Raw genomic sequence first — 65,641 nt, 5'->3', positions numbered from 1 at the left:
TCTGTTCTCCTGGACTGTAGAACCTCAGACTCAACTAGAAACACCTGCTCTCCTGACAAGACTGTTGGACTCACCTGCTCAGGTAAAACACACACTACACTTGAGTTTACAGTCAAAGTCATAATACTTTTGAACCACTTCAAACCTATGTTTAGTCGACTGTATTCCCAAGTAGGGGTGCAACGGTTTTCAACCGAAAACCGAACCGTTCGGTTCCACATACACGGTTCAATGCGCTCTAATGAACCTCGCTATTTCGGTTTGCATTAATTAATTTATTACAGCTGCGAAGAATGTATTTCTCGGTCACACACTGGCCTACTTAGAAGTCTAGCACTCTATCGGTCACACACCGTCCTACTAAGAAGTCTAGCACTCTTTCGGTCACAGAAGTGTAGCACTCTGTCGGCCCACCCCCTACACACACACACACACACACACACAGAGAGAGACGGCATGATGAGGAGAATCCAGCACTCGTCTTTAAACGTCGTTCTTGGAATAATTATTGATCGTCATACACAGAGACACACACAGCGGAGTAACCTCGCGCCAACAGGCTTCTAAGCACGGTCGTTGTAAGTTTGTTCAGATCTGATTCTGCATCTGCACTCGCTGTTTGAGTGCTAATTAAGAGGGAGAGTGAGAGCAAAAACAACCCGCAGCAGGACATTCATTCCGTCAGAAAAGTACCAACAAAATACTCCCATGTCCAATCCATGACTGTAGATAGAAGCCCTTCTTCTAATAATATAAGCATAATATCCTTAAATCCTCATGTAGACTTATTGTAAACTTTTGTAGGCTATTTTTCTGAGACACGACGCATTCACTGTGAATGACTCCCCTCCCAGGAGACACTCTCCTCTCCTCTTTCCTGCATGTGCCCCGTGTGAGCGCATAGGTGCATTTATTTCCCCTTAAAAATAATGATGAGGCACATTAAAATAGCAATATAAGGTTTTTTTCCCCCTTTAAAATAATGAAAAGGCAGAAATGCCTAATAAAATAATATATGCTAAAAAAAGAGAAGAAAAGAAAATGCTATAAATAAACTTTTTTGAGTGGTGCAAGCCACTGCCTGGCTGGCTGGCTGGGTATGAGCATGAAAACAGCGTGGTTGTTTTTCACCACCTGTGCACAACCTAACACACGCACATTATTAACTGTATATATGATGATTTCGTGTGTGCCAGTACAGTGACACTAGTACAGTACAGTACAGTAGAGGGTACAGTAGGGCGCGTTCCTGGGGATCACTTCACAAGGGGGTATTTTTTTTTACTGTACCGAAACCGAACCGAAACCGTGGCCCCCATACCGAGGTTCGAACCGAACCGTGGTCTAACTGAACCGTTGCACCCCTATTCCCAAGGGCTCTGTACTCGGCCCACTCCCGTTGTCACTTTAAAATATCAGATCTACAAGCGTGTATTGTGAGGAGTTGTGAGGTCACAGATGGTGTGTTTTAGCAGACAGTTTACCCTAGAATAGGAACACTACAGTTCTTAATGTTTATTGTATTGTCTGTGTACAGAGCCTGGTGATGTCAGGCTGGTGGGAGGAGCCAGTAACTGTGCTGGTAGACTGGAGATCAACGTCCAGGACCAATGGAGACCAGTGACTGGTTATTGGAACCATCAGTCACTGGTCTCATCTGTAGCGTGTAGACAGCTGGGCTGCGGCTCTGCTGTTTCTACAAAACAGAGAGATGGTTCTACATCATACATACGTACATGGTGGATGGAGACATCTCACTCATGTGTTGGATCTGAATCTCTACTGAGGGAATGTGGAATAATGAGGTCTGATACTTCCTCCTCCAGTCGGGAGCTGATCTGTTCAGGTAACAACATGACTTCAACAATGATACTCATCTATAATGTCTATACTGTCTGTCTGTCTGTCTGTCTGTCTGTCTGTCTGTCTCTCCGTCTGCCTCTGCCTGCCTGCCTGCCTGCCTGCCTGCCTGTCTTATTTTGTTAGTTAGTTGCTGCGAGAGTGAGGTCTAGCTGTCGCGCCGCAGCACGTCTACATAGGTGGTACGCTTCTTTCCCCTCCTGGCTTTGCCCTGGGTTGACTCCCATAGGGTCAATTTACTTGCCTCAAGTTCTGGGTGCCTGACGCAGTGCCCTGCCAGCTTCATTCTTCTCTCTCGCACTTTGTCCGTGACCCGTGGCAGGTCCCCATAGAGGTCAACATTTCTGATGCGGTCCGTCCATGTGACACCTAGTGCCATTCGTAGCATTCTTGTGTAGACTCCATCCAGGGCTTTTTCCTGTTGTATTGTGAGGGTCCATGTCTCGGCCCCATACAGCAGTACTGTCTCCACTGTGAGGGTCCATGTCTCGGCCCCCATACAGCAGTACTGACTCCACTGTGAGGGTCCATGTCTCGGCCCCATACAGCAGTACTGACTCCACTGTGAGGGTCCATGTCTCGGCCCCCATAAAGCAGTACTGACTCCACTGTGAGGGTCCATGTCTCGGCCCCCATACAGCAGTACTGACTCCACTGTGAGGGTCCATGTCTCGGCCCCCATACAGCAGTACTGACTCCACTGTGAGGGTCTATGTCTCGGCCCCCATACAGCAGTACTGTCTCCACTGTGAGGGTCCATGTCTCTGCCCCATATAGCAGTACTGACTCCACTGTGAGGGTCCATGTCTCGGCCCCCATACAGCAGTACTGTCTCCACTGTGAGGGTCCATGTCTCTGCCCCATATAGCAGTACTGACTCCACTGTGAGGGTCCATGTCTCGGCCCCATACAGCAGTACTGACTCCACTGTGAGGGTCCATGTCTCTGCCCCATACAGCAGAACTGACTCCACTGTGAGGGTCCATGTCTCGGCCCCCATACAGCAGAACTGACTCCACTGTGAGGGTCCATGTCTCGGCCCCCATACAGCAGTACTGACTCCACTGTGAGGGTCCATGTCTTGGCCCCATATACAGCAGAACTGACTCCACTGTGAGGGTCCATGTCTCGGGCCCCCATACAGCAGTACTGACTCCACTGTGAGGGTCTATGTCTCGGCCCCATACAGCAGTACTGACTCCACTGTGAGGGTCCATGTCTCGGCCCCCATACAGCAGTACTGACTCCACTGTGAGGGTCCATGTCTCGGCCCCATACAGCAGAACTGACTCCACAGTAGCTATGAAATGCCGCCTCTTAAGGTCTTCTCCCATGTCTGGTTTCCACACTCTCCTCATCCTGTGCAAGGGTTTCCAGGCAAGTGCTCTCCGAACCTTCAGATCCTGTTCAGTTGAGGCAGTCCAGGCCCCGAGGAGGTACTTGAAGTCCTCGACTCACTCGAGCACCTCTGCAGCAGTCTGCAGTGGCAGTGGTTTTGTCCTCGGTGTTGACTGGAATCATACTGGGAATAGAAGTCGCTACCAGGAAGAGAAGCCTTGTTGACTTGAAAGTGAAACCAAAGCATATTATGGATGGAGGATATTATTGATAATAAAAATAATAATAACTAGAACTGCACTCTGTCGAGTACCAGTTATACCCTGACGTCATTGGCTGTGACGGTGCATACGCATCGAATATGCTGGGACGGCGCATACGCATCGAATATGCTGGGACGGCGCATACGCATCGAATATGCTGGGACGGTGCATACGCATCGAATATGCTGGGACGGTGCATACACATCGAAAATCGTCCTGGGCGAAACTAGTACTTGCGTGCTCTGCTTGCGCAAGTAATAATATTCTGTCCTCGCAATTGCGTGTCTGTGCAGGGCTAGACAGACACACACACACTCCTCATTCCACGCATCGCCCTGTGCCCAACCGACAACATCTATCCTTTACTTTACTTTATTTATTTATTTAGTCTGGACAGTGTATAGTGTTTATTTAGTCTGGACAGTGTATAGTGTTTATTTAGTCGGGACAGTGCATATTGTTTATTTAGTCGGGACAGTGTATATTGTTTATTTAGTCTGGACAGTGTTATTGTTTATTTAGTCGGGGCAGTGTATAATCTGTATATTGATGAACATTACATTAAAACAATTCAGTGTAAATAATACGAGATTTAGCAAAACATGCTAATTCCATCTGCAGTCCCCAGACATCAAACAATAGACTAGTAAGTGTTATGATCAACTGTATTCTACGTATTGGACCCTCGTCTGGTTCTGGTGTGTGACGACCCGGTTGGCATTTCCATGGTTCGGCGGCGGACAGACAGACAGGCCGGCCCGGGAGAAGATTAACATGACACGAGACTTGGTCACATCAAAACGTTCACAAGGTTTATTCCACTTACAGCAGCATATATAGTTTGGATACTTCATGTCCTAATGACGTCACAGACTAGACATCACAATCATTGCCTTCCAGCAGCGGCCTTCAGCTCTAACACAGCTCCACTCTTATGTTACCATTCAGGCAGGCAGTACACCATACATACAAGTACATATCCGTACACAGTACCAAGTATCAGAACACTATACTACAACAGTCCACTCTTTTGTCATATAAGGACAACGTCATCTGATACTGTATTTATAATGCGGAAAAGTGTACAATCACGTATTGATACCGAAAAACCTGGCCTTAATGCCAGGGAAATTGTATCAAGCCTCTCGTTTATGTGATCTCTTTGCTTAATCAATAATCATTGATCAATCTCTGAGCAAGCACGCGCACGCCACCTGATTGTACACTTGAAACACAGACATAGGTGTAGAGAGAGAGAGAGAGAGAGAGAGATAAATAGGAAACAAGAGGGGAAGAAATCAACAATATATCTATATAATGTACAATATATACACTGGGTTGTGGGGATAGGAAAGGGTACATTACACTCAACCTGAAATCATCCTGAAATCACTGATTATGTTTAAATTAGTTCATTTCTAACTAATGAATAATCACACTGAATAATGAATAATCACACTTAATTTCAACACCACAGGATCAGTCCATTCTAATCTATTCTCTCAGTCTAGCAGGCTTACTGGCATTTCTCCCTTCTTCTAACCACTCTTTTATACCACCCCACACTTGCATTATGCCTGCCTTATCCTACAGTGGAATGTGTGGGTGTCATGTATAGGGACAGTGTGTATGTCATTAACTAATAAAAAGAAAAAAGAAAATGTTCCATCCGTTCAAGAACCGAAAATGTTCCCGAACTGGCTTACTCAACAGAAAGTGTTCAAGACTTACTCCAACAGTCCAACACTTACTCCAACAGTCCAAGACAAACCAACAGTCCACTCTTACGACCCTACTCCACTGGAACCGATATGGCACAGAGCCCAAGCTACAGTTCTCCATACCGGCGACCGCGCGCAATTGTCCTGTACCGAATCCGTCAGATAGTGCGCAGATGTATATGGACCTGGCCCTGCATTGTTGATGATATAGCATCCCGCTTACTCCATAAACATCGCGCGCGCGAAACAAATCTCGCGCACATTCTGCTCCAGGATGCTTGTCTCATATAGTCTGAGCAAAATAGGTCTTCGTCACAATGTGACTACTTCCTATTTCCTTCATGAGTTCAAGACCTGGAAAATGGTCATAGGACGTTGTTCAAATGGCACACTTGCGTCACTGTGGTCTGGGCCGACACAGACCCTCCTGGCCCGTGACACGAGTCACCCGACAGATGCAGACCCTTGCAGGACGCGGCCTGCGTCCGGTGGCTGGTCTGGCCCCCTTGCAGACCTACCGGGGGTCTGCAGTACCGTCATGCTGGTCTGCTGTAGGCCGTAGTGGCGATGTGATGGTCCTGCTGTAGGCCGTGGTCTGGCCCTGCTGTCAGACCCTTGGTCGGGCCCTGGTTGCTGTTCTATGCCCGAGGCGATCTCCCTTCCCCGGCTGAACGCTTAGGCCTTCTGGACCTGGTGATACCCGTACTGGGGCTGGAAACCCACTCAATTTCTGTATTTTTCCGTCTGCTGTCCGTCTCCTGTGGACAAAACTGAACAGCACTGGGTTCCCCCCCCCCCCCCAAACAAAACAAAGATACACACGCATACTGTGTGTGTGCTTGGGAGCTTCTAATACCATATTGGTTTTACTTCATCCATATTCCGCCAATCAATCAATCCCCCATCCAAGGGGAATAATCATACAATTAAAATTTCTAAATGTGTATTTTTGAGCATGTGACGTGTCTAATACTTACATGAATGACCCCTGATACTGGTGCTTCCTGCACCTCCGCCTCGTGTCTGCCCACCTGCTCTGGCCACCTGCTCTGTGTAAACAATTTCTACAGAGCTCTCTGTGTTCTCACAACAATAGATAAACCACAGGGCCTTCTCTTTACCACAACAAGACACCAAGCACAGACACTCAATTGTTATGGGTTAATTGTTAATACTTTCAGACCATTTGCGTCACACTTGCACATGCAAATAAAATTTGTATTTGCCCTCTTGCAACACAATTAACCAGACACATTTCATCAAAAATGGCGTTTGGGGAGATAGAAACATGAATGATAGTTATTCAGCCTGACGCAGATCCTGGTTCAGCATGACTGCATTCCTGTGTGTTTCTGTGAAAATAGAAATATATTAGGGTTAGGGGTTAGACAGTCCACTCTTAAACACGCTTGTGAAACACAACGTAGTTTTACCACAGAATATTATATGGACTACACATGGTGGACCCCCCTAAAATATCTAATGAACAATTCACACACACCAGTCCATACCTCAGACTCTTTTGACCATATTCTTTCCCTGGTCCTTTATAGCTTGACGGACCTTTCATAATTTGGCCTTTTCTATGCTGAATCACACTTCATTTAAATCCTTTATTTATTTGAACCGAATACGCACCCTTCTCTCACTCCTCCCACAAAACATGCGTCCATGTTGTAGGTTGACAAGAAGCGCCCGTTCAGCCTACTCTACAGCCTACTCTGCTGAGCATCGCTTCTGGGGTTACCCTAACAACTTGAACTTGGTGATTAATAAACTCGACTTGGATTTTTTCCTAACCACACTTAGTGTTTAATACAAATTATTTCAGGCCTGATGACTAGATTAGTGCACTGACTATCTTACTACACAAACTTGCACCCCTATTTTGTCTAACCTTACCATAACATTGTCCCAAAACACCATAACAAAATCGTCTGTAGCAGATCGATTATCCGTGAGCATATACCCGCTCCTTCACAGGTGTATCTACTGAATGGGACCTACCGGTATATGTTATATATATAAGGTGTGTGCTGTGCTGCAGCACTGCATTACATTTAAAACACTGTCTATTGTCCACATGTTGTGGTCATAATTTAAACTTTTCTATTGTCCTTAGTGTTCACATTTGCACATACTTATTCAGACTTTATAGGACTAAAGTTGGTCTAACCCAATGAGACACACTTACTTGTAATTCACTATTGACTGGGCCTAGGATCTATACAGTATTGGTTTTATATTTTATTTTATTATTGGAGTTCCCTTCCAAATGGATTACAGCTGAGCTTATAAATTGCACCAACACTTCTGGGCTAAAGGATGAATTAGCACTATATCTTTAAGTCATGAAATTCTTGGCTTATTGACCTTTAAATACAACTAAAAATGTCAAATCTACCCTGATGCACACACGTACGCGCGTACCTCCCTTTGAACAGGCACTTCTTCCTAGACCAAACACACCCTGTTGTCTATCTTTCTGTGTGCGTGCGTGTGTGCATGTGTGCACATTAGTCTGTGCCTCTGAGCTGTTCTACCTCTAAATGTGAAAAAAAAACTTTGCCACACTTTGCCTAATTCCATCATAAAACTGGTAATAATAAATATTTAATCTTCCCATTTCACATCGTTCTCCGCTGTTGCTGTAGATATGACCTCCAACCCTGCCTGTAGTCACGTGATGCAGAAGTGGCATGCAAAAACAACATTGTTCAATTTAGTGTGGTCTCAACACACAAAAAACGCATGACATCAATGTGTCCCCCCGGCACAAAACACTCCCAAGTTCAGTGCAAAGAAATGTTCAGTGGTAAAACTCCACAAAATGTCATTCTGCTTCCTCTCTTAGTACAAAAAGAAAAGGTCCAGGTTCATTGTTCAGTTCAATCGCGTGTGTGCTCAACACACAAACCATCGCATGACACCCCCCGAACCCCATGTCCCCAAAGTTCAGTGCCAAAACCGCTCTCTTGGCACAAAAAGGACAGGACCATATTCTCACATTGACTTTCAGCATGGAGTTCACCCATCCCCGGCTGGGTGGGTGATGGCTGGGTGCTGGGCTGATTCAGCTTTTAGATGTGACAAAAATGGGAAGGCTAAACATTTCTAATACCACTTAGGCTTTCTTTTGAATGTGGCAGTTTTACTAACATGTTTGTAATTTGGACATAAATGTTGACTAACCTTTACACTTCCTTTTAGTGTGTTTGTGTGTGTAGTTGTATGAGAAATGTACACACATGGAGTGCTTTGACTGCACCTAGCATAATGAACTGACCTCAGGCTGACACATCTTGAATCTGACCTGGCCTCCCAGGCTGACTCGCTTAAAATATATCCTGTCTTACCTGAGTCAATTCCATTATGGACTCTAGTTTTGGTAAAATGCTTATGCTTCAGGCCTGTCTGATTCATATTCAACACACCCCCCTCCATATGGGACACTAAATTTGGGATCATGGATTTGGTGCAACCTAAAAAGCTGTCTAATGATTGTATTTTGACTGGAACTCCACCAATTACTGCATTATAACGGAATAATGACTAATTTTCCTTCCTGTATTAGCTTACATTTCTTGATACATACTACTTAAACTTGAAGTAAATGTACTTCAAGTTCAACTGCCCTTTTTAGTTCTCTACTGAACACTTCAGTTGGGTCACTTAATCTGTTCTATCTACCGTGACTTTTTAATACAAATGATCAGAGTGTAACCAAAGTTTGCTGTGAGAAAACACACCACAGGCTTAGTACGCAATCTGTGATATCCCTGTATTACAGACGTACCCCGTTAGAAACATCTAACAGATTAAATGAACCAAACACAGCAGGGACAACTTTCAGCTGCTGTGCTATACCATACTGCTGCGTGAAACACAGTCTTTTTTTCCAAACTCTGTCAAGTCACCAGAACTACCAGTCCAACTTTCTTTTACTGCAGGTATATTTAGTGCTCTTGGGAATATTACATTTAGATCCTACATGTCGTGGCATTATGTTTATGGCTATAATATGTTTTCATTTGTCCCATTTAATATCTTGACTGAATTCCATTCAGTCTCCTAACTTGGCATAATGAAGGGTCTATTCCATACGACCTTGGCTCGCACACACATAGGCTCACTCACACCCCAACAGAGTACATGTACTCCTCACGCATTCCACAGATAAGACCAACAGCTCTCTTATGGCCTCAGTGTGCTGGTGCCAGGTCACCAAATTGCTATGGTTACGCAAGCCTCTGCGCTCTCCCGTCCTGTTGCTATTACCTTGGATTCGTGAGGGAGTGATTCTCTCTGACTGTGGGGGAAGTTTTTTTTTTTTTTTTTCAGTGAGAAAAGAGATAGCTTCTCTCTTCTGATAAGGCTTCAGTGTGCTGGCGAAAAGTATCAACAGGCTACCATGGATACGCCTCAGCGTCTGCGCTCTCCCGTCCATTGCGCGAGAGTATGGCCCGTTGCTCAGAAAAGATGAATACTCGTCTCTAACGGGCTCTACCAACCAAAAACGCTAACGGGCTCTACCAACCAAAAACGCTTACAGCTTTCTCAGAACTTTATATGCGCTTCTGGTCCTTACTTTAAGGCATTCCTTTTCTTTCGAGTACGTTTTGGTGTAATGACTCTTCCAGCTCACATGGCAGGCTAAATAGACACTTTACACTAATCAATCATTAGATTACTATATTTCTGCCATACAAGGTACATTTTACACATGATTCTCCAGATCCACTTGTATTTGATTTATATAAACACCATATCTAGCGGCTTCTACTGCCTTTTATCTACCCCTGTCTCACTGAATACTGATTAATATTTCACTTATTCAATCCTTCAGCCCCCTTAGGTTAGGGGTTGTTTTAACTTTGTAATGACAAACATTCAACTCAATTCAGCAGGGTGTAGCTCAGCAGCATGCCAGTGTTATATGAAACACTTCAGAGATAACACGTTATACCACTCTTATATGCCCGCTTCAATATCATCATGGCATGACTGTGGACATGGTGTATTCTCAAATCGTGACTGGGAAACACAACGTCACATTACTTGCACATGTCCACCCCTCTTTCTGGGGGTAGCTTAACTTTGACTTTCCATTTGCGACAAGACAAATACACACAACACAAAAGAATGAACAACCACATGGAATGCTCAAACGATGTCTGTTCACACACCAGCCCTTATCTCTGCTACCTTGAAATTGGTAGCTAAATCTAGCAGTGACTTTTGACTATGACCAGAGTGTAACTAAAGTTTGCTGTGGGAAACACACCACAGGCTTAGTACGCTTATCTCACAGACGTACCCTGTTAGACAACATCTAACAGATTTATAAAAACAACAGACTGCAGCGTATACTCACAGCTGTTGTGCGGACAAAGTAGGCTATTCATCCGGCTTATAACCTCAGCTGCGATGCATCACTGAGGCCACTGACCTCTACAAGGAAAGTGTAATAATCACTGCTGGCGTACCAAACGTCAGGCTAAATATGGACTCTAACCATATTGCTGCGCGTATCTAACTACGCAGTCTTTTGCTAATGAACCTCATTAGGCTTATATATGGACTCTAACCATATTGCTGCTTGAACCCAAACAGTCTTATCTCTTAACTCTGTCACGTCACAAAAAAAACCAAAAACTGTATAAGTCACTTAAATGTTAAATTAATCGGGTCTATATCAGTGAAATTTGGAAGCATGTACTACATGTGGGAACAACAAAAAGACAAGGTTTAACTAAGGTAAACCCTGCATCATAACCTACATGTTACCAGGCAAGAGGAGAGGCACTTTTTCTCTAGATGAAGAGTAAAATATGAAGTGACTCACCTCCTGCATCTGGTCCCACTAAACTGACACCATTTGTTATGATCAACTGTATTCTACGTATTGGACCCTCGTCTGGTTCTGGTGTGTGACGACCCGGTTGGCATTTCCATGGTTCGGCGGCGGACAGACAGACAGGCCGGCCCGGGAGAAGATTAACATGACACGAGACTTGGTCACATCAAAACGTTCACAAGGTTTATTCCACTTACAGCAGCATATATAGTTTGGATACTTCATGTCCTAATGACGTCACAGACTAGACATCACAATCATTGCCTGCCAGCAGCGGCCTTCAGCTCTAACACAGCTCCACTCTTATGTTACCATTCAGGCAGGCAGTACACCATACATACAAGTACATATCCGAACACAGTACCAAGTATCAGAACACTATACTACAACAGTAAGAATAACAAATACGAAAACATTAAACTATTATTAGGGTAGGTTTACTCTATTTTGGACTATAATCCAGTCCAGTGTCCAGTGTTTTATTATTTTAACCAAAGGTGACATTATTCATACATTAATCATTGTTAGTGTTCATTCCTAGTGTAAAATGCTGTATACACAGCCCACTGTTATTTGAGTGCATCAATGTTTATTCCTCCACAGACCCTCCAGAAAAGCCCTCAGTATCAGCGAGTCCACCAGGAGGCGTTGTTGAGGGCAGCACGGTGACTCTGACCTGCAGCAGTGAAGCCAAGCCACCCGTAGACACCTACACCTGGTACAGAGACGGAGGAGTCGCCTCTATCTCCACTGGTCCTCAGCTGGTGAAGGACAATGTGTCTCCTGCAGACGCTGGACGATACTTCTGTCAGGCCACAAACACACATGGATCCCAGAGGTCACCTCCACACGCTCTAGATGTTCAGTGTAAGTGAACTAAATGTTTGTATTTTAAAATATTTGATAGTTTTTCACAGACAACAAAACAACAGCATTTTATTATGTGTTTATTTTTGTCATTGTGTAAAAACATAATGAACAATCAATCAATCAACTAGAACAGAACATCCATGGTTTGACCAATCTTTGAGGATGCAGCGTAGATTTGATGTTCTCAAAGGAAGCTCAGTCCATTTCACCTGCAGCACCAGTGGTTCAAATCCACCAATCCAGAGCTACATCAATATCCTATGCCCCTACCCCAACATCCATCCATCCATCTTCAACCGCTTCTCCGTAGTCAGGTCACGGGGACAACAGCTCCACCAGAGTGCTCCAGACTTCCCTCTCCAGAGCAACATTAGTGACTTCCTCCTGGGGGATTTCGAGATGTTCCAAGGCCAGTTGGTCAATGTATTTCCTCCAACTGCGCCTTGGTCTGCCCCGGGGTCTCCTCCCAGTGGGACGTGCGTCGAGGACCTCCCTAGGGAGACGCCCGAGAGGCATCCTAACCAGATGCCCGAACCACCTAAACTGGCTTCTTTCCAGGCGAAGGAGCAGCAGTTCTACTCCGAGTCTCTCTCGTGTAACTGAACTTCTCACCCTATCTCTAAGGGAGATGTCAGCCACCCGTCAAAAAAAATAATAATCGCAGCTTGTATTCGTGACCTTATTATTTCGGTCATCCTTCGGTCATTCTTTCGTTCTACCCCAACCTGACAATCTACAATAGTATACACCCCCAACCTGACAATCTACAATAGTGTACACCCCCAACCTGACCATCGTCAGTAGTGTACACCCCCAACCTGACCATCGTCAGTAGTGTACACCCCCAACCTGACAATCTACAGTAGTATACACCCCCAACCTGGCAAGCACTTGGCATTGTAGCCATTACAGTTAGTTTGACTCAGTTCCATAGATAAACATTGTGAAAATAGCCGATCTACACCTATAATAAATGATATTATATAGTTATTTTAGATCACGTTCATTATTGATTACGTTAGTGTCCAGTGTTTTATTATTTTAACCAAAGGTGATGTAATGTTAGACACCACATTATTCATACATTAATCATTGTTAGTGTTCATTCCTAGTGTAAAATGCTGTATACACAGCCCACTGTTATTTGAGTGCATCAATGTTTATTCCTCCACAGACCCTCCAGAAAAGCCCTCAGTATCAGCGAGTCCACCAGGAGGCGTTGTTGAGGGCAGCACGGTGACTCTGACCTGCAGCAGTGAAGCCAAGCCACCCGTAGACACCTACACCTGGTACAGAGACGGAAGAATCGCCTCTATCTCCACTGGTCCTCAGCTGGTGAAGGACAATGTGTCTCCTGAAGACGCTGGACGATACTTCTGTCAGGCCACAAACACACATGGATCCCAGAGGTCACCTCCACACGCTCTAGATGTTCAGTGTAAGTGAACTAAATTGACAACAAAACAACAGCATTTTATTATGTGTTTATTTTTGTCATTGTGTACAAACATAATAAACAATCAATCAATCAACTAGAACAGAACATCCATGGTTTGACCAATCTTTGAGGATGCAGCGTAGATTTGATGTTCTCAAAGGAAGCTCAGTCCATTTCACCTGCAGCACCAGTGGTTCAAATCCACCAATCCAGAGCTACATCAATATCGTATGCCCCTACCCCAACATCCATCCATCCATCTTCAACCGCTTCTCCGTAGTCGGGTCACGGGGACAACAGCTCCACCAGAGTGCTCCAGACTTCCCTCTCCAGAGCAACATTAGTGACTTCCTCCTGGGGGATTCCGAGACGTTCCAAGGCCAGTTGGTCAATGTATTTCCTCCAACTGCGCCTTGGTCTGCCCCGGGGTCTCCTCCCAGTGGGACGTGCGTCGAGGACCTCCCTAGGGAGACACCCGAGAGGCATCCTAAACAGATGCCCGAACCACCTAAACTGGCTCCTTTCCAGGCGAAGGAGCCGCGGTTCTACTCCGAGTCTCTCTCGTGTAACTGAACTTCTCACCCTATCTCTAAGGGAGATGCCAGCCACCCGTCAAAGAAAAATCATTTCGGCTGCTTGTATTCGTGACCTTATTATTTCGGTCATCCTTCGGTCATTCTTTCGTTCTACCCCAACCTGACAATCTACAATAGTTTACACCCCCAACCTGACAATCTACAATAGTGTACACCCCCAACCTGACAGTCGTCAGTAGTGTACACCCCCAACCTGACCATCGTCAGTAGTGTACACCCCCAACCTGACAATCTACAGTAGTATACACCCCCAACCTGGCAAGCACTTGGCATTGTAGCCATTACAGTTAGTTTGACTCAGTTCCATAGATAAACATTGTGAAAATAGCCGATCTACACCTATAATAAATGATATAAAATAGTTATTTTAGATCACGTTCATTATTGATTACGTTAGTGTCCAGTGTTTTATTATTTTAACCAAAGGTGATGTAATGTTAGACACCACATTATTCATACATTAATCATTGTTAGTGTTCATTCCTAGTGTAAAATGCTGTATACACAGCCCACTGTTATTTGAGTGCATCAATGTTTATTCCTCCACAGACCCTCCAGAAAAGCCCTCAGTATCAGCGAGTCCACCAGGAGGCGTTGTTGAGGGCAGCACGGTGACTCTGACCTGCAGCAGTGAAGCCAAGCCACCCGTAGACACCTACACCTGGTACAGAGACGGAGGAGTCGCCTCTATCTCCACTGGTCCTCAGCTGGTGAAGGACAATGTGTCTCCTGCAGACGCTGGACGATACTTCTGTCAGGCCACAAACACACATGGATCCCAGAGGTCACCTCCACACGCTCTAGATGTTCAGTGTAAGTGAACTAAATGTTTGTATTTTAAAATATTTGATAGTTTTTCACAGACAAAAAAACAACAGCATTTTATTATGTGTTTATTTTTGTCATTGTGTAAAAACATAATGAACAATCAATCAATCAACTAGAACAGAACATCCATGGTTTGACCAATCTTTGAGGATGCAGCGTAGATTTGATGTTCTCAAAGGAAGCTCAGTCCATTTCACCTGCAGCACCAGTGGTTCAAATCCACCAATCCAGAGCTACATCAATATCCTATGCCCCTACCCCAACATCCATCCATCCATCTTCAACCGCTTCTCCGTAGTCAGGTCACGGGGACAACAGCTCCACCAGAGTGCTCCAGACTTCCCTCTCCAGAGCAACATTAGTGACTTCCTCCTGGGGGATTTCGAGATGTTCCAAGGCCAGTTGGTCAATGTATTTCCTCCAACTGCGCCTTGGTCTGCCCCGGGGTCTCCTCCCAGTGCGACGTGCGTCGAGGACCTCCCTAGGGAGACGCCCGAGAGGCATCCTAACCAGATGCCCGAACCACCTAAACTGGCTTCTTTCCAGGCGAAGGAGCAGCAGTTCTACTCCGAGTCTCTCTCGTGTAACTGAACTTCTCACCCTATCTCTAAGGGAGATGTCAGCCACCCGTCAAAAAAAAAAAAAATCGCAGCTTGTATTCGTGACCTTATTATTTCGGTCATCCTTCGGTCATTCTTTCGTTCTACCCCAACCTGACAATCTACAATAGTATACACCCCCAACCTGACAATCTACAATAGTGTACACCCCCAACCTGACCATCGTCAGTAGTGTACACCCCCAACCTGACCATCGTCAGTAGTGTACACCCCCAACCTGACAATCTACAGTAGTATACACCCCCAACCTGGCAAGCACTTGGCATTGTAGCCATTACAGTTAGTTTGACTCAGTTCCATAGATAAACATTGTGAAAATAGCCGATCTACACCTATAATAAATGATATTATATAGTTATTTTAGATCACGTTCATTATTGATTACGTTAGTGTCCAGTGTTTTATTATTTTAACCAAAGGTGATGTAATGTTAGACACCACATTATTCATACATTAATCATTGTTAGTGTTCATTCCTAGTGTAAAATGCTGTATACACAGCCCACTGTTATTTGAGTGCATCAATGTTTATTCCTCCACAGACCCTCCAGAAAAGCCCTCAGTATCAGCGAGTCCACCAGGAGGCGTTGTTGAGGGCAGCACGGTGACTCTGACCTGCAGCAGTGAAGCCAAGCCACCCGTAGACACCTACACCTGGTACAGAGACGGAAGAATCGCCTCTATCTCCACTGGTCCTCAGCTGGTGAAGGACAATGTGTCTCCTGAAGACGCTGGACGATACTTCTGTCAGGCCACAAACACACATGGATCCCAGAGGTCACCTCCACACGCTCTAGATGTTCAGTGTAAGTGAACTAAATTGACAACAAAACAACAGCATTTTATTATGTGTTTATTTTTGTCATTGTGTACAAACATAATAAACAATCAATCAATCAACTAGAACAGAACATCCATGGTTTGACCAATCTGTGAGGATGCAGCGTAGATTTGATGTTCTCAAAGGAAGCTCAGTCCATTTCACCTGCAGCACCAGTGGTTCAAATCCACCAATCCAGAGCTACATCAATATCGTATGCCCCTACCCCAACATCCATCCATCCATCTTCAACCGCTTCTCCGTAGTCGGGTCACGGGGACAACAGCTCCACCAGAGTGCTCCAGACTTCCCTCTCCAGAGCAACATTAGTGACTTCCTCCTGGGGGATTCCGAGACGTTCCAAGGCCAGTTGGTCAATGTATTTCCTCCAACTGCGCCTTGGTCTGCCCCGGGGTCTCCTCCCAGTGGGACGTGCGTCGAGGACCTCCCTAGGGAGACACCCGAGAGGCATCCTAAACAGATGCCCGAACCACCTAAACTGGCTCCTTTCCAGGCGAAGGAGCCGCGGTTCTACTCCGAGTCTCTCTCGTGTAACTGAACTTCTCACCCTATCTCTAAGGGAGATGCCAGCCACCCGTCAAAGAAAAATCATTTCGGCTGCTTGTATTCGTGACCTTATTATTTCGGTCATCCTTCGGTCATTCTTTCGTTCTACCCCAACCTGACAATCTACAATAGTTTACACCCCCAACCTGACAATTTACAATAGTGTACACCCCCAACCTGACAGTCGTCAGTAGTGTACACCCCCAACCTGACCATCGTCAGTAGTGTACACCCCCAACCTGACAATCTACAGTAGTATACACCCCCAACCTGGCAAGCACTTGGCATTGTAGCCATTACAGTTAGTTTGACTCAGTTCCATAGATAAACATTGTGAAAATAGCCGATCTACACCTATAATAAATGATATAAAATAGTTATTTTAGATCACGTTCATTATTGATTACGTTAGTGTCCAGTGTTTTATTATTTTAACCAAAGGTGATGTAATGTTAGACACCACATTATTCATACATTAATCATTGTTAGTGTTCATTCCTAGTGTAAAATGCTGTATACACAGCCCACTGTTATTTGAGTGCATCAATGTTTATTCCTCCACAGACCCTCCAGAAAAGCCCTCAGTATCAGCGAGTCCACCAGGAGGCGTTGTTGAGGGCAGCACGGTGACTCTGACCTGCAGCAGTGAAGCCAAGCCACCCGTAGACACCTACACCTGGTACAGAGACGGAGGAGTCGCCTCTATCTCCACTGGTCCTCAGCTGGTGAAGGACAATGTGTCTCCTGCAGACGCTGGACGATACTTCTGTCAGGCCACAAACACACATGGATCCCAGAGGTCACCTCCACACGCTCTAGATGTTCAGTGTAAGTGAACTAAATGTTTGTATTTTAAAATATTTGATAGTTTTTCACAGACAAAAAAACAACAGCATTTTATTATGTGTTTATTTTTGTCATTGTGTAAAAACATAATGAACAATCAATCAATCAACTAGAACAGAACATCCATGGTTTGACCAATCTTTGAGGATGCAGCGTAGATTTGATGTTCTCAAAGGAAGCTCAGTCCATTTCACCTGCAGCACCAGTGGTTCAAATCCACCAATCCAGAGCTACATCAATATCCTATGCCCCTACCCCAACATCCATCCATCCATCTTCAACCGCTTCTCCGTAGTCAGGTCACGGGGACAACAGCTCCACCAGAGTGCTCCAGACTTCCCTCTCCAGAGCAACATTAGTGACTTCCTCCTGGGGGATTTCGAGATGTTCCAAGGCCAGTTGGTCAATGTATTTCCTCCAACTGCGCCTTGGTCTGCCCCGGGGTCTCCTCCCAGTGCGACGTGCGTCGAGGACCTCCCTAGGGAGACGCCCGAGAGGCATCCTAACCAGATGCCCGAACCACCTAAACTGGCTTCTTTCCAGGCGAAGGAGCAGCAGTTCTACTCCGAGTCTCTCTCGTGTAACTGAACTTCTCACCCTATCTCTAAGGGAGATGTCAGCCACCCGTCAAAAAAAAAAAAAATCGCAGCTTGTATTCGTGACCTTATTATTTCGGTCATCCTTCGGTCATTCTTTCGTTCTACCCCAACCTGACAATCTACAATAGTATACACCCCCAACCTGACAATCTACAATAGTGTACACCCCCAACCTGACCATCGTCAGTAGTGTACACCCCCAACCTGACCATCGTCAGTAGTGTACACCCCCAACCTGACAATCTACAGTAGTATACACCCCCAACCTGGCAAGCACTTGGCATTGTAGCCATTACAGTTAGTTTGACTCAGTTCCATAGATAAACATTGTGAAAATAGCCGATCTACACCTATAATAAATGATATTATATAGTTATTTTAGATCACGTTCATTATTGATTACGTTAGTGTCCAGTGTTTTATTATTTTAACCAAAGGTGATGTAATGTTAGACACCACATTATTCATACATTAATCATTGTTAGTGTTCATTCCTAGTGTAAAATGCTGTATACACAGCCCACTGTTATTTGAGTGCATCAATGTTTATTCCTCCACAGACCCTCCAGAAAAGCCCTCAGTATCAGCGAGTCCACCAGGAGGCGTTGTTGAGGGCAGCACGGTGACTCTGACCTGCAGCAGTGAAGCCAAGCCACCCGTAGACACCTACACCTGGTACAGAGACGGAAGAATCGCCTCTATCTCCACTGGTCCTCAGCTGGTGAAGGACAATGTGTCTCCTGAAGACGCTGGACGATACTTCTGTCAGGCCACAAACACACATGGATCCCAGAGGTCACCTCCACACGCTCTAGATGTTCAGTGTAAGTGAACTAAATTGACAACAAAACAACAGCATTTTATTATGTGTTTATTTTTGTCATTGTGTACAAACATAATAAACAATCAATCAATCAACTAGAACAGAACATCCATGGTTTGACCAATCTGTGAGGATGCAGCGTAGATTTGATGTTCTCAAAGGAAGCTCAGTCCATTTCACCTGCAGCACCAGTGGTTCAAATCCACCAATCCAGAGCTACATCAATATCGTATGCCCCTACCCCAACATCCATCCATCCATCTTCAACCGCTTCTCCGTAGTCGGGTCACGGGGACAACAGCTCCACCAGAGTGCTCCAGACTTCCCTCTCCAGAGCAACATTAGTGACTTCCTCCTGGGGGATTCCGAGACGTTCCAAGGCCAGTTGGTCAATGTATTTCCTCCAACTGCGCCTTGGTCTGCCCCGGGGTCTCCTCCCAGTGGGACGTGCGTCGAGGACCTCCCTAGGGAGACACCCGAGAGGCATCCTAACCAGATGCCCGAACCACCTAAACTGGCTTTTTTCCAGGCGAAGGAGCAGCAGTTCTACTCCGAGTCTCTCTCGTGTAACTGAACTTCTCACCCTATCTCTAAGGGAGATGTCAGCCACCCGTCAAAAAAAAATAAAAATCGCAGCTTGTATTCGTGACCTTATTATTTCGGTCATCCTTCGGTCATTCTTTCGTTCTACCCCAACCTGACAATCTACAATAGTATACACCCCCAACCTGACAATCTACAATAGTGTACACCCCCAACCTGACCATCGTCAGTAGTGTACACCCCCAACCTGACCATCGTCAGTAGTGTACACCCCCAACCTGACAATCTACAGTAGTATACACCCCCAACCTGGCAAGCACTTGGCATTGTAGCCATTACAGTTAGTTTGACTCAGTTCCATAGATAAACATTGTGAAAATAGCCGATCTACACCTATAATAAATGATATTATATAGTTATTTTAGATCACGTTCATTATTGATTACGTTAGTGTCCAGTGTTTTATTATTTTAACCAAAGGTGATGTAATGTTAGACACCACATTATTCATACATTAATCATTGTTAGTGTTCATTCCTAGTGTAAAATGCTGTATACACAGCCCACTGTTATTTGAGTGCATCAATGTTTATTCCTCCACAGACCCTCCAGAAAAGCCCTCAGTATCAGCGAGTCCACCAGGAGGCGTTGTTGAGGGCAGCACGGTGACTCTGACCTGCAGCAGTGAAGCCAAGCCACCCGTAGACACCTACACCTGGTACAGAGACGGAAGAATCGCCTCTATCTCCACTGGTCCTCAGCTGGTGAAGGACAATGTGTCTCCTGAAGACGCTGGACGATACTTCTGTCAGGCCACAAACACACATGGATCCCAGAGGTCACCTCCACACGCTCTAGATGTTCAGTGTAAGTGAACTAAATTGACAACAAAACAACAGCATTTTATTATGTGTTTATTTTTGTCATTGTGTACAAACATAATAAACAATCAATCAATCAACTAGAACAGAACATCCATGGTTTGACCAATCTGTGAGGATGCAGCGTAGATTTGATGTTCTCAAAGGAAGCTCAGTCCATTTCACCTGCAGCACCAGTGGTTCAAATCCACCAATCCAGAGCTACATCAATATCGTATGCCCCTACCCCAACATCCATCCATCCATCTTCAACCGCTTCTCCGTAGTCGGGTCACGGGGACAACAGCTCCACCAGAGTGCTCCAGACTTCCCTCTCCAGAGCAACATTAGTGACTTCCTCCTGGGGGATTCCGAGACGTTCCAAGGCCAGTTGGTCAATGTATTTCCTCCAACTGCGCCTTGGTCTGCCCCGGGGTCTCCTCCCAGTGGGACGTGCGTCGAGGACCTCCCTAGGGAGACACCCGAGAGGCATCCTAACCAGATGCCCGAACCACCTAAACTGGCTCCTTTCCAGGCGAAGGAGCCGCGGTTCTACTCCGAGTCTCTCTCGTGTAACTGAACTTCTCACCCTATCTCTAAGGGAGATGCCAGCCACCCGTCAAAGAAAAATCATTTCGGCTGCTTGTATTCGTGACCTTATTATTTCGGTCATCCTTCGGTCATTCTTTCGTTCTACCCCAACCTGACAATCTACAATAGTTTACACCCCCAACCTGACAATCTACAATAGTGTACACCCCCAACCTGACAGTCGTCAGTAGTGTACACCCCCAACCTGACCATCGTCAGTAGTGTACACCCCCAACCTGACAATCTACAGTAGTATACACCCCCAACCTGGCAAGCACTTGGCATTGTAGCCATTACAGTTAGTTTGACTCAGTTCCATAGATAAACATTGTGAAAATAGCCGATCTACACCTATAATAAATGATATAAAATAGTTATTTTAGATCACGTTCATTATTGATTACGTTAGTGTCCAGTGTTTTATTATTTTAACCAAAGGTGATGTAATGTTAGACACCACATTATTCATACATTAATCATTGTTAGTGTTCATTCCTAGTGTAAAATGCTGTATACACAGCCCACTGTTATTTGAGTGCATCAATGTTTATTCCTCCACAGACCCTCCAGAAAAGCCCTCAGTATCAGCGAGTCCACCAGGAGGCGTTGTTGAGGGCAGCACGGTGACTCTGACCTGCAGCAGTGAAGCCAAGCCACCCGTAGACACCTACACCTGGTACAGAGACGGAGGAGTCGCCTCTATCTCCACTGGTCCTCAGCTGGTGAAGGACAATGTGTCTCCTGCAGACGCTGGACGATACTTCTGTCAGGCCACAAACACACATGGATCCCAGAGGTCACCTCCACACGCTCTAGATGTTCAGTGTAAGTGAACTAAATGTTTGTATTTTAAAATATTTGATAGTTTTTCACAGACAAAAAAACAACAGCATTTTATTATGTGTTTATTTTTGTCATTGTGTAAAAACATAATGAACAATCAATCAATCAACTAGAACAGAACATCCATGGTTTGACCAATCTTTGAGGATGCAGCGTAGATTTGATGTTCTCAAAGGAAGCTCAGTCCATTTCACCTGCAGCACCAGTGGTTCAAATCCACCAATCCAGAGCTACATCAATATCCTATGCCCCTACCCCAACATCCATCCATCCATCTTCAACCGCTTCTCCGTAGTCAGGTCACGGGGACAACAGCTCCACCAGAGTGCTCCAGACTTCCCTCTCCAGAGCAACATTAGTGACTTCCTCCTGGGGGATTTCGAGATGTTCCAAGGCCAGTTGGTCAATGTATTTCCTCCAACTGCGCCTTGGTCTGCCCCGGGGTCTCCTCCCAGTGGGACGTGCGTCGAGGACCTCCCTAGGGAGACGCCCGAGAGGCATCCTAACCAGATGCCCGAACCACCTAAACTGGCTTCTTTCCAGGCGAAGGAGCAGCAGTTCTACTCCGAGTCTCTCTCGTGTAACTGAACTTCTCACCCTATCTCTAAGGGAGATGTCAGCCACCCGTCAAAAAAAAAAAAAATCGCAGCTTGTATTCGTGACCTTATTATTTCGGTCATCCTTCGGTCATTCTTTCGTTCTACCCCAACCTGACAATCTACAATAGTATACACCCCCAACCTGACAATCTACAATAGTGTACACCCCCAACCTGACCATCGTCAGTAGTGTACACCCCCAACCTGACCATCGTCAGTAGTGTACACCCCCAACCTGACAATCTACAGTAGTATACACCCCCAACCTGGCAAGCACTTGGCATTGTAGCCATTACAGTTAGTTTGACTCAGTTCCATAGATAAACATTGTGAAAATAGCCGATCTACACCTATAATAAATGATATTATATAGTTATTTTAGATCACGTTCATTATTGATTACGTTAGTGTCCAGTGTTTTATTATTTTAACCAAAGGTGATGTAATGTTAGACACCACATTATTCATACATTAATCATTGTTAGTGTTCATTCCTAGTGTAAAATGCTGTATACACAGCCCACTGTTATTTGAGTGCATCAATGTTTATTCCTCCACAGACCCTCCAGAAAAGCCCTCAGTATCAGCGAGTCCACCAGGAGGCGTTGTTGAGGGCAGCACGGTGACTCTGACCTGCAGCAGTGAAGCCAAGCCACCCGTAGACACCTACACCTGGTACAGAGACGGAAGAATCGCCTCTATCTCCACTGGTCCTCAGCTGGTGAAGGACAATGTGTCTCCTGAAGACGCTGGACGATACTTCTGTCAGGCCACAAACACACATGGATCCCAGAGGTCACCTCCACACGCTCTAGATGTTCAGTGTAAGTGAACTAAATTGACAACAAAACAACAGCATTTTATTATGTGTTTATTTTTGTCATTGTGTACAAACATAATAAACAATCAATCAATCAACTAGAACAGAACATCCATGGTTTGACCAATCTGTGAGGATGCAGCGTAGATTTGATGTTCTCAAAGGAAGCTCAGTCCATTTCACCTGCAGCACCAGTGGTTCAAATCCACCAATCCAGAGCTACATCAATATCGTATGCCCCTACCCCAACATCCATCCATCCATCTTCAACCGCTTCTCCGTAGTCGGGTCACGGGGACAACAGCTCCACCAGAGTGCTCCAGACTTCCCTCTCCAGAGCAACATTAGTGACTTCCTCCTGGGGGATTCCGAGACGTTCCAAGGCCAGTTGGTCAATGTATTTCCTCCAACTGCGCCTTGGTCTGCCCCGGGGTCTCCTCCCAGTGGGACGTGCGTCGAGGACCTCCCTAGGGAGACACCCGAGAGGCATCCTAACCAGATGCCCGAACCACCTAAACTGGCTTCTTTCCAGGCGAAGGAGCAGCAGTTCTACTCCGAGTCTCTCTCGTGTAACTGAACTTCTCACCCTATCTCTAAGGGAGATGTCAGCCACCCGTCAAAAAAAAAAAAAATCGCAGCTTGTATTCGTGACCTTATTATTTCGGTCATCCTTCGGTCATTCTTTCGTTCTACCCCAACCTGACAATCTACAATAGTATACACCCCCAACCTGACAATCTACAATAGTGTACACCCCCAACCTGACCATCGTCAGTAGTGTACACCCCCAACCTGACCATCGTCAGTAGTGTACACCCCCAACCTGACAATCTACAGTAGTATACACCCCCAACCTGGCAAGCACTTGGCATTGTAGCCATTACAGTTAGTTTGACTCAGTTCCATAGATAAACATTGTGAAAATAGCCGATCTACACCTATAATAAATGATATTATATAGTTATTTTAGATCACGTTCATTATTGATTACGTTAGTGTCCTGTGTTTTATTATTTTAACCAAAGGTGATGTAATGTTAGACACCACATTATTCATACATTAATCATTGTTAGTGTTCATTCCTAGTGTAAAATGCTGTATACACAGCCCACTGTTATTTGAGTGCATCAATGTTTATTCCTCCACAGACCCTCCAGAAAAGCCCTCAGTATCAGCGAGTCCACCAGGAGGCGTTGTTGAGGGCAGCACGGTGACTCTGACCTGCAGCAGTGAAGCCAAGCCACCCGTAGACACCTACACCTGGTACAGAGACGGAAGAATCGCCTCTATCTCCACTGGTCCTCAGCTGGTGAAGGACAATGTGTCTCCTGAAGACGCTGGACGATACTTCTGTCAGGCCACAAACACACATGGATCCCAGAGGTCACCTCCACACGCTCTAGATGTTCAGTGTAAGTGAACTAAATTGACAACAAAACAACAGCATTTTATTATGTGTTTATTTTTGTCATTGTGTACAAACATCATAAACAATCAATCAATCAACTAGAACAGAACATCCATGGTTTGACCAATCTGTGAGGATGCAGCGTAGATTTGATGTTCTCAAAGGAAGCTCAGTCCATTTCACCTGCAGCACCAGTGGTTCAAATCCACCAATCCAGAGCTACATCAATATCGTATGCCCCTACCCCAACATCCATCCATCCATCTTCAACCGCTTCTCCGTAGTCGGGTCACGGGGACAACAGCTCCACCAGAGTGCTCCAGACTTCCCTCTCCAGAGCAACATTAGTGACTTCCTCCTGGGGGATTCCGAGACGTTCCAAGGCCAGTTGGTCAATGTATTTCCTCCAACTGCGCCTTGGTCTGCCCCGGGGTCTCCTCCCAGTGGGACGTGCGTCGAGGACCTCCCTAGGGAGACACCCGAGAGGCATCCTAACCAGATGCCCGAACCACCTAAACTGGCTTCTTTCCAGGCGAAGGAGCAGCAGTTCTACTCCGAGTCTCTCTCGTGTAACTGAACTTCTCACCCTATCTCTAAGGGAGATGTCAGCCACCCGTCAAAAAAAAAAAAAATCGCAGCTTGTATTCGTGACCTTATTATTTCGGTCATCCTTCGGTCATTCTTTCGTTCTACCCCAACCTGACAATCTACAATAGTATACACCCCCAACCTGACAATCTACAATAGTGTACACCCCCAACCTGACCATCGTCAGTAGTGTACACCCCCAACCTGACCATCGTCAGTAGTGTACACCCCCAACCTGACAATCTACAGTAGTATACACCCCCAACCTGGCAAGCACTTGGCATTGTAGCCATTACAGTTAGTTTGACTCAGTTCCATAGATAAACATTGTGAAAATAGCCGATCTACACCTATAATAAATGATATTATATAGTTATTTTAGATCACGTTCATTATTGATTACGTTAGTGTCCTGTGTTTTATTATTTTAACCAAAGGTGATGTAATGTTAGACACCACATTATTCATACATTAATCATTGTTAGTGTTCATTCCTAGTGTAAAATGCTGTATACACAGCCCACTGTTATTTGAGTGCATCAATGTTTATTCCTCCACAGACCCTCCAGAAAAGCCCTCAGTATCAGCGAGTCCACCAGGAGGCGTTGTTGAGGGCAGCACGGTGACTCTGACCTGCAGCAGTGAAGCCAAGCCACCCGTAGACACCTACACCTGGTACAGAGACGGAAGAATCGCCTCTATCTCCACTGGTCCTCAGCTGGTGAAGGACAATGTGTCTCCTGAAGACGCTGGACGATACTTCTGTCAGGCCACAAACACACATGGATCCCAGAGGTCACCTCCACACGCTCTAGATGTTCAGTGTAAGTGAACTAAATTGACAACAAAACAACAGCATTTTATTATGTGTTTATTTTTGTCATTGTGTACAAACATAATAAACAATCAATCAATCAACTAGAACAGAACATCCATGGTTTGACCAATCTGTGAGGATGCAGCGTAGATTTGATGTTCTCAAAGGAAGCTCAGTCCATTTCACCTGCAGCACCAGTGGTTCAAATCCACCAATCCAGAGCTACATCAATATCGTATGCCCCTACCCCAACATCCATCCATCCATCTTCAACCGCTTCTCCGTAGTCGGGTCACGGGGACAACAGCTCCACCAGAGTGCTCCAGACTTCCCTCTCCAGAGCAACATTAGTGACTTCCTCCTGGGGGATTCCGAGACGTTCCAAGGCCAGTTGGTCAATGTATTTCCTCCAACTGCGCCTTGGTCTGCCCCGGGGTCTCCTCCCAGTGGGACGTGCGTCGAGGACCTCCCTAGGGAGACACCCGAGAGGCATCCTAACCAGATGCCCGAACCACCTAAACTGGCTTCTTTCCAGGCGAAGGAGCAGCAGTTCTACTCCGAGTCTCTCTCGTGTAACTGAACTTCTCACCCTATCTCTAAGGGAGATGTCAGCCACCCGTCAAAAAAATAAATAATCGCAGCTTGTATTCGTGACCTTATTATTTCGGTCATCCTTCGGTCATTCTTTCGTTCTACCCCAACCTGACAATCTACAATAGTATACACCCCCAACCTGACAATCTACAATAGTGTACACCCCCAACCTGACCATCGTCAGTAGTGTACACCCCCAACCTGACCATCGTCAGTAGTGTACACCCCCAACCTGACAATCTACAGTAGTATACACCCCCAACCTGGCAAGCACTTGGCATTATAGCCATTACAGTTAGTTTGACTCAGTTCCATAGATAAACATTGTGAAAATAGCCGATCTACACCTATAATAAATGATATTATATAGTTATTTTAGATCACGTTCATTATTGATTACGTTAGTGTCCAGTGTTTTATTATTTTAACCAAAGGTGATGTAATGTTAGACACCACATTATTCATACATTAATCATTGTTAGTGTTCATTCCTAGTGTAAAATGCTGTATACACAGCCCACTGTTATTTGAGTGCATCAATGTTTATTCCTCCACAGACCCTCCAGAAAAGCCCTCAGTATCAGCGAGTCCACCAGGAGGCGTTGTTGAGGGCAGCACGGTGACTCTGACCTGCAGCAGTGAAGCCAAGCCACCCATAGACACCTACACCTGGTACAGAGACGGAGGAGTCGCCTCTATCTCCACTGGTCCTCAGCTGGTGAAGGACAATGTGTCTCCTGCAGACGCTGGACGATACTTCTGTCAGGCCACAAACACACATGGATCCCAGAGGTCACCTCCACACGCTCTAGATGTTCAGTGTAAGTGAACTAAATGTTTGTATTTTAAAATATTTGATAGTTTTTCACAGACAACAAAACAACAGCATTTTATTATGTGTTTATTTTTGTCATTGTGTAAAAACATAATGAACAATCAATCAATCAACTAGAACAGAACATCCATGTTTTGACCAATCTTTGAGGATGCAGCGTAGATTTGATGTTCTCAAAGGAAGCTCAGTCCATTTCACCTGCAGCACCAGTGGTTCAAATCCACCAATCCAGAGCTACATCAATATCCTATGCCCCTACCCCAACATCCATCCATCCATCTTCAACCGCTTCTCCGTAGTCAGGTCACGGGGACAACAGCTCCACCAGAGTGCTCCAGACTTCCCTCTCCAGAGCAACATTAGTGACTTCCTCCTGGGGGATTTCGAGATGTTCCAAGGCCAGTTGGTCAATGTATTTCCTCCAACTGCGCCTTGGTCTGCCCCGGGGTCTCCTCCCAGTGGGACGTGCGTCGAGGACCTCCCTAGGGAGACACCCGAGAGGCATCCTAACCAGATGCCCGAACCACCTAAACTGGCTTCTTTCCAGGCGAAGGAGCAGCAGTTCTACTCCGAGTCTCTCTCGTGTAACTGAACTTCTCACCCTATCTCTAAGGGAGATGTCAGCCACCCGTCAAAAAAAATAATAATCGCAGCTTGTATTCGTGACCTTATTATTTCGGTCATCCTTCGGTCATTCTTTCGTTCTACCCCAACCTGACAATCTACAATAGTATACACCCCCAACCTGACAATCTACAATAGTGTACACCCCCAACCTGACCATCGTCAGTAGTGTACACCCCCAACCTGACCATCGTCAGTAGTGTACACCCCCAACCTGACAATCTACAGTAGTATACACCCCCAACCTGGCAAGCACTTGGCATTATAGCCATTACAGTTAGTTTGACTCAGTTCCATAGATAAACATTGTGAAAATAGCCGATCTACACCTATAATAAATGATATTATATAGTTATTTTAGATCACGTTCATTATTGATTACGTTAGTGTCCAGTGTTTTATTATTTTAACCAAAGGTGATGTAATGTTAGACACCACATTATTCATACATTAATCATTGTTAGTGTTCATTCCTAGTGTAAAATGCTGTATACACAGCCCACTGTTATTTGAGTGCATCAATGTTTATTCCTCCACAGACCCTCCAGAAAAGCCCTCAGTATCAGCGAGTCCACCAGGAGGCGTTGTTGAGGGCAGCACGGTGACTCTGACCTGCAGCAGTGAAGCCAAGCCACCCGTAGACACCTACACCTGGTACAGAGACGGAGGAGTCGCCTCTATCTCCACTGGTCCTCAGCTGGTGAAGGACAATGTGTCTCCTGCAGACGCTGGACGATACTTCTGTCAGGCCACAAACACACATGGATCCCAGAGGTCACCTCCACACGCTCTAGATGTTCAGTGTAAGTGAACTAAATGTTTGTATTTTAAAATATTTGATAGTTTTTCACAGACAACAAAACAACAGCATTTTATTATGTGTTTATTTTTGTCATTGTGTAAAAACATAATGAACAATCAATCAATCAACTAGAACAGAACATCCATGTTTTGACCAATCTTTGAGGATGCAGCGTAGATTTGATGTTCTCAAAGGAAGCTCAGTCCATTTCACCTGCAGCACCAGTGGTTCAAATCCACCAATCCAGAGCTACATCAATATCCTATGCCCCTACCCCAACATCCATCCATCCATCTTCAACCGCTTCTCCGTAGTCAGGTCACGGGGACAACAGCTCCACCAGAGTGCTCCAGACTTCCCTCTCCAGAGCAACATTAGTGACTTCCTCCTGGGGGATTTCGAGATGTTCCAAGGCCAGTTGGTCAATGTATTTCCTCCAACTGCGCCTTGGTCTGCCCCGGGGTCTCCTCCCAGTGGGACGTGCGTCGAGGACCTCCCTAGGGAGACACCCGAGAGGCATCCTAACCAGATGCCCGAACCACCTAAACTGGCTTCTTTCCAGGCGAAGGAGCAGCAGTTCTACTCCGAGTCTCTCTCGTGTAACTGAACTTCTCACCCTATCTCTAAGGGAGATGTCAGCCACCCGTCAAAAAAAATAATAATCGCAGCTTGTATTCGTGACCTTATTATTTCGGTCATCCTTCGGTCATTCTTTCGTTCTACCCCAACCTGACAATCTACAATAGTATACACCCCCAACCTGACAATCTACAATAGTGTACACCCCCAACCTGACCATCGTCAGTAGTGTACACCCCCAACCTGACCATCGTCAGTAGTGTACACCCCCAACCTGACAATCTACAGTAGTATACACCCCCAACCTGGCAAGCACTTGGCATTGTAGCCATTACAGTTAGTTTGACTCAGTTCCATAGATAAACATTGTGAAAATAGCCGATCTACACCTATAATAAATGATATTATATAGTTATTTTAGATCACGTTCATTATTGATTACGTTAGTGTCCAGTGTTTTATTATTTTAACCAAAGGTGATGTAATGTTAGACACCACATTATTCATACATTAATCATTGTTAGTGTTCATTCCTAGTGTAAAATGCTGTATACACAGCCCACTGTTATTTGAGTGCATCAATGTTTATTCCTCCACAGACCCTCCAGAAAAGCCCTCAGTATCAGCGAGTCCACCAGGAGGCGTTGTTGAGGGCAGCACGGTGACTCTGACCTGCAGCAGTGAAGCCAAGCCACCCGTAGACACCTACACCTGGTACAGAGACGGAAGAATCGCCTCTATCTCCACTGGTCCTCAGCTGGTGAAGGACAATGTGTCTCCTGAAGACGCTGGACGATACTTCTGTCAGGCCACAAACACACATGGATCCCAGAGGTCACCTCCACACGCTCTAGATGTTCAGTGTAAGTGAACTAAATTGACAACAAAACAACAGCATTTTATTATGTGTTTATTTTTGTCATTGTGTACAAACATAATAAACAATCAATCAATCAACTAGAACAGAACATCCATGGTTTGACCAATCTGTGAGGAGGCAGCGTAGATTTGATGTTCTCAAAGGAAGCTCAGTCCATTTCACCTGCAGCACCAGTGGTTCAAATCCACCAATCCAGAGCTACATCAATATCGTATGCCCCTACCCCAACATCCATCCATCCATCTTCAACCGCTTCTCCGTAGTCGGGTCACGGGGACAACAGCTCCACCAGAGTGCTCCAGACTTCCCTCTCCAGAGCAACATTAGTGACTTCCTCCTGGGGGATTCCGAGACGTTCCAAGGCCAGTTGGTCAATGTATTTCCTCCAACTGCGCCTTGGTCTGCCCCGGGGTCTCCTCCCAGTGGGACGTGCGTCGAGGACCTCCCTAGGGAGACACCCGAGAGGCATCCTAACCAGATGCCCGAACCACCTAAACTGGCTCCTTTCCAGGCGAAGGAGCCGCGGTTCTACTCCGAGTCTCTCTCGTGTAACTGAACTTCTCACCCTATCTCTAAGGGAGATGCCAGCCACCCGTCAAAGAAAAATCATTTCGGCTGCTTGTATTCGTGACCTTATTATTTCGGTCATCCTTCGGTCATTCTTTCGTTCTACCCCAACCTGACAATCTACAATAGTTTACACCCCCAACCTGACAATCTACAATAGTGTACACCCCCAACCTGACAGTCGTCAGTAGTGTACACCCCCAACCTGACCATCGTCAGTAGTGTACACCCCCAACCTGACAATCTACATATACACCCCCAACCTGGCAAGCACTTGGCATTGTAGCCATTACAGTTAGTTTGACTCAGTTCCATAGATAAACATTGTGAAAATAGCCGATCTACACCTATAATAAATTATATAAAATAGTTATTTTAGATCACGTTCATTATTGATTACGTTAGTGTCCAGTGTTTTATTATTTTAACCCATTCTGACCTGAGATCAGATTCATACGAGGTTTCCACTGGACACACACTGGTCTGAATAACCCATTCTGACCCGAGATCAGATTCTAAAAATGTCAGTCGTTCTGTCGATTTTTCAAAAATAGCAGACCTACAAGCTCGTATCGCGCCACTCGGTGGCGCGATATGAGCTTGTAGATCTGCTATTTTTCAATAGCTAAAGCATAACATGATGCCAACACCAAAATGGGTGCCCGGTCAGAATGGGTTAACCAAAGGTGATGTAATGTTAGACACCACATTATTCATACATTAATCATTGTTAGTGTTCATTCCTAGTGTAAAACGCTGTATACACAGCCAACTGTTATTTGAGTGCATCAATGTTTATTCCTCCACAGACCCTCCAAAGCCCTCAGTATCAGCGAGTCCACCAGGAGGCGTTGTTGAGGGCAGCACGGTGACTCTGACCTGCAGCAGTGAAGCCAAGCCACCCGTAGACACCTACACCTGGTACAGAGACGGAGGAATCGCCTCTATCTCCACTGGTCCTCAGCTGGTGAAGGACAATGTGTCTCCTGAAGACGCTGGACGATACTTCTGTCAGGCCACAAACACACATGGATCCCAGAGGTCACCTCCACACGCTCTAGATGTTCAGTGTAAGTGAACTAAAATCTCTCTCTCTCTCTCTCTCTCTCTCTCTCTCTCTGTCTCCAGAGAGAGTTTGTATGTTTGTATGCTCTGCATTAAATGCGTCTGCTAAATCCCTAAATTATATTTTAAAGTATTTCATAGGTCAACAATAGTATACACCCCCAACTGAACATGTTAACTCACACTGATGTACTGCTAGACAGGAACCATCTACTGTTACACTCAAACTCATTCATTTGATCATGTTTCTCTTCAGCAGTTAATCCAACAGTCCACACAATGGGTAAATAAAACAAGAACAGACAACTACGCAACATTGTAAGCTGATTTTAGTTTTCCTTATAATCAAAGTAATATTACCTTTTTACTGGATATTATATTGTCTGTACAGAGTCTGATGATGTCAGGTTGGTGGAAGGAACCAGTCTCTGTACTGGTAAACTCGAAGTGAGACACCAGCGAGAGTGGAAACCAGCGGCTGATTTTACATCTAACTGGAACCTCCAGTCATCGTCTGTGGTGTGTCGACAGCTGGGCTGTAGCTCTGCTGTTGACTACAAATGGAGGTCTGGTTCTACACGTCAACCTGTGTGGTGGATTACATCTTCCTGTGTTGGATCTGAATCGTCACTGAAGGAGTGTGTAACGATGCAGGCTGTTCATTCTGTGGATAGACTGGAGGTGATCTGTTCAGGTATCTATCTATCTGTCTGTCTGTCTGTCTGTCTGTCTGTCTGTCTGTCTGTCTGTCTGTCTGTCTGTCTGTCTCTCTCATATGAAACATGATGTAACTCCAACGGTCCAACCTAACCCATATGAAGCCTGAAAGATGTTCCACAGTTTTGTTTTTTCACTGTTTTCACTCAAACTAATTAATTTGATCGTGTTTCTCTTCAGCTCTCCAAGTTAAACCAACACTCCACACAATAGATAAACAGACATGAACAAACAAATATATACATTATTACACATTGTAATCTAACAGATGTTCTTCTAATTCAAGTAATATTACCTCTATACTGTTTATACTACTGTCTCTGTACAGAGTCTGATGTCAGGTTGGTGGAAGGAACCAGTCTCTGTACTGGTAAACTCGAAGTGAGACACCAGGGAGAGTGGAAACCAGCAGCTGATTTTACATCTAAGTGGAACCTCCAGTCATCGTCTGTGGTGTGTCAACAGCTGGGCTGTCGCTCTGCTGTTGACTACAAATGGAGGTCTGGTTCTACACGTCAACCTGTGTGGTGGATTACATCTTCCTGTGTTGGATCTGAATCTTCACTGAGGGAGTGTGTAACGATGCAGGCTGCTCATTCTGTGGATAGACTGGAGGTGATCTGTTCAGGTAACAAAGAATAACTTCAACACTGACAATCATCATCAATCCATCCATCTAGTCTCTCCAAGAACCTGCAGAGAAAAAGTCTTGATTCTGCAGAGAACAATACTGATACTGCGGAGACAAATTCTTGATTCCGCGCCTTGAAAGTTAATATAGCACATGATTTTGCATTAAGAAATAACCCAACCTGACAATCTACAATAGTATAAATACTGTACATACTGTAAAAAACATGATGATGTCACCATGGGCCACATACTGTACATACTGTACATACTGTACAAAACATGATGATGTCACCATGGGCCACATACGGTACAAAACATGATGATGTCACCATGGGCCACATACGGTACAAAACATGATGATGTCACCATGGGCCACATACGGTACAAAACATGATGATGTCACCATGGGCCACATACGGTACAAAACATGATGATGTCACCATGGGCCACATACGGTACAAAACATGATGATGTCACCATGGGCCACACATACTGTACATACTGTACAAAACATGATGATGTCACCATGGGCCACACATACTGTACATACTGTACAAAACATGATGATGTCACCATGGGCCACATACTGTACATACTGTACATACTGTACAAAACATGATGATGTCACCATGGGCCACATACGGTACAAAACATGATGATGTCACCATGGGCCACATACGGTACAAAACATGATGATGTCACCATGGGCCACATACGGTACAAAACATGATGATGTCACCATGGGCCACATACTGTACAAAACATGATGATGTCACCATGGGCCACATACTGTACATACTGTACAAAACATGATGATGTCACCATGGGCCACATACTGTACATACTGTACAAAACATGATGATGTCACCATGGGCCACATACTGTACAAAACATGATGATGTCACCATGGGCCACATACTGTACATACTGTACAAAACATGATGATGTCACCATGGGCCACATACTGTACATACTGTACAAAACATGATGATGTCACCATGGGCCACATACTGTACATACTGTACATACTGTACAAAACATGATTATGTCACCATGGGCCACATACTGTACATACTGTACAAAACATGATGATGTCACCATGGGCCACATACTGTACAAAACATGATGATGTCACCATGGGCCACATACTGTACATACTGTACAAAACATGATGATGTCACCATGGGCCACATACTGTACATACTGTACAAAACATGATGATGTCACCATGGGCCACATACTGTACAAAACATGATGATGTCACCATGGGCCACATACTGTACATACTGTACAAAACATGATGATGTCACCATGGGCCACATACTGTACATACTGTACAAAACATGATGATGTCACCATGGGCCACATACTGTACATACTGTACATACTGTACAAAACATGATTATGTCACCATGGGCCACATACTGTACATACTGTACAAAACATGATGATGTCACCATGGGCCACATACTGTACAAAACATGATGATGTCACCATGGGCCACATACTGTACATACTGTACAAAACATGATGATGTCACCATGGGCCACATACTGTACATACTGTACAAAACATGATGATGTCACCATGGGCCACATACTGTACAAAACATGATGATGTCACCATGGGCCACATACTGTACATACTGTACAAAACATGATGATGTCACCATGGGCCACATACTGTACATACTGTACAAAACATGATGATGTCACCATGGGCCACATACTGTACAAAACATGATGATGTCACCATGGGCCACATACTGTACATACTGTACAAAATATGATGATGTCACCATGGGCCACATACTGTACATACTGTACAAAATATGATGATGTCACCATGGGCCACACATACTGTACATGCTGTACAAAACAAAATGAACAAACTGTACAAAACACTAACTCTCATAAAGGGCTAATATTGCTGTCTAGAGGGCAGAAGGGCAGTTTCTCTCTGGCGCCACCTATAGTGTCTACCTGTGCTCATTGTGGACGGCTGCATCTCTCCACAGTGACACTGTCAAAGCACTGCGGACCCCCAGAGGTCCTCCAGATAAACAGCATCATGAAAGGTACGAGACGAGACGTGTACGCACCCGGAGAGAAGGTGTTCTACGAATGCATGGTGGGATACACTTGGACCAGAGGACCCCACAGTGTTACGTGTGTGGATGGACAATGGACACGTTTAACAATACAATGTGGAAGTAAGTGTATACGTTTTTCAGTGTTGTTTGATTGAAGTGTGTGTGTGTGTGTGTGTGTGTGTGTGTGTGTGTGTCACCAGTCACAAGGAGGTCCTGATTCTGGAGGTGGGCTGTGTCTTTGATTTGTACATGGACCTAGCCTGGGTAAACCCACTCCCCCTGCTGGACAACATTTCATTCTGCCAGGAGGGGTGAGTCTGGCTAAATAGGAATACAAAGTTCTTAAGATTGTATCAGCTTTGGTACGAGCCAATCCGCGACCGAGCTCAGGGCTCTGTGATTGACAGCGCACGTTGGCCAATCAGGAACGATTTGAGCAGTTGATGACGTGTGAACTACTCGACTCGACTCATTCACAACACAACAAACATGGCGGAGCTAGTAGATAGAAGTGACGTTACCGATGGAATAAAAACAGCCATAGGTGAAGTTATTGCAGAAATGGATTCAATAACAGCAATTAAACAAGAGCAAGAGTATGCACTTGTGGACTTTCTCCGTGGAATTGACGTTTTGGCGCTTCTTCCAACTATCTTGCAAGTATCTTGCAAGTATGATCGAACCCTACAAACCCTCCCGCTCACTCAGATCAGCCAACGCAGGGAAGCTGGAAGTACCCTCACTAAAAACGCCGGGACAACGCTCCACACGTCCCAAACTCTTCTCCCTTCTGGCTCCAAAACTGTGGAATGCACTTCCCATTGCAGTCAGAACTGCAGCATCACTCCCAATCTTCCGCCGTAGTTTGAAAACCCACCTTTTCAGATTCCATCATGGCCCATAGCACTTACCCCATCCCCTTAGATAGCAATTCTGTAGACTTAGATAGCATTTGATACAGACTTATAGCATGTTATGTAAACAGCATAAGTGCATTGTATGTAGTCATAGCACGTCATAGTACATAATGTATATCATAGTAGTATAGATGTATAGCTTATTTCATTATAGATATTCCACTGTTACTTTCTTAGCTTACGCATGTTTCATGATAAATGTTTTTATGTGATGTATTCCCCATGCTTTTTGTTCTTGCTTAATGTAAATCGCTCTGGATTAAGAGCGTCTGCTAAATGCCTAAATTGTAAATTGTAAATTGTAACTGGATTTGGAAAGTCGTTAATATATCAACTCGCACCCTTGGTGACAAAGAAAATGTTTCCCGACAGCAATCCTATCTTCATCGTTGTCTCTCCACTCGTTGCGCTCATGGAGGACCAGATAAAAGAGGCAACAAAACTAGGAGTTACTGCTATGCAGCTTGGTGTTCACAACGTTACGGGCCTAGAACAGGGATCCTATCAGTTAGTATTTGGCAGTCCAGAGGCTTGGCTGATGAACGAGAAGTGGCTGAAAATGCTGGAAAGTCCTGTGTATCGTGAAAACATCAAGGGGATAGTGGTCGACGAAGTACACGTTGCATACAAATGGTAAATATCTCCTGTTACTGTTTAAACTTATGATTATTTGTGTTGTAGACTATAGGGCAGTGATTTTCAACCCTTTTCATATCAAGGCACCTTATTTATACAGAACTTGAGCCACGGACCACCATTTGATGACATTTAGCCTCAATATTGTGTTATTGTTGTATAAAATGTCCACAATTCCATGTTGTTGGTATGATTAGGAGAGATAGCAGGCACACGTTGATAAAAATAACATTCTACATTCTGTAATTGTGTAGACTTCTTGTAAATTATGTAATGCAGAGGTTTAACAATAGAGAGAGTTGAGAGAATCTATAATAACGGTCCATTTGGTAACCAACATTCCATAATTTAACTGGGGACCACCTGTAACCCGCTCAAGGACCACTGGTGGTCCCCGGACCACTGGTTAAAAATCACTGTAGTAGACTACCAGGGCTAGTCAATGTAGGCCCCCTATTTTTCATGTGTATATGATGATTTTTTTTGTTGTTGCAAGTGTATATTTGTCTTTAAATGTTCTGATGAATAGAAACCGGATGACCCCCAGTTCTACAAACTGTTATTAACATTTTCAATCAATCAACAACGTTATCTGTGAAGTGTGAACACAAGTGGAACGTTAGGCTACTGGCTTCATTGTGGTAATCAACATTGTCTGCTTTATTGTCTTTCTCAGGGGACTGGGTGCAAAGGGGAAACCTGCCTTCAGAGAGAGCTTTTCAAAGCTTAGTGTACTACGATCCATTGTGAAACAAGGTGAGTGCCATGCTACGAGCTTGTAGATCTGCTATTTTTCAACAGCTACAGTTTTAAATAATGGTTTAAAGCTATAAACCATTATTAGACCTATAGCCTCAGGTCTAAATGGGTTAACTGTAGTGCGGTACATAAACCTGTTATGTCTTGTAATTTACCATTGCACTATTCTGCAATAAATAGCACTGTTTATTTGTGTCATCATGTATTATATTCTTATTCTTATGTCTTCTTCAGGCACGCCAGTGTTGGCTCTGACTGCATCAGCAGACATGGAGTCCAGAGACAGAGTCACCAGACTTCTAGCAATGGAGAATGCAACACGGGTGATTGTGAGCCCCAACAGAAGCAACATCCGGCTAGGACTAGCCTCAGCACCACGACTAGAAAAAGTACAATGTCTTGACTGGATTGTGGATGATGTTCGAGCCAAGGGAACAGCGATGGCACAGATCATTATCTACTGCCCGTCACGTGACAAGACAGCAGAAGTGTACCACTATCTGAAAGCAGAACTAGGTGAAGATTTCTGGTTAGACAGGGACCCAGAGAAAAAGTGGGACAATGAACTGATTGGCATGTACCATAAAGGGACAGACAAAGACAACAAGAACTTTGTGATTAGTTCACTGAACGGACAGGGGAATTGCAGAGTTGTTGCTGCCACAACTGCGCTAGGGATGGGCCTCAACTTTCCCAATATCTCTCATGTGGTGATGTTTGGTCCACCAAACGACACAGAAGCGATAGTCCAACAGGCTGGCAGAGCTGGGAGAAATGGAGTGCAATCACACGCAGTTTTATACGACACAAAACAGTCATGTCATGTGGAAAAGGCAGTACGAGATTTGGTTAAGGAAGGCAGAACCAGTTGCTTAAGAAAAGCTTTGTATAGTCCATTTGAAGAGATCACAGAAAGTCTTGAGCCAGGTCATCTGTGCTGTACATTTTGCCATAAGTCATGTTCATGTGATGGATCAGGTGTTTGTGTTGAGCCTCTGCCCATTTATGAGCAGCAGAAAAAGATTTGTGTACCTTTGCAGTCAAGAGTGGTTACACATAATCACAAAATATTAATCAAGGCACAGTTGGAGAAGTACAAAAACGATTTGGTTGCAGACCTCCCATACCTATTCACTAGCCAGGCTGCGTGTACAGGATTTAGTGATCAATTGATTGTTGCCGTTTTGGAAAAGTGTGCACACATCTTCGACATAGATTACATGCACGGCACATATTACAAGTTATCAATGATGTTTTCATGACATTGAAGATATGCCGCCTGCCAACCCCCCAGAGGGTGCTAGCTTTTGTCAGCCAGATATTTATTACCGTGGCTATTTTGATGAGTCGAATGAAGACACATACTGTGATTCTAATGAGGATTCCAATTCCAGCTCAAATGATGACATTTGAAGTTGGCCTGAGCATGTAATTTTGTTTTGTTTTGAGTCATACTGATGTACTTTTCTGAATGCAACTTAATAAAGTTTTCATTGTTGGATACTCTATTTATTGTCCGTTGTTGTAGGTGTGCAAAAGCCTTGCTTTTTAAGTCTACCGAGTGACGGGTCCATTTGGTTTAATTTTACATTCCCTAGAGTTCTATTATAGTCTGCATTACTTCATTTACAGCATACACAATTGGAGAATGTAGAATAATTATTTTGGTAAACGTTTCTCTCTCCTATGGTACCACATTAATATAGCATGGAATTGTGGACAAAATCTTATCCAAAGATAACAAAATATTTAACGTTTAAGGTCAGAGCTTAACCCATTTAGACCTGAGGACGATTCTACAAAAAACGCATGTTTCTGTCAGTGGTTCTCAAACAATTTCATGTCAAGGACCCCCAAAAATATGTCATTGGCTGCCGACCCCAATCTGAAAATGTTGTTCCAGGGACCCCCCAGAAGCAAAGATTTGAGTTAAAAACCTTCGCTCTGTAAGAAAAAAAATAGCAGATCTACAAGCTTGTAGATCTATGTTTCAACAGCTACAGTATAACAATGCTTAAAACACAGAATGGGCTAAATCTCAAATGCCAAATAATGGACCTTGATATACTTTTTAAACCACTGCTAGACAAACAGAATCCAGGAGCTTCTTATCAATATCCTTGCTCATTGATCTAAATATATATTTTAAGATGGCGTTCCCTTATTGCATGGTGTGGATTCAATCCGGGAGAGCTAGGTGAGATTGACATCAAACATCAGCCATCAATTAAGTGCTTTTCTCTTCTGGACAGTTAAATATTTATCAACATGACATAACAATCAAAGACATTAGAATGTTACGATGGACCACTTCCCAGGTTAAATTTGGCTTTAGTAATGGGAAACATTTTTGTTGGGTTGATCCAATAAAGCAGGTCTCAGGCAGCTCAGGGGTTAATTAAGTAGAGAATGTAGAATCATTATTTGGGTAACACTTTTAAGGGAAGTCAACACCTCAAAAGATTCCCTTCCCATGCAGTACCCTGTAGAGAAAGCCATTCTCTGTCCAATCCTTTGAAGCAATTGCCAGATGTGTGACCCAAAAACACTATATCCTGCATGTATACATGTATGTATCAACTTATGCTCTCACAATAAATTGTGACGACTGCCTGCAACTGCCTGTCCTTTGAGACCGTATGCTGTATTAACACAGTGCTATTTAAGAAATGCAAAGGTGGTGTTCCAAGCATTTTATTTCACAAATTAAACAATGAAAAAGCAACATTTATAACTATTTATACATACACACAAACATATTAAATAAATGGAAAGGACAAATGGTTACCCTACATTCAGAGCTTTGTTAAGCCAAAATATATGTACAAACAGTTGCAATTGCACATGAGAAATGGGAGACAAAATACTTTTCACATTTGAACTACTTTGGAGTAGGAGGATGATATCTTTTCCTTTTGGCTGCCCGTGGTGTTTTAATCGGGGAATCTCTCATCCTTTTCTCCGTTTGGGGTGGTGTAGTCTTCGGAGTGGTTGGAGATTGGCTAGTAGCGGCCGGTTCGGCACCAGTTTCTACCTGTTTCCATTTGTTGAGTGTTAATAACGACTCCTCTATTGTTGTCATCTGTCTGAAGCACTTATTGCAAATACGCAGTGATTTGTCCTCTTGTGGAAGCAGCTTTAGGCCAACGGAAACCAGACGCTGATATATGGTTCTTTGTCTAGGATCCCTTTCGTAAATCTTCCTGGTGTTCGATAAACGGCCGGCTTTCCGACAATTATCTTTGCCGAGACGGCAAAAATCGTTGACATTCGATTCAGCCATAACAATAACAAAATAACAAAATAAAGTGTGGCAAGAATATTTCGCTGCTGCTGTGTGCAATGCATAGAGACTAGTAATGTGTGTGAGACAGGAGGAAATGGAATGAGGTGAAGTAGGAACGGAACGCGTTTAGATGACGCCTCTTGTTTTGAAATACGCTGATTGGCTGAAGGGGTTGTCCGTCAACGCTACTCTCCCGCCCAACGGCTAAACAGCCACACAGGCGATTATGCCAGACTCACCCCTCAGGCAGAATGAAAATCTGACGAGGGGGGAGGGGTTTACCCAGGCTAACATGGACCTAGCCTGGGCACCATTTCATTTCGGTATATGATCCGGGCTGGAGCCGGATGATATGCTTACGTCATGTTGTATAGGCAATGGTTTGCCTACAACAAACAGGAAGCTGTTTGTTGCTTCCTGTTTGAATAAAAGCAATAAAAGCTCTCATCAGCGAGAGCTTTTATTGAGAGGGAAAAGGAAGTTGTCGCCGCCTGTTCATCCTGTCTGGCGACTACAAAACAATACTACAACATGACGTAACCACATCATCCGTCCCCAGCCCGGATCATACAGACTTTTGAAACAGAGACCAGGCTTTCCTCCGAGGCGGTGGAAAGCCTGGTGAGGCGAGGTTAACATGGACCAGGAATTCCAAGATAAACATTCGAAGTATCAACCATTAATTGGATTGTATAAAAAACCTGGGGTATCGCTGTAGATTTGCCATACTGATATTCGGAAGCCTGGGCCATGTGCATAAATTGACCATGAGTGGCCTATGAGAATAGCTGGCATGACAAAGAGCAAAGCCAAACAACTTGCCAAATACTGTTCTGTTTCGGCTGTTATAGGCAGCTTGTCTGTGTGGAGGAGGAGGTGCCATATGTGTATCCTTAAGTGTACATGAACTGTCAACCCGGTTATATTTGTTTCCTTGTAAAATGTATTGTAATTTGTGGATTCAAATAAATACATTGAAGTGTGTGTGTGTGTGTGTGTGTGTGTGTGTGTGTGTGTGTGTGTGTGTGTGTGTGTGTGTGCGTGCATGCGTTGCACGGAACGCAAGCATGCACACACACACACACACACACACACACACACAGTCACACACACACTTCTCTCCATGGCTCTCACGCTCTGTCTCCATTTGACTCAGGAAAGTGCGGCAAGCGGATCGGCAATATGCTCACAATCAGCGGAGGCACTCTGTCCCGACCTGGAGACCATCCATGGCAGGTGTCTCTGCAGCGCAAACGCAGAAACACATCGAATGCGTTCGGACACGTCTGTGGAGGCGTCCTCATCCATTCCTGTTGGGTCCTCACCGCTGCTCACTGCGTGTAAGATGCTCTGAATGCTATGTGTGCTAACATGCTGCTCTGAATGCTATGTGTGCTAACATGCTGCTCTGAATGCTATTTGTGCTAACATGCTGCTCTGAATGCTATTTGTGCTAACATGCTGCTATGAATGCTATGTGTGCTAACATGCTGCTATGAATGCTATGTGTGCTAACATGCTGCTCTGAATGCTATTTGTGCTAACATGCTGCTCTGAATGCTATTTGTGCTAACATGCTGCTATGAATGCTATGTGTGCTAACATGCTGCTATGAATGCTATGTGTGCTAGCATGCTGCTCTGAATGCTATTTGTGCTAACATGCTGAGGTCTTGTCATGCTGACCAGATTGTCCATTTCTGAGTTTTGACTCAACAATGAAACAATAATCTCTACGTTGAAACTATATACACTATAGCACTATAGGACATGGCATCTGTCTACATAACATTAACTATTTAAATTACATTGTAGCCTTTCCATAAGCCTGTAAGGTCGTCAAGGCTATAGGCCAAGTCCTACGGAACTAAGATGGAGTCTGAAGAGGTAGGTTTTCAGACTATGGTCCAAAGATTGGGAGTGAGTCTGCAGTTCTGACTGCAATGGGAAGTTCATTCCATAGTTTAGATTGGGAGTGAGTCTGCAGTTCTGACTGTAATGGGCAGTTCATTCCAGTCTGGGAGCCAGAATAATGAATGAAACGTCTCTCATGTCTTAATGACTGACTGTTGTTTCTCCAGTAAGACTAACGACACCATGGACATGCAGGTGGTCTTGGGGGGAGTGGACAAAGGCATACATGAAGAGGAAGACCAGATCGTCGAAGTGGTCAGAGACTTCATTCATGGGGAATATTGGGAAAGCAAAATAAACAACAATCCAAGAAATGACATTGGTGAGACCATTCATCTACTCTATGTCTCTGATTGGTCCATTCATCTACTCTATGTCTCTGATTGGTCCATTCATCTACTCTATGTCACTCACACAGCATGCCTTAAGGTCTAAATGATGACATAATGTCAGTCAGAGATGCCAATGTTATGTAACTATTGTGTTTACTGTGTCTTCAGCATTACTGCAGCTGGAAACCACCAACGGAGCATTCTGTGCCAATGAAACCAGCTACGTTACGACTGCCTGTCTGCCAGACAAGATGTCCCCCGATGGAACGAAGTGTTGGATCTCTGGATGGGGCGAAACTAAATATGGTATACGTGTCCAACCATTCCACTGCCATTAATCACACCTTAACCCATTCTGAACGGGAACCCATTTTAGTGTTAGCATAATGTTATGTTTTAGCTATTGAAAAATAGCAGATCTACAAGCTCATAGCGCGCCACGAGCTTGTAGGTCTGCTATTTTTGAAAAATCGAAGAACGACTGACATTTTTAGAATCTGATCTCGGGTCAGAATGGGTTAATCAGACCAGTGTGTGTCCACTGGAAACCTCGTATGAATCTGGATCTCAGGTCAGAATGGGTTAAAGATGGAGTGCCGTGATTGTTTTCCACCCTAAAACATGATCATCAGGTCTTATTGTTATATAAGGAGTTATATTTTTTTCCAAAAAAAAGTGTACAATATTTGCTCTAATGTTGTTTTTATGTGGACACGCCCACCAGTTAATTAAGTATGCCTGGTTTGCTTGGTGGGTGCTTAGAGTATATATGAATAGAGACGGCACCGGATTCCTCCTCCCATCCACTTGCATTAAGTTGCTCAAAAGCGCATGAGGCGATTTCACTCCTAGGAACAAGTGCATTCTGGGATGGATTGCCCCAATAACATGAACGCGCTGGTCGTTGACTATCATTGTGCCGTTTGTGCGCGTTCACGTATGAAACATTCGTTCACGTGTCATGGCCCCCAATAACATGAACGTGCGCAATGATAGTCAACGGACCAGCGCTGGCTCGAGCTGCAATATCAAATTCGGCCACTATGTCCATTTCGCCTCAGGGTTTCCTCCGGGTGCCGTCTCTATTCATATATACTCTAAGGGTGGGTGGTGATGGGTGGTGATGAGTGGTGATCCACCTGAACTGAAGCCACACCCACAGCTGTAGTTGGGAGAGGGAGGGCTTAGAGGATGGGCTGATAGTGTGATGTCACTATATTACTGTTTATTTCATTGGCCCGTTTGACTGTCAAGGGTTCAGCCTCCAGGAAGAAACCCTAAATACAAAGTTAATACACCATTGCACATAAAAACGACTCCAGGGTGTCTAATGAAGTACTGTCACCTCATAGACACATGGAAAACTGGAAAAATACAAACATTGTGGCACTCCCTCTTTAAAGCTGCTTTTATTATTATTATTTTATTATTTCTAATTGTTTGAGACTCAATCACCACTCTGATATAACCAGCCCTTGTAATTTATTTCTGGACTTTGAAAGCAGTTTTAGCTGCAATACCACAATGTCCTGAGGTGGTGGGGGTGCTGATATGCAGATTATTTAATATTTGAGTCATTATAATACTGATGCTAGATAAAAACCAGGCATGTTTCCATTCCATGCCAGCTTGGAAAATCAACAATGGTGGACATTGCTGATGACATCACGATGAGGACAAGATTAAGGTTATTTGTGGGGATAGAAAACACATATGGGAGCCCCAAAAACACAAACTTTATAGGTATATAGGTACTTTAAATAAAAGCTACACCAGTCTATATTAACACAGGGATAAACCAACCAGTGTTCTTGTCCCTCAGATATCCACCCATCCAAACTGTCACAAGGACAGGTTTCCCTGATGTCTCATGAGCGTTGCATGAAGTTTTATGGATCCCAGCTGGACGACACCATGATCTGTGGAGAAGACAAGACGGGACTAGTCAGCACCTGTAGCGTAAGAGTGTGTGTGTGTGTGTGTGTGTGTGTGTGTGTGTGTGTGTGTGTGTGTGTGTGTGTGTGTGTGTGTGTGTGTGAGAGAGATTGATGCTTGTCAATATTCCCAGTAGAGATGAATAAAACAATTTGATCTGATCAAAAAGGTTTAATTGAAGATAATACAAAAATGAGAATAAGTCAAAGAGATAAAGTAGATCAAGTCAAAATGATAAGTAGGTGACTCATATGGCTGTGTGTCTTACAGGGTGACTCATATGGCTGTGTGTCTTACAGGGTGACTCATATGGCTGTGTGTCTTACAGGGTGACTCATATGGCTGTGTGTCTTACAGGGTGACTCATATGGCTGTGTGTCTTACAGGGGGATTCGGGCGGACCCGTGATCTGCAAGGACCATGGGGTTCACTACGTGGCAGGCTTGGCCAGCTGGGGGAGTGGGGCATGCGATGGTGAAAACCCTAATGTCTACACCGACGTCCACAGACAAGTGGAGTGGATTTCCCGCTGCATTGCCAGCTATGGAAAACAATGCAAGACACAGAGTGTGTGGGAATATGACTATTAAGGATAAACCTACCAGTAAGACGCGCAAACGCGGGAAGCGAACGCAGCTGAGACCCTGCAGATCATGTCTGTCTGTCTGTGTGTTTGTCCCGCTGTTACTGTATATGTGGACCTGGCCCCTTTTGTGCCCATATATGGAGCTGAGTGGACCTGGCCCCTTTTCTGCCCATATATGGAGCTGAGTGATTGCTGATGCAACACACTCCATATTTGGATAGCGGGACAGACAGACAGACAGACACACAGACAGACACACAGACATGATCTGCTAGGTCTCATAGTAAGTGCTCACTGCGTTCGCAATTAGCAAGCCATTGTGCACCAGTGGTGAAACGCAACTAAGGACATGTTTTTTCTTTTTAGGTATTTCCATTCTCCTAATAGTTTTACCTCTACTCCACTGCCACATATGTGCCAGTAGAATAGTCTATGGAAGAGTGTCAGAGTGGTAGGAGAGGGTGAGTATGTGGTTACTGCATCTCACCAGCCCTTCCCCTGATTGGTTGGGGTTGCCTACTGGATCACCAGCCCTTCTTCCCCTGATTGGTTGGGGTTGCCTATACTGGATCACCAGCCCTTCCCCTGATTGGTTGGGGTTGCCTACTTAAGGCCAACAAACACCTGAGGTCTTCAGCATAATTATTTTTTGTTTTAGTGATGTTCTGCTCGCCTGCCATGTTTTTGGTTTGTTCTGCATGTGTATGATTTGCCATCTTAAACTTCATTAAAAGGACAAGGTTCATGTTTTAGGTTGTTATTAGGAAAAGTAAAAGATGGGTGTTATTCTTTTTTTTTTTTCATTTGCTGCTTTCTTTCGTTTTAGGGATTTTAGCTGTTTTTGACGGGGTGGGGGGCAATGTGACATATTGAGCCACACAGTGTGGCTTCCCCCCTGTAGGCTACCTTCACATTCAGTAGATCCTGTATTCTTCTGTGGAGTTAGGTGGTTTTCTCTGTCACACACACACACACACACACACACACACACACACACACATACACACACACACACACACACACACACACACACACACACACACACACACACACACACACACACACGTTACACAAGATGGAACAATAAAGTTTTATGTACCTCTATACAAGATGGAACAATAAAGTTTTATGTACCTGTACACAAGATAGAACAATAAAGTTTTATGTACCTGTACACAAGATAGAACAATAAAGTTGTACAGTATGTACCTGTACACAAGATAGAACAATAAAGTTTTATGTACCTGTACACAAGATAGAACAATAAGGTTTTATGTACCTGTACACAAGATAGAACAATAAAGTTTTATGTACCTGTACACAAGATAGAACAATAAAGTTTTATGTACCTGTACACAAGATAGAACAATAAAGTTGTATGTACCTGTACACAAGATAGAACAATAAAGTTGTATGTACCTCTATACAAGATGGAACAATAAAGTAGAACCTTGAACCTTGTGTGTAATATATTGTGATTATTGATTTATTGATTGATTTATTGATTGATTGTGTGTAGGCTCAAACAATCAGGCTCTGCCTGTGGGCCGAATTGATTGCCAAGTATACTTTTCAGTTTTATTTATGGTCGCTATTAAATTAGGATAATAATTTGGTAAGTTGGTATTTGTTATTATGTTTTATGGCATGTAACAAGTTGTATTTATTTTGCTACAGTACTCAAGTGAATTGACAGACATGGCTCTGAGTGACAGGTCCCTGATTGGACCTGCCCCTCTGTTCCTTATTGGTTCTCCCCGACAACACCAGTTTCCTGTTGGCTGGGCACTCTTCCTGTCTCCGTATAAAAGCTCAGTTGAACTTGGACTTCAGCAGGGGACGACAGCATTCAGCAGCAGAGACTCCATCCCTCTAGTCCTCGCTTGTGCCTGCCTTATTATTGTTTGTTCTTGGTTCTTGTTCGTTATGCCGTAAGTTATGTTTTGTTTTGTTTAGCCCAGTGTTTAGTGCAAAGTAACCTTTCATTTGCCTTTAAGTCTGTAGCCTATGATTTGCCCTTGTTAAATAAGAAACCCGGTTCCTACCTTCTCCATGTAGGGGTGCCAGGTATTTTCTTTTGTTAACTTATTGTAATTTTGGTTAGTTAGGGTAGTTAGGGATTTAGAATTGTAATTTTGTTTAACATTCTGTTAGGGCCTTTAGGTAGGGGTAAACTTTTGATTTCCAGTTAGATTCGTTTTGTTAGAATAGCACCTGCACTCTGAAGCCAAAACGTGAGAGTTGTGAACCAGAAATGTACAAATTGTCTCTAATGTTGAACAAAAAGAGCGACTACAAATAAATTGAAGTTCTTTTCACCCTGTCTCCTCTCAAATTGTGTCATGTCCCTTCACCCTACCTAGACGAAGGTCCATAACAGGCTGTCATTGAGAACACCTCTAAAACACAGATGACATCATCTATCTTTCATTAACACGTTGCTGATGAACATTTAGGGGCTTTTTTTTATTTATTTTTTCTGCGTTAATATCGTCCTGACATCCCGTTAATATCGTCCTGACATCCCGTTAATATCGTCCCGTTTGCTTGTATTTGTATATATATATTTTTTTTTATCAGTATATGTTTTCAAAAGGAGCAGCTGTTTATGGTCAAAGTTAGAAGAACCGGAACCGGATCAGATGAGATGGACTGAACTGATCGAACGGAGAGGATTTCACTGATCGCCTTTTGTGTCATGATTAGCTTTAGAGGGGATGTGTTTGTGTGTGTGTGTGTGTGTGTGTGTGTGTGTGTGTGTGTGTGTGTGTGTGTGTGTGTGTGTGTGTGTGTGTGTGTGTGTGTGTGTGTGTGTGTGTGTGTGTGTGTGTGTGTGTGTGTACAAACCCAAACGCAGTATAGTTTTGCAAAGAAGTCACGTCCTTCCCCCGGGTGCATCCCTCCATTCCGACATGCTGCCATTCCGACATCCCCCCATTCCGACACGTTTTAGTCCCACCATTCCGACAGTCCACAAATCTTAAATGTATTTTCAAGGCAATTGTTTAAGGGGTGTGTAGCAACTTATAATGTAATAATCAGCTCATAATGTAATTAAAAGACGAGCACATAACTTAATAGATTTTTCTATAATGTAATAATGTGTTACATTAGGAACCTCCACATAGGCGACTCATACTGTAATAAAACTTCATAATGCAATAATGTCTTTATAATATATGAGCTGGTTATTACATTATGAGTTTTTATTACATTTTAGTCATATTGACCATGATACTGACATGACACTGACATGATACTGACCATGATACTGACATGCTACTGACCATGATACTGACCATGACACTGACCATGACACTGACATGATACTGACCATGACACTGATATGATACTGACCATGACACTGACATGATACTGACCATGACACTGACCATGACACTGACATGATACTGACATGCTACTGACATGCTACTGACCATGATACTGACCATGACACTGACCATGACACTGACATGATACGGACCATGACACTGACATGATACTGACCATGACATGACACTGACATGATACTGACATGATACTGACCATGACACTGACATGATACTGACCATGACACTGACATGACACTGACATGACACTGACATGACACTGACCATGACACTGACATGACACTGCCATGATACTGACCATGATACTGACATGCTACTGACCATGATACTGACCATGACACTGACATGATACTGACCATGACACTGACATGATACTGACCATGACACTGACATGACAATGACATGACACTGACCATGACACTGACATGACACTGCCATGATACTGACCATGATACTGACATGCTACTGACCATGATACTGACCATGACACTGACCATGACACTGACATGATACGGACCATGACACTGACATGATACTGACCATGACACTGACATGATACTGACCATGACACTGACCATGACACTGACATGATACTGACAAGATACTGACATGCTACTGACCATGATACTGACCATGACACTGACCATGACACTGACATGATACTGACCATGACACTGACATGACACTGACCATGACACTGACCATGACACTGACATGATACTGACATTATACTGACCATGACACTGACATGATACTGACCATGACACTGACATGACACTGACATGATACTGACATTATACTGACCATGACACTGACCATGACACTGACATGACACTGACATGATACTGACATGACACTGACCATGATACTGACCATGACACTGACATGATACTGACATGATACTGACATGATACTGACATGCTACTGACCATGACACTGACCATGACACTGACATGATACTGACCATGACACTGACATGATACTGACCATGACACTGACCATGACACTGACATGACGCTGACATGATACTGACCATGACACGGATAAAAATGCTTTTTATTGAACAACGCGGGATGCAGAAATTCTAATCGCTGTTGCACCAGGAGAGGTTACCTGGTGCACATTGGGGGCAGATGGTCTCTACTCTATACCACAACGTGACTTTAGCCAGCATGCGATTGCACATGAACCCTGCAGCCACACTGAGGCGCTCCAACGCATATAACATGAACTACCCACCTAATGTTGCGGATGTTCCATGTTTAACGTAATTTCAAGTACGGTATGTACTAATTAAAAATGGAGGATAATTCAACAGATAAAATGCCAAGGGGCTTGTCTTTGGTGTATGATACAAATTATATTGCACTGTCAACTTAAACTCAGAAAAGTACATTTAACCTTTATTAGTTTTCTTATAAAAGGACAAAGTCTTTTCAATGATGCTGAGATTTTCCAGTTATATCTCTATACATTGATTGAATAGGCTACTAGGTAGAAAGTCCTTGTGGTCATGTTTCCATCTATGTCCTATGTATTTAACTCATAAACACACAATAAAATATAGCAGTTCAATATCGTCACAAAAAACACAGCCCTGAAAGGTGAATTTACATGCCGGTTTTAAAGGAATCCCCATTTTTAAGGGATGGGGTCAGGACATTCCACACTTGGGTAATATTGCAGTGTTGAATAAGGAGAATTCATATGTGAAATTGTATTAATATTCTAATAGAAATCCCTGCTACAGTGTTTGGTCAGCAACATGAGTCTCGCCATCTCTTTCGTAAACTTTCTCTTCGTGAAATAATAAGAATACCAGATAGTGATAGCAAATATAATAGTAAAGAATAGGCTACACTGTGAAATGAGGCTAACAAATGCATGATCAATCATTGTCAGTTTATTGGCAATGACATGGAAGACAAAAAATAATATATAATATACTGCAAATAAATGATAATATACTAATCTAAATTGGAGTAGAATATCATCAGATTATACCTTCAAGTAAAATACAGATGATTGAATGAAACATTCATAAAGTAATTGCTGTAATATCTAATTTGTTTCTGCTTCATTTGAACTTATTTATTCTGGACCTTTTCACAGTTTGACTGTGAATTACTTTTAAGGTCTGGCAATAAAGTATTCAGACTCACACACACATTAGATTTGAGCTTAATGTAAATCGCTCTGGATTAAGAGCGTCTGCTAAATGCCTAAATTGTAAATTGTAGCTAGGCTTGGGCTATAGTTTTGCTCAACCACTCTAGTGCTGTCTTGGGTTCAATCAACTCTGAGTGTGCAAATGGATGGATTGTCTGACTTGGAGCACTCTGGTTTCAATGTGTTGTGATTAAGTATTTAGAATGAAGAAAACCTGCATTCTTTCACCTGGTTCAAATGTAAAATAGGCTAAATGATGATGGCTGATGCTTCAGTCACTATAGACAATGCATTCAAATGCAGAGATTAAACATGTTAATGGTCACTGGTTGGACACATCACCTGTTAATGATCACATTATGGATGAACTGAGACCATTTGTTGCACAGATAATCTCTATTCTATATCCTATAATGCAGCTACAAGCTGTATTGTCCTTAAACCTTAATTATTAAGAATTAATCTAATGCTTGTGGTTAAAACGTATATATAGTAACTATACTTTTATGAGATTGTATCCTTTTTTATATTGTTGCGAGATTGTATTTATATTTGATGGTTACTTTATTCATTTTAGTCATCATTTTAATTTACTCTGATGTCATATAGTATGAACCTGTATAATGTAACAAAGTCTGATCAAAGAGCAACAATAAACATCAGTAAGTGAAAATAATAAAATGGGTTTGCACTTGTTTATTTTCACATGGGCCTACTTGATAACATCCCCAGTCTCCAAGTTGGCCAACTAAATTCACATACATGAATAAAAAGGGCATATGTGACCAACTCTTAAAAAAATAAAAACATCATGCTACAATTTCCATCATAAAGTAGCCATAGCTATGTTGGAACATTATAGGACACTATATAATGTCTAACAACATTGTATGTGCAGTGTTGGTATAAACTATAAAAAATCTTCTAACGTGATGTGATTCATGTCCAGTCCAGAAGGGGCAGACACTAGAATAGTGTAGGAGGAAAGATACGTCCAGTTTAGATCTGCTGAAGAAACTGCATCACTCACTGTCCTCAAAGCTGGGCCTGGAGTAGAATCAAACATTTAAACATTGTTCCACTGTTACAATACATGCATCATGTTCACAGAATACTGCCATGTTCATGAAACATGATGAATAAGATAGCCAATATGATGTTTTTGCATAGTTCTGTATGTCATTAAATGTTCAGATTTAATTGAGGATAAAGGACCCGAATGGAAACAAGCCATAGTGGTTTTAAAACCTATTGGACTTTTTGCAAACTGTTAATAAAGTATGCAATCAATTAAATCAATCCATGTCCATGATAATGACCTGTGTAGCTTCCTCAGCCTCTGGCGTGGTTTTAAACCATTCTCCACGTAGTGTTGCCTCAGGGCGTTGAGTTCAGCGTTTCTGATCCTGGACAAAAGAAACACACACAAACACCTTGGTTTTAAAAACACAGATTTAGCTACTGTTCCAGACTAGCATATCTGATAATTAAGGTTGGACTTGCCCAGTGGTGGAATAAGTACTCACATGAATACGTATCAATACTGTAGTATTTCTTTACTTGACTAAAAGTACAAAAAGGTATTGCCAGCAATGTGTAGGCTACTGTCTCAAAGTAGGCTACTCATTGTGCAGACAGCAGAGTGTAACAAATAATTGGCATGGACGGTGGAGTACTATAAACTAGACACAATATTTTCCTCTGAGATGTAGAGGAGTAGTCGAGGTTGGCATTGTTTCTTTATTGTCAATGGACTGTGTGATGTTTGTTAGTATACGTTTTCTGTATCCTGACACATCCGAAAAAGTATCCATCTATTGGGAATTGAAAATAAACTAGTTGATATATTGTACCAAAGTACAATACATGTAGGCCTGCCACTTTAACAGTTACTTTCCACCAGTGAAACTCACCCATAGACGAAGCAGAACGTAGCCCGACACACCACCACAGAGTTCACCATGTAGGTGGCGTTGACTCTCTTGGTGCACCGAGTCAGACTCATCTCACTGATCTCAGAGTCGTTCATGGAGGTCTTGATTATCCCCAGGAGGACCAGGTCCCGCTGGTTCCTGGACAAGGCTGCGGTCTTCCTGCGGGTCTCCCAGATCACCGTCGGGTCCAGGTTCTGACTGCATGAAGCAGAAGTCACGGCGGGTTCCTGCTGCCGATCCGAGTTCTCCTTGCTGTTGTGTTTTCGTTGGCATTTGCAATCAAAGTTTCGGATCTTTTCCATTTCTGCTGCTTCTCGACGTGCTCGTCGTTCAGAAGCCAAGCGGTAGATGTCTTCAATGGTAGCCATTGGTCAAGATTGAATACGGTGTTTTACTAAACTAACCGCCAGCACGCTCAGTGGTACTTATGGGTGGTGAATGATGATGAAGAGAGTGAATGAAACCTGAGAACAATGGGTTGGGTTCATTCATGCAAATGTTGTAACTCTCCGCCCCCAAATAAGACGAGTCAGAAAACACAGCACAGTGGTTCTCAACCAGTGGTCCGGGGACCGTCCAGTGGTCCATGTAACCCTAGTTTGTAACCATATGGACCCAAATTTGAGATTAGCGTAAAATAAACAAGTGTACTGTTAAACATCTACAATTCTGACACAATTAGAGAATGTTGACAACAAAACCGTAGGCTAGAATTTAACATTCTCCAGTGATTATGGCATAAATGCGTTGAATGCATTTTCGAATATTTACAAAATGAAAGTAGAAAATACATGCTTTTCGTTTTATTTCATATGTTTAGATATTTTGCTGTGACACAGTTTGAACACCAGGCCTATAACTGCCCTGAGTATTGCCATTTAATATATGTGAATGCAGCTTTGATTTTATCCTATTATCAATGAGTTATCAATCTGCCATAAGAAACAGTTTGAACTACTGTATGTGATTTTACTGGTATGACATGAGAACAATAATTACAAGGAAACGAACAACTGAAGCAGTTTTTTATTTGCTAAATAGAGGCAGATACTAATCACAAATACATCAACAATTTCATTCGGCCTATTATTATTTAGACATTATATGAATTAGTATTATTCTTTCTGATATGAGCCTACAGAATGCTAAAATATTAAAAAGCAACAAGTATACTTTGCTGAAGAAATGTGGAGTTTGCCGTGTGAAACAAACCCCTGGTCACCCCTGTGTTTATAATTACTTTATTGACATAAAAAAGCTTATATTATGATGAGATTTGTTGTATACTATAACAATTATCCATAATTGCAAAAGCTTATCCCAAGCTAAAATGTATGTCAATATATGTGACATATATGGATCATTGTTTAATTGTTTTCTTTCTTTTATTCTTGTGGTTTTGTAAGTTGGATTTCCCAGCTCAGTTGCTAGTGCAACAGATCTGTATACACATAATTTATATGTGGGGGATAATCATGTGATTTGTAGCTCTGCTGAAACTCCTCAGAGAACATTAAAATGGTCTCAGTCATGCATAATGTGACCATTAGCAGGTGATCTATTCTATTTGATGATCAGCATCATATTCTTCTATTCTATCCAAAGCCAGACAACCATGTGATTAACGTGTTTAATCTCCTCATTTGAATGCATTATCTATGATAAAATGATCAGCCATCATCATTTAGCCAATTCACATTTGAACCGGATGATTAATTATTTCTTCATTATTTTGCATTCAAATTACTTTGAATGAAAGCTTAATCACAGCCCATTGAAACTAATTTCACACTCCTGAGACCCACATTCCTTCAGATTGACTCTTCAGATTAACTCTGTTCACTGTGGACACATTACCATTATGCACAGAATACTGTTTCAATTTACAATTTAGGCAGATGCTCTTAACCCAGAGCAACTTAAAGTATGCTTACAGTAAGCAGATCGTTTCACTGGGATAAGACATAAAACAATTTGAGTGTATCATAAATACAAACAAAACAAACAGGAAATGAGTCAGTTGAGCAAATCTATAAAATATAACGAACTACCGATGTATTAAGCTTACAATTACAAAAGTGTGAATCTGGACACTTCATTGTCAGACCTTAAAAGTAAAATAAAGGTGAAACTCAGAGGTGAAAGGCCCATAGAAGAAAAACACTCAAACATTACTGTTCACACTGCAATACATACACATCAATACAAGCATCATGTTATACTATACTCTACTATAATGAATTTTATCATTATTAGTTTCATTAATTTGCTGTACATATATTCTTATTTGCATTCAGGCAACAGTGGCCAAATCCTTCCCCCCCACCTATCAACAATTCACACCTTGGTAAAGGGGTTACCTGATTGGTCAGAGAGGGCCCTAAATACCCTGACTAGACTGCATATATAGTCAGTGTTTTCTTCAGAGCAGATCATCTGAATCTAGAGGTGGAAGCAGCAGCATCTTCACTAAGTACCCTGACTAGACTGCATATAGGCTATAGTGGGGTGTTTTCTTCAGAGCAGATCATCTGAATCTACAGAAAGAAGCAGGAGAAAGATCGAGGACTCAACAAACACACCATGACTACATTAATGACCAGGAGACAACAGGAGAGCAAAGGATTAAAACTCAAAGTAGGAGGTCTGAAAAAGCATCGCTTTGAACCATACCAGCGCTCTTCAAAGACAAGTACAGGTGAGGTTCAATGACCAATTCATTACTGCAAACATTTAATGCTTAACTGTGAGCATAACCATAATTGTATTAGTATGGTCTCTGAGTCACATATAGTAAATATATACAGATAGCCTATAATGATTTCTGAAGCAACTGCTAGTTAAACTAAAAGTGGAGATACATTATATCTCAAAGATGCCAATGGTATGCCATTAAGGATTGAAGAGAACTCTGGTTGATCTGTATCATAATCCATAATTGACTCTAAATTCTCTGTCTCTCTCCTCTCTCTTTAGGTGGTTCCATGGACAAAGCCATCCGACACTCCAGCATGTCGTCCAGCTCCGAACCAGAGTGGGACACAGATGAGCCGGACGTGTTCATCTCTGAAGATGTCCCGTCGCCAGCGGTCTACATTGACATCCTGACCACCAGCTCCCCCGTGCACTTTGACACAGAGTGGGGCAACGTCATCGTCCCTTCCCCGGCCGTTTACGTTGACATCCTGACCACGTCCGCCCCCCAACTACAACACGCCATCGTGTCCAGTACCAGCTCCTCCTCACAAAACTCTGATGACCCAGGGTTGGATTCAGAGAGTTGCATAGCCGAGCAGGACATGCTGGATGAAGGCCAGTACATCGTCACAAGCTTCATGGAGGAAGGGGGCTATGGGATGGTGGCCAAAGCCGTCAACACACGTACATGTGACATGGTGGCCATCAAGATAATAAAGAAACGCAAGAATTACGACGAAGTGGCAGAACACGAGGTAAGGCATTGCTTTGGGGACTTTTCAAAAAAATATTTTTTTATATGACGCCGTGTCTAAATTTGTCTTCTTGTATTCCCAGATGGCCATGTTGCAAAAGCTAAGAGTCCTGGACCCTGACACGTGTGGAATAGTGAGATTTCATGACAGCTTTGTCCACAACGGATTGAGATGCATGGTGTTTGAGTCTTTGGATGTCGATCTCCTGGAATTTGTGAACGGGAGAGATACTCGTCTGTCCATGGCGGAGATGAGACCCATCGTCCAGCAGGTATGAGTTTGAAATGAGAAGTGATGACAACAATATTGAATTAAATTCCACAACTCCTTTGCTGCAGTGCACCTATTAATCATCATGCTCTTTGTTCTTGCATTTCAGCTTGCCATTACACTCCAGGCCCTGAAGGGAATCGGTCTGATCCATGCAGACATCAAACTGGAGAACATCATGCTGGTGAACCAACGAGAACAACCCCTCAGAGTCAAAGTCATTGACTTTGGTCTGGCTGTTCCTGTCTCTGAGACCAAGCGACGGGCGATCAAGCCAATTCTGGAGTACAGGTGGGTTCTACTATTGGACAATGTATTCAATTAATGTGTTTTTACTGAAAGCACGTGAAAGAAAACATTTAATGAATTCATTTGACGAAATGGTTATTGCATTGCTATAAAATGTAATTTTATTTTACATCCCACAGAGCACCAGAAGTATTCCTGGGCCTCCCACTCACAGAGGCACTTGACATGTGGTCACTGGGCTGTGTCGTGGCTAACGTGATGCTGAGCAAGGATTTAATCAGTGGGGTCACCAAATACGATGTGGTGAGTAATCTATTGATGAACTGCACATTTAAAACAGAATGCTTTCAGACTCTACTCTGAACAAACACTGTAATTACATGTTCTTCTTAGATCTTGGAGTTTACTTAAGACTGTATCCTCTGTTTTTTTTTCCTTCTGTAGCTTCAATCCATCTTCTCGATGCTTGGTATGCCAGCACAATCTCTCCTGGATGTTGGACTAAAAACCTGCAGCTATTTCATCAAGGACAACAATATGTGGAGATTTAAGGTATGACTGCCCACACACACTTGGTGTAATAACATCCTCTCTTATATTCAAGTATCCTTGCACATGTATATTCATTCAAATCCCTGAACCTAACTTTAGCTTTTGTTTTGTTTTTATATAGAAACCAGAGGAGTATTATGTAGGGGGAGAGGTCGAAGCAGAAGATGAAGACGAGGATGAGGATGACGAGAGCTCACTGGAAGAGGTGTTTTACTTCCTGCACGACGATGCCGACGAAACGTCTTGTGCCGTCGTCTTCATGGACCTGTTGAAACGGATGCTTCACCTGGATCCAGAGGAGAGGATAACACCTGAGCAGGTGTTGGACCATCCCTTCATCACCACCAAGCCAAGTCCCAACTAGTCTCTCTCGACAGACGGATTCAACGGAAAAAGGGGACGGATTCAACGGAAAAAGGGGCACTGTTTTTCGATGAGTCCCACCAAGCTTTTTTTTTTTGGTGAAACAATTTGAACGCACAACAGACTCAATGGATAGATTACACTCCATGGTACTGTCACGTACTGTATGGCTGTTAAGAGACTGAATTTGCATCTGCTGCTGCAAATGTTTGACTACTTGCAATAGAAGCATTTCTAATTGTATTTATTATTCCCATGCACATTATATTAGACATTTTATATTAGACATTGTGTTACGTTCACACCATTGGCTGCATTCCAACTGAGAGAAGAAATAGGCACATTACATTTTGTAAATACTTGTTCTATTGATATATGTTTTGTTGTAAACATGGTTGAAATAAAACGTAACTCTTTTAAAACATTTTGATATTTTCCAGTTATATCTCTACATTGATTGAATAGGCTACTAGGTAGAAAGTCCTTGTGGTCATGTTTTTACAGCCCTGAAAGGTGAATTTACATGCCTGTTTTAAAGGAATCCCCATTTTTAAGGGATGGGGTCCCTTATGGGGTGAATTAATATAATGTGATATTGTATTAATATTCTAATATAAATCACTACTAGAGTGTTTGGTCAGTAACACAAGTCTCGCCATCTCTTTCATAAACTTTCTCTTTTGTGAAATAATAAGAATACCAGATAGTGATAGCAAATATAATAGTAAATAATAGGCTACACTGTGAAATGAGGCTAATTTAAGTCAAATGCATCAATCCCTGTCAATTTATTGGCAATGACATGAAGACAAAATAAGAATATATAATATACAGCAAATAAATGATATTTCCAATAAATAAATGTAATTTCCAATGACTAATCTACATTGGAGTAGAATATCATCAGATTATGATATTCTAATTCAGACCTTCAAGTAAAATACAGATGATTTAATGAAACATTCAGTAGTAATTGCTGTAATCTGCTTTAATTTGTTTCTGCTTCATTTTAACTTAGTTTTTCTGGGCCTTTTCACAGTTTGACTGTGAATTACTTTTAAGTTCTGGCAATAAAGTATTCAGATTCACACACCCATTAGATTTGAGCTAGACTTGGGCTATATTTTGCTCGCTCAACCAATACTAATGCTGTCTTGGGTTCATTCAACTCTGAGTGTACTACAAATGGATGGAGTCACAGACCCATTAAAGGGTCCATTTGTTTCCAAACGATATCATTTAGGACCCAGACCCCACTTTGGGAACCACTGCCTTACAGTGTAGGACTTAATTGTCCTTTATTGTTCAGGGTTGTGTTGTTGTGAAGGGACTTGGAGCACTCTGGTTTCAATGTGTTGTGATTAAGTATTTGGAATGAAGAAAGCCTGCATTCTTTCACCTGGTTCAAATGTAAAAATGATGGCTGATGCTTCAGTCACTATAGACAATGCATTAAAATGCAGAGGTTAAACGTGTTAATGGTCACTGGTTGTCTGGCATTGGACACATCACCTGTTAATGATCACATTATGGATGAACTGAGACAATTTTTCTTGCGCAGATAATCTCTATTCTATATCCCATAATGCAGCTACAAGCTGTATTGTCCTTAAACCTTGAATTAATCTGATGCTTGATGATGCACTAGATAATGGCAATAATAGCAACTATAATTTTATGAGATTGTAGGCCTATCCTTGTTTATATTTTTGCGAGATTGTATCCTTGTTTATATTGTTGCGAGATTAATTGTATTGATATTTTTTACTTTAATTCATTTTAGTCATCATTTTAATTTACTCTGGAACAGGTCAATACAAAAATCTGCTAAATATTGTAAATGTAATCTAAAGCAAATCCACATGTCAAATTACATAATAGCCGAGTAAATCTATGAAAAAAGCACCTTACCCCAAAATAAATTGCAACAAAAGGTTTCTCAACTGTTTTTTTGTAGTAGTACTAGTAGGTGTCCCTAATAACATACTAAAAGTTTACCAAAGTTTGACCACCCGAAAAGTGTTATTTTCAAGATGGCGTCCAAGATCGCCAAAAAAATCATTAAAATAGCTTAAGTCCTTCATTATTTATCGTAGACAAATATTTTTTGTGTCTAACCCTATGTCTTTGGGGCCTGTGAATCCAGTGGACTTGTCCAAATGGCAGAGATACAATTAGATCATTGTGAAATCCAATATTATGTGTGTGACTCTATTAAAACCCTCTGAAATGGACACCCGTTTTCATGTAGTCCCCCAAATGTGATGTTGTAGGGGCGTGGCATGAACCACATGAAATAGATTTTTAGGAAGGCTTTCTTTCTTTTTCTTCCTCACCTTTATTTATACTCGGAATACAGGCTAGCAGTGCCAGTGTGCTCACAGGGGCTGACAGATTTGACAGTCATTTCAGCTAGTGGCAAAGCATGCTAAAATGGTAGCCTGAATGGAGAAACTTGCAAAATTTGCCATGAAGCATTAAGAGATGCTTCTGATGTGGTTGAAGTCCGTCAGAAGGGAGCTGATGGAATCAACAATGCAAGTGTGCGAAGAGGGGATGACAGTCATTTCAGCTGGTGAAAAAGTACACTCCAAATGTCGACAGCAGTACATAAATCCGAAAAATATTATAGCATAACTAAAGTTGATGAGCCACCAAAGAGAAGTGCCAGATCAGCAGATAGTCCTTTCAACAGCAAAACAGACTGTCTATTCTGTGAGACTACAGTACATACTCAGTTCTCACATGATCATCAAAGTGCAGCCTTTAGATATACACAGACAGATACATTTGTGGAGTCCATTCTTGAGTGTTGTGAGTGACAATCACTCAGATGAATTGGCCTTCACTGTCAAAGGCAGAATTTCATATTATGGTCGTGATCTACATGCTGCGGACGGGATTTACCATCAAACTTGTAGTGTAAATTTCCGTACTGGGCGTCCCTTACCAATACAATTCCAGAATGCTCCAGAGGCAAAACGTAGAAAGTCTGGCCGGCCCAAAAATGAAGATCAGGAGCAGGCATTCATGAAGGTTTGCTCCTACCTTGAGAATAATGACGAGGAACAGTTGACAGTTAAACATTTGCATGATGAAATGAAGGAATTTCTGACTAATACAGATTCCGAACCAATTGTAAAGGTCTACCTTAAGACAAAGCTAAAAGAAAAGTATGGGGACAGTGTACATTTTTCTGAAGGGGAAGGCCTCCAAGACATATAGTGACAATGAATGTCATGTCTTTAATGTTCAGATTAATTAAAAATGGAGGATAATTCAACAGATAAAATGCCAAGGGGCTTGTCTTTGGTGTATGATACAAATTATATTGCACTGTCAACTTAAACTCAGAAAAGTACATTTAACCTTTATTAGTTTTCTTATAAAAGGACAAAGTCTTTTCAATGATGCTGAGATTTTCCAGTTATATCTCTATACATTGATTGAATAGGCTACTAGGTAGAAAGTCCTTGTGGTCATGTTTCCATCTATGTCTATGTCCTATGTATTTAACTCATAAACACACAATAAAATATAGCAGTTCAATATCGTCACAAAAAACACTATATGAGTACAGCCCTGAAAGGTGAATTTACATGCCGGTTTTAAAGGAATCCCCATTTTTAAGGGATGGGGTCAGGACATTCCACACTTGGGTAATATTGCAGTGTTGAATAAGGAGAATTCATATGTGAAATTGTATTAATATTCTAATAGAAATCCCTGCTACAGTGTTTGGTCAGCAACATGAGTCTCGCCATCTCTTTCGTAAACTTTCTCTTCGTGAAATAATAAGAATACCAGATAGTGATAGCAAATATAATAGTAAAGAATAGGCTACACTGTGAAATGAGGCTAACAAATGCATGATCAATCATTGTCAGTTTATTGGCAATGACATGGAAGACAAAAAATAATACAGTATATAATATACTGCAAATAAATGATAATATACTAATCTAAATTGGAGTAGAATATCATCAGATTATACCTTCAAGTAAAATACAGATGATTGAATGAAACATTCATAAAGTAATTGCTGTAATATCTAATTTGTTTCTGCTTCATTTTAACTTATTTATTCTGGACCTTTTCACAGTTTGACTGTGAATTACTTTTAAGGTCTGGCAATAAAGTATTCAGATTCACACACACATTAGATTTGAGCTTAATGTAAATCGCTCTGGATTAAGAGCGTCTGCTAAATGCCTAAATTGTAAATTGTAGCTAGGCTTGGGCTATAGTTTTGCTCAACCACTCTAGTGCTGTCTTGGGTTCAATCAACTCTGAGTGTGCAAATGGATGGATTGTCTGACTTGGAGCACTCTGGTTTCAATGTGTTGTGATTAAGTATTTAGAATGAAGAAAACCTGCATTCTTTCACCTGGTTCAAATGTAAAATAGGCTAAATGATGATGGCTGATGCTTCAGTCACTATAGACAATGCATTCAAATGCAGAGATTAAACATGTTAATGGTCACTGGTTGGACACATCACCTGTTAATGATCACATTATGGATGAACTGAGACCATTTGTTGCACAGAGAATCTCTATTCTATATCCTATAATGCAGCTACAAGCTGTATTGTCCTTAAACCTTAATTATTAAGAATTAATCTAATGCTTGTGGTTAAAACGTATATATAGTAACTATACTTTTATGAGATTGTATCCTTTTTTATATTGTTGCGAGATTGTATTTATATTTGATGGTTACTTTATTCATTTTAGTCATCATTTTAATTTACTCTGATGTCATATAGTATGAACCTGTATAATGTAACAAAGTCTGATCAAAGAGCAACAATAAACATCAGTAAGTGAAAATAATAAAATGGGTTTGCACTTGTTTATTTTCACATGGGCCTACTTGATAACATCCCCAGTCTCCAAGTTGGCCAACTAAATTCACATACATGAATATATAAAAAGGGCATATGTGACCAACTCTTAAAAAAATAAAAACATCATGCTACAATTTCCATCATAAAGTAGCCATAGCTATGTTGGAACATTATAGGACACTATATAATGTCTAACAACATTGTATGTGCAGTGTTGGTATAAACTATAAAAAATCTTCTAACGTGATGTGATTCATGTCCAGTCCAGAAGGGGCAGACACTAGAATAGTGTAGGAGGAAAGATACGTCCAGTTTAGATCTGCTGAAGAAACTGCATCACTCACTGTCCTCAAAGCTGGGCCTGGAGTAGAATCAAACATTTAAACATTGTTCCACTGTTACAATACATGCATCATGTTCACAGAATACTGCCATGTTCATGAAACATGATGAATAAGATAGCCAATATGATGTTTTTGCATAGTTCTGTATGTCATTAAATGTTCAGATTTAATTGAGGATAAAGGACCCGAATGGAAACAAGCCATAGTGGTTTTAAAACCTATTGGACTTTTTCTGCAAACTGTTAATAAAGTATGCAATCAATTAAATGAATCCATGTCCATGATAATGACCTGTGTAGCTTCCTCAGCCTCTGGCGTGGTTTTAAACCATTCTCCACGTAGTGTTGCCTTAGGGCGTTGAGTTCAGCGTTTCTGATCCTGGACAAAAGAAACACACAGATTTAGCTACTGTTCCAGACTGGATAACAACTAGCATATCTGATAATTAAGGTTGGACTTGCCCTAGCCCCGCAAGCAGAACCCGAATGTAGTAAAGTTTCTGATATTTTGTTTACTTTACTGCATTGGGTCCTGCTTCACGTGGGGCTGTCGCCAGTTACGCACAAACAAATACAATGTAAACACGGCATGAGACGGACTTCTGCGCGCTTTTACCATGGTTATTCATGTATTGACTTACGAATGTGCGAACTATAAGTACCTTACATACCATACCGACACATCTCCTGTGTCGCGGAAGCCGTTAAGTATTTTTAATCCATGATTGATTAAAAATGTCGCTTCTTCCTACCTTGTTTATTGACACCTCATTGTACCGCCTATCTGGCTAGCTAGTGGTGCTATAGCTATGACGGAGCAGATCAAAGGCAGGGACGTAGCCGCAAAGCCAACCGCACATCGGGAGGCGGTACAATAAACGGTAAATAAACAAGAAGAAATCAAAGCGACATTTTTAATCAAACATGGATTAAAAATACTTAACGGCTTCCGCGACACAGGAGATTTTATCAGAGGTATGTAAGGTACTTATAGTTCGCACATCCGTAATCAAACACAATACAAAGCGCGGTAATAGCGAGCAGATCGAAGAAAGGTTGAGTTTTTTATATCCGCGTTCCAACAATCGCATTGGAAAATCTTAGCATGACCAGGGACCCTACGGGTCAGCCCGGTTCGGTTCGGATTGGGCTGACCCAGGGGGTTCCGAGAGGGGCTAGACTTGCCCAGTGGTGGAATAAGTACTCACATGAATACGTATCAATACTGTAGTATTTCTTTACTTGACTAAAAGGTATTGCCAGCAATGTGTAGGCTACTGTCTTAAAGTAGGCTACTCATTGTGCAGACAGCAGAGTGTAACAAATAATTGGCATGGACGGTGGAGTACTATAAACTAGACACAATATTTTCCTCTGAGATGTAGAGGAGTAGTCGAGGTTGGCATTGTTTCTTTATTGTCAATGGACTGTGTGATGTTTGTTAGTATACGTTTTCTGTATCCTGACACATCCGAAAAAGTATCCATCTATTGGGAATTGAAAATAAACTAGTTGATATATTGTACCAAAGTACAATACATGTAGGCCTGCCACTTTAACAGTTACTTTCCACCAGTGAAACTCACCCATAGACGAAGCAGAACGTAGCCCGACACACCACCACAGAGTTCACCATGTAGGTGGCGTTGACTCTCTTGGTGCACCGAGTCAGACTCATCTCACTGATCTCAGAGTCGTTCATGGAGGTCTTGATTATCCCCAGGAGGACCAGGTCCCGCTGGTTCCTGGACAAGGCTGCGGTCTTCCTGCGGGTCTCCCAGATCACCGTCGGGTCCAGGTTCTGACTGCATGAAGCAGAAGTCACGGCGGGTTCCTGCTGCCGATCCGAGTTCTCCTTGCTGTTGTGTTTTCGTTGGCATTTGCAATCAAAGTTTCGGATCTTTTCCATTTCTGCTGCTGCTCGACGTGCTCGTCGTTCAGAAGCCAAGCGGTAGATGTCTTCAATGGTAGCCATTGGTCAAGATTGAATACGGTGTTTTACTAAACTAACCGCCAGCACGCTCAGTGGTACTTATGGGTGGTGAATGATGATGAAGAGAGTGAATGAAACCTGAGAACAATGGGTTGGGTTCATTCATGCAAATGTTGTAACTCTCCGCCCCCAAATAAGACGAGTCAGAAAACACAGCACAGTGGTTCTCAACCAGTGGTCCGGGGACCGTCCAGTGGTCCATGTACCCCTAGTTTGTAACCATATGGACCCAAATTTGAGATTAGCGTAA

General features: G+C 42.9%; 4 protein-coding genes across 4 annotated transcripts; 2 read left to right on the top strand and 2 right to left on the bottom strand.

The window, feature by feature from the left end:
• Positions 1-5,565: 5,565 nt before the first annotated feature.
• On the top strand, positions 5,566-32,074 carry LOC308320779 (sialoadhesin-like; the record flags this gene model as incomplete). Its single annotated transcript, XM_080771447.1, has 16 exons — positions 5,566-5,677; positions 11,643-11,906; positions 13,084-13,347; positions 14,493-14,756; positions 15,934-16,197; positions 17,343-17,606; positions 18,784-19,047; positions 20,193-20,456; positions 21,602-21,865; positions 23,043-23,306; positions 24,451-24,714; positions 25,859-26,122; positions 27,267-27,530; positions 28,708-28,971; positions 30,149-30,412; positions 31,806-32,074. 16 exons carry the CDS (start codon positions 5,566-5,568, stop codon positions 32,072-32,074), a joined length of 4,077 nt encoding a protein of 1,358 aa, XP_080627573.1.
• Positions 32,075-35,443: 3,369 nt separating this feature from the next.
• On the top strand, positions 35,444-45,942 carry LOC308311209 (chymotrypsinogen B-like). The gene is made up of 6 exons (XM_080757833.1): positions 35,444-35,623; positions 42,258-42,441; positions 43,182-43,336; positions 43,515-43,652; positions 45,169-45,305; positions 45,668-45,942. The coding sequence occupies exons 1-6, from the start codon at positions 35,482-35,484 to the stop codon at positions 45,869-45,871; spliced, it is 960 nt and encodes a 319-aa protein (XP_080613959.1). The 5' UTR covers positions 35,444-35,481; the 3' UTR covers positions 45,872-45,942.
• A 6,343-nt stretch (positions 45,943-52,285) lies between these two features.
• Positions 52,286-53,688, bottom strand: LOC308320772 (uncharacterized protein; the record flags this gene model as incomplete). The annotated part of the gene is made up of 3 exons (XM_080771434.1): positions 52,286-52,433; positions 52,706-52,792; positions 53,300-53,688. The coding sequence occupies 3 exons, from the start codon at positions 53,686-53,688 to the stop codon at positions 52,409-52,411; spliced, it is 501 nt and encodes a 166-aa protein (XP_080627560.1). The 3' UTR covers positions 52,286-52,408.
• A 9,590-nt stretch (positions 53,689-63,278) lies between these two features.
• LOC308311287 (uncharacterized protein) lies at positions 63,279-65,409 on the bottom strand. The gene is made up of 3 exons (XM_080757942.1): positions 64,985-65,409; positions 63,691-63,777; positions 63,279-63,416 (listed from the first exon to the last, which is right to left on the bottom strand). Exons 1-3 carry the CDS (start codon positions 65,371-65,373, stop codon positions 63,392-63,394), a joined length of 501 nt encoding a protein of 166 aa, XP_080614068.1. The 5' UTR covers positions 65,374-65,409; the 3' UTR covers positions 63,279-63,391.
• Positions 65,410-65,641: the final 232 nt, after the last annotated feature.

The sequence above is a fragment of the Protomyctophum bolini genome (assembly GCF_963924005.1).
Source record: "Protomyctophum bolini genome assembly, chromosome: 1".
In the NCBI taxonomy this organism is placed as follows: Eukaryota; Metazoa; Chordata; class Actinopteri; order Myctophiformes; family Myctophidae; genus Protomyctophum; species Protomyctophum bolini.
This window is presented reverse-complemented; position numbering and strand designations above follow the sequence as displayed.

Bases quoted from the DNA above. Each gene is read 5' to 3' on its own strand.
- LOC308311209 (XM_080757833.1), top strand. From the start codon at position 35,482: ATGAAAGGTACGAGACGAGACGTGTACGCACCCGGAGAGAAGGTGTTC. The intron at 42,442-43,181 runs GTAAGATGCTCT...TTGTTTCTCCAG, and splicing joins CTCACCGCTGCTCACTGCGT to TAAGACTAACGACACCATGG. The intron at 43,653-45,168 runs GTATACGTGTCC...CTTGTCCCTCAG, and splicing joins ATGGGGCGAAACTAAATATG to ATATCCACCCATCCAAACTG.
- LOC308311287 (XM_080757942.1), bottom strand. From the start codon at position 65,373: ATGGCTACCATTGAAGACATCTACCGCTTGGCTTCTGAACGACGAGCA. The intron at 63,778-64,984 runs GTGAGTTTCACT...TCTTTTGTCCAG, and splicing joins ACGTTCTGCTTCGTCTATGG to GATCAGAAACGCTGAACTCA. The intron at 63,417-63,690 runs GTCATTATCATG...ATTCTACTCCAG, and splicing joins AGGCTGAGGAAGCTACACAG to GCCCAGCTTTGAGGACAGTG.